The sequence below is a fragment of the Eleutherodactylus coqui genome, chromosome 13, assembly GCF_035609145.1.
Source record: "Eleutherodactylus coqui strain aEleCoq1 chromosome 13, aEleCoq1.hap1, whole genome shotgun sequence".
NCBI classification, from domain to species: Eukaryota; Metazoa; Chordata; class Amphibia; order Anura; family Eleutherodactylidae; genus Eleutherodactylus; species Eleutherodactylus coqui.
The window spans coordinates 115,403,014-115,464,746 of NC_089849.1; the positions used below are offsets into that span (position 1 = coordinate 115,403,014).

The 61,733-nt window shown below is 47.3% G+C and overlaps 3 protein-coding genes across 6 annotated transcripts; 2 read left to right on the top strand and 1 right to left on the bottom strand.

The window, feature by feature from the left end:
• Positions 1–10,105: 10,105 nt before the first annotated feature.
• Positions 10,106–30,344, top strand: COG1 (component of oligomeric golgi complex 1). Of its 2 annotated transcripts, XM_066587745.1 has the most exons (15): positions 10,106–10,433; positions 12,404–12,636; positions 14,333–14,514; positions 15,520–15,690; positions 15,959–16,115; positions 20,042–20,252; positions 21,574–22,356; positions 23,414–23,560; positions 23,905–24,066; positions 24,772–24,896; positions 24,990–25,098; positions 25,250–25,359; positions 27,562–27,637; positions 29,227–29,274; positions 30,153–30,344. In XM_066587745.1, exons 1-14 carry the CDS (start codon positions 10,131–10,133, stop codon positions 29,251–29,253), a joined length of 2,796 nt encoding a protein of 931 aa, XP_066443842.1. In that variant the 5' UTR covers positions 10,106–10,130; the 3' UTR covers positions 29,254–29,274; positions 30,153–30,344. The 2 variants fall into 2 exon arrangements, with proteins under 2 accessions (XP_066443842.1, XP_066443841.1); XM_066587744.1 differs by lacking the exon at positions 29,227–29,274.
• Positions 30,309–52,742, bottom strand: VCF1 (VCP nuclear cofactor family member 1). The gene is made up of 4 exons (XM_066587750.1): positions 52,677–52,742; positions 44,616–44,746; positions 35,248–35,341; positions 30,309–34,075 (listed from the first exon to the last, which is right to left on the bottom strand). The coding sequence occupies exons 2-4, from the start codon at positions 44,630–44,632 to the stop codon at positions 33,857–33,859; spliced, it is 330 nt and encodes a 109-aa protein (XP_066443847.1). The 5' UTR covers positions 44,633–44,746; positions 52,677–52,742; the 3' UTR covers positions 30,309–33,856.
• Positions 52,743–52,818: 76 nt separating this feature from the next.
• MTNAP1 (mitochondrial nucleoid associated protein 1) lies at positions 52,819–60,188 on the top strand. 3 transcript variants are annotated; one of them, XM_066587748.1, is made up of 5 exons: positions 52,819–52,872; positions 53,925–54,977; positions 55,105–55,251; positions 58,568–58,684; positions 59,906–60,188. In XM_066587748.1, the coding sequence occupies exons 1-5, from the start codon at positions 52,869–52,871 to the stop codon at positions 59,932–59,934; spliced, it is 1,350 nt and encodes a 449-aa protein (XP_066443845.1). In that variant the 5' UTR covers positions 52,819–52,868; the 3' UTR covers positions 59,935–60,188. The 3 variants fall into 3 exon arrangements, with proteins under 3 accessions (XP_066443845.1, XP_066443843.1, XP_066443846.1); XM_066587746.1 differs by having other exon boundaries at positions 58,568–60,188; XM_066587749.1 differs by lacking the exon at positions 58,568–58,684.
• Positions 60,189–61,733: the final 1,545 nt, after the last annotated feature.

A 61,733-nucleotide genomic window follows, 5' to 3' on the forward strand; every position in this document is an offset into this window, starting at 1 on the left:
ATCCATTTATCCAGTTAGAAAGCAGAAGCGATTGTGAATCAGTTTTACCTGCTTTAGTACTTCTCTGGTTTTGCTGGTTTCCTTGTCACTACTGGTACATGAGGTGGTACCTGCAGCCCAATAAGGTTACACGGGTGGTACTCTTCCTCCAGTGTTACACATCTATATGTGCTGCTAAAGGAGGTTTGCTATGTCTCCCAGCACTATCTCAAGAGCATGCAGCCGGTACCAGGACTCGAGCTGTTCTATAGAAAGGTCCGTAAAAGAGTTTCAGCCAATCATCGGGACCGGTAATGAGGATGAACAGGAGGAGCATGGCAACAGCCCTACAAAATGACCTCCAGCGTGCTACTGGTCTCCATGTTTCTGACCAAATTGTCAAAAACAGACTCCATGAGGGTGGCTTGAGGTCCTGTAGTGGGACCTGTGCTCCTAACCTAGCCCAGAGAACAGCAGAATTGGCCGGTCCGCCATTGGTACCCTGTTCTGTTCACAGATGAAAGTAGGTTCACACTGAGCACATAAGACAAACATAACAGAATCGGTGGTGAATGTTACGCCGGTTGCAACATCATAAGGCATGACTGTGCAGCATCCCAGCGGACACCTAGACACGAGGCCCACACTGAAAAGCTGGTGGGGTAGAGTTGGCACTTGTCACGGTGGCTCTTACCAGACTCCTCCCAGGAGGGACGCACACAAACTCAGCCCAAGTGCCGCTAGGCCTCTTCCAGGCAACGCTGGGACAGCGGTTACCTGTATATGTGTGGTAGACTACACTTGTCACGCGTGACGCCACCGTTCCTTACACACCAGTATGATCCTTGGTGGAGAAATGAAGGAAGCCCACATACACAATTAACTTTAGTACCTCAGGCCCTGGGAACGGACAAGGGCTGGAAAAGCTTTACTTGTAACTTGACAGCATACAGCTTAATACACACCCATGCAGGTAGGACAGTAGACTTGAGGTCAGGGAGGAGACACAGGATGACACCGGTCCTACAGACCAAGTTATCTGTAAGGCACCGCTCCTGGAAGGGGAACACACCGGAGGAGGATGGGGGTAGGAACACTCCACAGACACTCACTTGATTCAACTCGGATAACTGCACAGCGGACTTCTCTCTCTCAACTCAGCTCTCACTTTCAGATAAAGGTTCCTGGGCTAGGGACTTCAGGATACCTCTCCTCCTCCTCCATCACTTCACCACATGTGGGTTGAAGGTACGTTCATGTGGCCGGCAATGCACTCCACATTCAACCGTTGAAGATCAGGAACTCTTCAACCACACCCCACTCACATTTATAGGTTGCAGACATCATGTGACTAGACAGGTTTTGATACTTTTGCAGGCATATCCCAGCCACATTCAGACATTAACCTCTCATATGCTGCAGCTGTGCAATACACATAACAAGAGACTAGACATTTTGCATAATGCATCTACACACACAAAAGGCAGGACATGTATAACAATTATGGAGGGGCCAGAAATAGGTGTTTCGGGCCACTACAAGTGGTTTGGCCATGGGTCATTCATGAATAGCAACATCTTAGCTATTCATGAATGAATAGCTAAGGGCTATGTGTCATTGGCTAAGCGCTCAGCCAATAGCTAAGCACTAGCTGCTATTGGCTGAGCCCTCAGCCAATCAGCACAGCCCTTTCAGGAGGCGGGGATTTTTAAATCCCCGCCTGCTAAAAGAGCTTAATAGCAGTGCAGGGGAGCCAGCCAGAGGACGCGCCTGAGCGCCGAAGAGGTGAGTAATTATTTTTTTTTACACTTATTGCTGATTATCGAGGAAGGGCTTATATTTCAAACCCTACCCCGATAATCATACTGTGGGGCTTGGCAGAAACCATTGCTTTCAATGGGATCGGCAGCAGTGCCGATCCCATTGAAAGCAATGGGATAGAATGCCGCGGACTTCTGCCACAGCTGTGACAGCTGTGGCAGAGGATTCCTTCATCCTTGCGGTCCCCACGGGGATGAAGGAAACTCCTGTCGCAGCTGTCACAGCTGTGGAAGAAGTCCCCGGCATTCTCCATCTCTTTCCAATGGGGCTAGCACTGCTGCCGCTGGCCCCATTGAAAAGACTGGCGATTTCCCGGCGCGATGCTGATATCCCGGCGTGATGCCGCTTTTTTTCTCGCACTGCGCTGCAAGACTTTAACTTTACTCTTGCAGCGCAGTGGAGAAAAAAACGCCAGTGGGTGTCCACCCTAAGATATAAGTTTTGTGCTTGAGATCCTTCCACCATTTTTGTCGCCCTTTTAATAGTGGAAATTCAATTAATAAATTTACAAGAAAAATAAACATGGATGTGACAGACTAGTTAAAATTCTGACACGTAATTTTGTGCAACGCAGTGAATAAACATCAACAGTCAGAAATGCGGAGGAAGAGGTGCCAGATGCAAATGACAATATGCAGATAGGACTTCATCACTTTCTCCATTATAGAACCGTATCCCGCGCTTCTCCTCATTCTTCCAGGTAATTTGTCATTCATTATAGCTGCCTCAGCTCTATAATGGCGTTCCTGCGACTGGCGCTATTATACGCCCTGACACTGAGGATAGAACAAGCTCCAAGTTATTTAGTGTCATCATTTCCATTATATGGAATAATTGTATTAATTCAGTCTCTCTTTCGCTACGAAGAAACTCCTTTTGCCAAAGCAATATACGCCGCTAATACTCATGGGATATACTGTACAAGCAGCCATCTACATAATTAAATAGTCTCATCGTTCTCTGGGTCCCGTTATTATTATACTGCTGTCTGACGATTATTGCTTAATAATGGGAACCTGTAACCTATCTGAGGGCAGCAATAAACCAGTAGAATAGTTCCTTAGTGCATTGCTGTACTTGTCTCTGCCCTTATTTCAGTGTCCTGGCTGGGGGACAGGATGTAAACTCCCGCAGCGGGAGCCGGCTGTGACTGGAAGCCTGCCTCCTGCTGCAACAGCAGGGATCAATGAGAACACTGATCCCCACTCTTAACCCCTTACATGTACATTGCAGCATGTAAAGGGTTCACAGAGGGATTGTGCTCCCTCTGTGATGACATTGGCACTACGCTATGCAATGGCGGAGGGCCAATGGGTTTCATGCCAACTGGATTCCAGATACTGGTATCCTGCCATGGCCTATGATCGTTATTGTGAGAGACACGGCATTGCACTACAGCAATGTATTACCGTAACAATCATAGCTTTTATGGTTCAAGTCCTCTACAGGGATATAAAAAATAAGAAAATAAAAATAGTGTAAAAAAATCCCATTTTTTGCACACTTTTCAATTTCTATAAAAAATATATTTTTTAAAAAAAAATCCACATATTTGGTATCATCGTATCCATAACAACCTGTACAATATAAAAGAACATACCATTTATCCTGCATGGCGAAAACATGCTTATTTTGTTCATTTTGCCTTCCAAAAAACGCAATAAAAGTGATCAAAAAATACGGATGTACCCCAAAACTGTACGAATCCAAAACATTACAACTCATCATGCAAAAAACAAGCCTTCGCTGAGCTCCGTCCATGGAAAAGTAAAATAGTTCTGGGACTTTGAATGCAACGATATAAACCAATAATAATGTAAAAAGTTGTGTTTTATTGTGCAAAAGTGGAACAACCGAAGAAAAAAAAAATAATGTTGGTATTGTCGTAATTGTATCAGTCCATAGAAAAAAATGTTCAGCTCATTTATGCTGCATGATTAAAAATGTAAGAAAAAAAATTGCAGAATTGATGCTTTCTCTCCCTGCCTTCCAAAATTTTTTATAAAAGTTATATAATACATCATATGTACCCCAAAATGATACTGATTCAAACTACAGTTTGCCACGCAAAAAATAAGCCGTCATACAGCCGTGTTGACGGAAAAATGGAGAAGTTATGGAGTTTGAAAAATGGAGATAAAAATCCCCCAAAAGATCATTGCATCCTTATGGCCAAAATAATCCATGTCTTTACGGGGTTAATCCTGAGAATCAAAGGGCTGCAAGCTGATTTAGCGCTGCGTCCCCTTCATTGTTTTTCCCTGTCCGGTGGCACTCCCAAGTGAATGGGATTGTGCTGTACTCCCCTGCACAGAGCCGCTCTGCAAGGAAGTTTTAGAGTTAATGACAGAATCCTAAGTCTAAAGAGGTTATTAACTAATGTCCATGATAGTCATGGGGTTAAAAGTAACAACCCATGATGCTCTAAGGACGTTATGAGTTAACCCTTTCCAATCCAATTTGTATCCTAGTTGTCCTAGGGGGCTTACTCTTTTTCTGCGTTATACAACAACGCTATCTGCTGGCTAAAGCCAGTACTGCATGAGGTGACACGTTGGATAGGCTCCGACAGCAGAAAGGCTGGCAATTTACAGTAAGAGAACCCCGACGGACGTCTTTCAACATCGGAGCTGTGCAGGCTTAAATCATAATGTCTTCAGACATCGGACAGTGGATTGGAAAGGGTTAATACGTAATATGCATAGACGATTAGGGTGGACTAGAGGTTTACATCTGCTTTTTCTAGTAGTTTGGTATGGTGAAGGGGTTAATGGCATTATCTGTGGTGTCTGCCAATCAACTATTGCTGCTCAATCCTGAGCATAGGTCATCAATAGGAAAAGTCCCAGACTACTCATTTAAATGATTAGGTTCTTTTTGCCTGCAGCCGCCACTAGGAAGGCGCTAAGTGCAAATTCAACGGCCATTGCACTCCATACTAGCTATAGATGTTTGCATGTAAGGAGCTCCATCTAGAGGCAGCTGCGGGATGAACTTGTTTTACTTTACTTGAAAAGGGGTATTCCCAGACTGATAGCATTTTGTACAGTTAATAAGTGGACCACTGTGATGCCCACAGACTAAGGAAAAGAGGCTGCCATGTCCCCTGTTTGAATGCAACAGTGGTTGAACAAGCGTTTTACATCTCCTTTCAAAGTCTATGGGCCTGATGGTGTAGTGGCCCAGAGTTAACGGGGCCCCTCCATAATGTTATGTGTTTGTCTCGTGCTAATTGTGTTGTCAGTGTCTTCCATGTAGTGTGCATTTGAGATATGCATTGCACCTTTGCAGCACTAAATTGGTTAATGTCTGGGTTATGTCTGGGAAATGTATCTTGTTGTGTGCCATATATATGTATTTGCAAGGTGCAGTGTAAGGAGTTCTTGCAAAGAGTGGGAGTCAGTTAGCAAGTCAGAGTCTGCAAGTGAGTGAACCCCGCAGATCTTGATCGTTCTGTGCATGGAGAATGGAAGAAGCTGAGTGATATCCTTCAGCTTGGCCTGGGCCGACTCTAACCAGGATGTGCTGGTGCTACCAGTAAACACTGAGAGAGAGAAAGACCGCTGCATGGCTACAGGAAAAGACAAGTAATGTGAGTGTGGACAGGTGGAGAGTTAGTGAGAGAACCTGGAACGGTCAATAATGTCCGTTTACAGTAACTTGATAACAACATCCATGGTTCAACAGTAGATTGGCACAGATACAGCAAGAGAAGGTGGTGTGACATGGTGGCTTCACAGGGCAATCCAGACAATCCACAGTTGAGTTATCTGTGTGATCCCGCTCCCGGTGACTCTCCTTCTCTCTCTCTCCAATTCTCTACTGGTTCACGCTCACGCTTCCTGTGCTTTCATTCACCAAGCAATGATTCCTTCCTCACTCAGTGGTAGCACCAGTACGTCCCTCGTAGAATAATCCCAGGCCAAGCAGTAGGGAATCGCTCCGCTCCCTCCATTCTTCACACACACACAGACCGATTGGTGTCTGTGCGGCTCACTCACTGACTTGTCAGAAGAACTAGCAGCAGACTCTCTCTAACTCCTCTTGCTGACTCCATCCTACTCTTGCATCCACCTTGCAAACCCATATATATCACAAGGTCACATGACATACAACATGATACATTTCTCAGACATAACCCAGACATTAACCCATTCAGTGCTGCAGACAACATAGAAGACACTGACAATACCATTGCACGAGACAAACATATTACATTATGGAGGGGCCCTGTTAACTCTCAGTTACTTTTTCTCTGTGATCTCCCCCAGCAGTAACTTGGACGGGTCCCGAGCTACCCCTTGAGGGAGGAGATGGTAGAGACACCCGTGACAAAGTCTTTATCTACCCCGCCATCTCTTTGGCTGTGTGCCCGCTCCTCGGATGCTGCAATTTAGGTAGCAGAGTATAGCGCGCATTGTGGGAGTGTAGCAGGTATGTGGTACTATTGGCGCAGTGGTGACAGACGGAGGCAACACACACTTTTTTATTAAACTGAACATGACCTAACGTTAATTGAAGTGGGGTTTTCACTCCCTGGAAGGGTCTGAAGACTTTAACACTGCATCAATGTAACTTGACATAACTGACAATATTTGGATACTCAGCTTTACACTGCGTCCCGATCCGGGCCACAGCGACTCACCTAGTCCACTTCAGATGGCCGTAGGCCGTAATCACGCGTAACTTAAACCTTCCATCACCCCATAGGGCCGCATCTCTTACACTTTAGCAACATCTTTACACCACAGGTCTATCCCAGCTACATCACTTTTTCTCTCTCTGTAATGCAGTGTTTTGCTGCGCTCTTACATCTTAACCCCTTAGTGACCAAGCTGTTTTTAGTTTTTTCTTCCCCCTTAAAAAATCGTAACTCCTTTATTTACCCATCGAAGTCGCTGTATGAGGGCTTGTTTTTTGCGGGACGAGTTGTATTTTTCAATGGTGCTATTTAATGTACCACATAATGTACTGAAAAACTTTTAAAAAATTCGAAGTGGAGAGAAATGGAAAAAATATGAAATTCCGCCATCTTTTGGTGCGTCTTGTTTCTACGGCGCACAAACTGCAACAAAAATAACCTGATAACTTTATTCTATGGGTTAGTATGATTACTACGATACCAAACTTAAAGGCTGGGTCACACGGGACTGAAATCCCGCGGAAATCTCATGGAATGACCGTAGAAAATACAGCAAGATTTCCGCGGGAGAAATGCAGCTTCAAAACCCACAGCCTTTCACCGCGAACTTTGGAGCGGCTTCGCCGCCTGCATTCCACTATGGCCATCTCTCCACTCCACGGGCATGGCTTGATAGGCATTCTGCCGTGATAGCTCTGGGGCCTTTCAGAGGCGCCTAGCTACCATGACACCCTTTCGGCAACCCGCAATCTCATCGCAAGGGGCCGTACGGGACCCTGGAACATTGTTCGGGGGGATTTAAATGCCGCTGTCAGGATTAACAGCGGCATTTAAAGGTTTAACAGCTCTGATCAGCCACAAGGCTGATTGGAGCTGTTGCCACTGGGTATCAGCTGTAAGAAACATCTGGCATCGGCGATGTGTGGAGGGGGATCTCTCTTCATATTTAGCCCGCTGATACAGGCCATCAAAAGGCGTATCGGCGGTCATTAAGGGGTTAAACATCACTGCAGAAGATACACACAACTCTCCCACTACCATAAACCTATTCTTCCTACTACAGGCCTACGAATAAACTAGCATCTCATGGTGTGCACACCGAACTGAGGCTGAGCCTCACTTACGTTCCAATACTGCAACAATGATCATTGTACATTGGTGGCCCAGTCTGCCACTTTCATAACGCTGTTTCAAACTCTCTCACTTTTGCAGGCCATCAAAACCTGGCCTGTCCTTCAGTCCCCAGTCATCAGGACCCCCTTGTCATACTTTGGCCCCCAGGTTATCAGTGCTCTTTCATCGAGCTTCAGACCACTAGTCATGCTAGATGCCTGCACTGCTCCCCAGCTTGGGGACAACACGGTTCACCATACATTGGCTGCCGTCACATCATGGCTGTCTCTGCTTTGCTGGTCCTTAGACAGTCCTCTGTCCCTTTGTGAAACATTCTCGTCTATGCAGGATAGGTCATCAATAATTAATCACCGGAGATCTGCCGCATGGGATCCCTGGCGATCACCTGATTGCTGGCCAGCTGTCACTGCAGAAAGTCAGACATACATCATAGTAGATGGCAGTGGACGTGGCCATAGCTGACTTCACTCCCATTAAGATCAATGGGAGCAAAAGCAGCAGTTACCGCGCCTCCCAACCGTCGTGGATTCTGTGGGAAATCCCTAGATTGGAAACGCTGTTCCCATGGCAGAAGGCATGTCCCGCACCCCGACAAGCATGTAACTCTCTTGTAGTCCTAGTCTGGTGGCAGTGGCAGTTGCTGCTATAATCAGTGTCATCCCTGAAATTCCTGCATGTAGATGGCGGCAGAGAGGTCAAGTGTCACACTGATTAGAGCAGCAAAGGACTCTGCTGTCAGACTGGGACTACAAGAGAGTTAAATGCTTGTAGTTGGAAAGAAACTATAGAGGTCACTATGAAGACTTGGGCCACTATAGAGGTCACTATGAAGACTTGGGCCACTATAGAGGTCACTATGAAGACTTGGGCTACTATAGAGGTCACTATGAATACTTGGGCCACTATAGAGGTCACTATGAAGACTTGGGCCACTATAGAGGTCACTATGAAGACTTGGGCTACTATGGGGGTCACTATGAAGACTTGGGCTACTATGGGGGTCACTATGAAGACTTGGGCTACTATGGGGGTCACTATGAAGACTTGGGCTACTATGGGGGTCACTATGAAGACTTGGGCTACTATAGAGGTCACTATGAAGACTTGGGCTACTATAGAGGTCACTATGAAGACTTGAGCTACTATGGGGGTCACTATGAAGACTTGAGCTACTATGGGGGTCACTATGAAGACTTGGGCCACTATAGAGGTCACTATGAAGACTTGGGCTACTATAGAGGTCACTATGAATACTTGGGCCACTATAGAGGTCACTATGAAGACGTGGGCCACTATAGAGGTCACTATGAAGACTTGGGCCACTATAGAGGTCACTATGAAGACTTGGGCCACTATAGAGGTCACTATGAAGACTTGGGCCACTATAGAGGTCACTATGAAGACTTGGGCTACTATGGGGGTCACTATGAAGACTTGGGCTACTATGGGGGTCACTATGAAGACTTGGGCTACTATGGGGGTCACTATGAAGACTTGGGGTACTATAGAGGTCACTATGAAGACTTGGGGTACTATAGAGGTCACTATGAAGACTTGGGCTCCTAACAGGGGTCACTATCACTACTAGGCCCATTAACGGGGGACGCACCCAAAATGTACGCAGATGCACAAGCAAATACTGAGCGCCAATTCTACAGAAACGTGTTACAAATACACTTACGCTCGTATGGATACGACCTTCACAAGCATGCATTTGTGCAGCGTATTCCGTACAGAATTTGCGAGCGCAATACGCAGTGAATAGAATCCACTGATTTCAATGGGTTCGTTCACATAAGTGTGTTTTGTGCGTATTTTGCTTTATTTTCCTGCGCATGGAAAGAGCACATATTGAATTAATTACACTAATTGGCCATTTCAGTGAATGGGAGCGCGGTTGTATGTTGTTTTGCATGCACAAATGCGTTCGATAAGTACAGCAAAATATGTAAATGCGTTCGTGGGAGCAACCGCACCTCTTAATGTACTTTTTGCGCGTGCAACCGCAAATGTGCAGGAAAATAGTGAATGATGCTGGTTTTTTGTGCGCACAGAAAATACGCGTTTGTGAAATCAATGGGTTCTATTTTCTGTATCTTGCATGTCCAAAAATGTCATATGTAAATACACCCTTGTAAGTCTAAAAGCGGTTTAACCCTATAGGGGTCGGTGTAAGACTCTACACACTCCGCAATTTCCATCTAACCAGCGATGATTGACATCTCCAGGTCACATGACAAATCAGCAATCACATGACTATAGAATACGTCTACGTCTTCATCAGCGATTAAAACCACAAGTTCCGTCAGTCTCTTAGACGACTAACCATTCATTTGGTACGAAATGCATGATGGGAGATGTAGTTCAGCGTTTCGTCACCAATCACATGACACAAAAGTTTCACGGCCCTTTTAACAGGTTGTAAACTACAAATCCCATTACCTCCCCGACTTGTCTAGCCAGTCAAACCGTTCATTTATCTCGCAAGGCATTTCGGGAAGTGTAGTCCGTCTAAAAAGTGACAGCTGGTTTCCTGGCTGTGCTGGCAGTAAATATGGCGGCGGTGAAGCTGAGTGAGGTGCGGGACCCTAGCGCCCTGTTTGAGGCACACAGCGCCGAGGAGATCCGGGGGCTGGAGAGAAAGGTACGGGCGGAGATAGAGCAGAAGAAGGAAGAGCTACGGCAGATGGTGGGCGAGAGATACCGGGACCTGATCGAAGCGGCGGACACCATCGGAGAGATGCGGAGGAGTGCGGGGCTGGTGGTGGACGCGGTGCGGGACATGGAGCGCTACTGCGGGGCTCTCCGATCCAAGCCTGGCCCTGCGGTTGAGCCGCGGGGAGTCAGCGCCGCACAGGTGAGCATGCAACTGCAGCGCCACAGGCTCCGCTCTGCTTCATATAGGGGGCGGGGATATGTTTAACCCTCTAACAGCCACTTTAAAAATGGGAGGAACTTCCAGAAAATGTTACTATTTGATTGTAGATTTTGAATGTCTCATGGAAAAATATTTGACACAAAACTTTATCCCTTTAAGTGCTTTGTTAACCCATTATGGACATATAATTTTACCTTAACCCCTTAGTGACCGCCCCGTCGTGTTTTTGCGTCCTAGCTAAGTGGGCTTTGATCCCCAGGGCCGTAAAAACACGCTGCTCTGGGTATCAAAGCCGCAGGGACTGTGGATGTGACGGCTTCCTGCTGATAGAGGTAGCGGATAACCTGGAGCTGTCATGGGGGGGACGGGATGTCTGACCCCCGGTCACGTGATCGGCGCTATCCAATGGATAATGCGATTGCATAAAAGTAAATAGAAAGTTTTAAAAAAGTTAGTTTCAGCTTCCTTCACAGATAAGATCCATCAGGGGCGCTGAAACTACTCACGCGTCGTCCTCCGCGATGTCCTGCCACGATCTGGTTCAGAGAGGACCTGGCGCCGCCTTTTGTGCATGTACGCCTGACATATTACGTCACTCGCAGAAGGCCGGGAGACTCAGGAAATTTGAAATCCCCTGGCTGCCAACTACTGAAGGTAGCCGGGAGGGTGTGGATGTTCTCGTTGACCGCTCCCCGGGCCTGTGACCGCCGTTATCCAATGGATAGCAGCGACCACGGAAAAGTGGGAAAAAAGTTAGTTTCATCTCCCCGCATGGATCGTATCTGCCAGGGCAGCTGAAATTACATACCGAAGGCCCCCAGATTTGTTGCCCGATGGGATGTTTATCCGCAGACCTCTCCCAGCCTCTGTGCATGCGCCCATCAACAAAATGGCAGGTGCATGCACAGACTGTAGGGCCAAAATACTCCTGACCCCCTCAGTGAATACATTAAGGGGTGTAGTTTAAAATAGGGTCATTTGTGGGGTATTGATCACTCTGCCACCTATGAGCCTTTGCAATCTTGGCTTGTTCCTCAAAATGTTGATACGTAATGTTACATTTGTACAGCTAGAATACTGGTGGCATCCGATGGGGCAGAGGTGGCAGCTGACCGTCCGATGGGGCAGAGGTGGCAGCTGACCGTCCGATGGGGCAGAGGTGGCAGCTGACCGTCCGATGGGGCAGAGGTGGCAGCTGACCGTCCGATGGGGCAGAGGTGGCAGCTGACCGTCCGATGGGGCAGAGGTGGCAGCTGACCGTCCGATGGGGCAGAGGTGGCAGCTGACCGTCCGATGGGGCAGAGGTGGCAGCTGACCGTCCGATGGGGCAGAGGTGGCAGCTGACCGTCCTCTGCCCCCCCCCCCCCCAAGCTGGTAGTATCGTCTGTGTCTCAGAGACCCTCTGAGGACCAGGGCTCATGTGTGACCGCCACCTCTGCACCCTCTGTAGCTACACTTCTGTTTGCAGCCTGGTAGGGGCGCTGCATCAGTTACTGTGAGGGGGGTCTTGCACTTGCGACTCCTTTTGTTGCCTCTGTTTTCTTCTTCCTGTCTCATTGCTGCGCAGTCTTATGGTGCCGACTGTTGTCCTTACATGTCGGTTTATGGGTGGCGTTGGTTAACATCAGCAGGGTATTGTAAGAAGTCATCGCCTAGTCGCTGCTTCCAAATAGCCAATTCTGAATACCATTCAGAATACAACACAAATTGTATCTTGTCCTGACAGTTTGCTACAATGTATCAGTCGGGAGTTAGTCTATCTATGCTGCCTGCAGTTCTAGCGGACTCGCAGGTCTGTCATTCTTAACATCCTTCAACCTCTGGATGAAAATTGGGTTTCTCATTCGCTGACGGCAAGCAGGGATCTTGACGTTTTAAAGAAACACAAAGTATTATAACTTCATTCTGCACTGATGTAAGCCAGATGTAATCTCTTCTTTCTCCCTTAGACCCAGGACAAGTTCTATAGCACCGCTGCACAGATCAAGCTGCTGCTGGAGGTCCCAGAGAAGATCTGGAGTGCCATGGAGTCCTCCCAGTACCTGCGTGCCACCCAGCTCTACCTACTGTGCTGCCACTTGCACTCCCTTCTGCAGCTCGACTCCTCCACCTCCCGCTACAGTCCCGTACTCGCTAGGTTTCCCATTCTTATACGTCAGGTAGCGGCTGCTGGCACATTCCGGTAAGCTCTAAGGGTCCTCCTCAAGTGGAGGTGGGCGGCCTGCAGTACATTATATAAGACGCCAGGCGGCAATGAGCTGCCACGTGAAGACCTTGTTTACGGAATGATGGATGCGGATTTTACATAAAGTTCACCGCCTCGTTTGCTAATCCGCGCCGTAGTCTAAATTTTGTGATTTTTGAAATTCACGTGTGGATTCAGTGCAGATCTCACATTGGGAAATCCGCGTGTTGATTTGCCCATTGAAAAAGGCTAAATCCGTGGCCGACCCGTGACCATACAATCGCATCGCCGCAGTAGTGGTGTGCCGCTCAGCTGTAGGTTTTAGCAGCAGAATATGTGTGGAAAAATCTGCCTTGGATTCCGTCATGTGAAGACCCCCTGACATTAGAGTCTGGTGGGAGTGAAGGACGGGGGCATCGCTGGGCAGGGGGCTTTTAAATGACAAGTCAACAAATGGTTAATGTGGTCTCACATCTGCATTGGAATCACTTTTCTGCTTCGTTCGGGGAGAAAGAAAGGGGAATCCCCGCGGCTGAGCGCTCTGTCTCAGGAAGCCAACGAACAGCGCTGAGACCCCATAGACTATAATGAGGAACATTCGAACAGAAGAAAAGGCGCCGCGTGCAGTGCTTAATCTTCTGATATTTTAGCCAGATCTGTGACAGAAACTCCGACCAGATACTATTACAGATCTCTGAGAGATGTGATACGGGTGGGCATGGAGGCTTCAGTACCCTGTTGTACCGCCTCTAGCCCGGATACAAGATGTGATACAGATAGGCATGGAGGCTCTAGTACCCTGTTGTACCACCTCTAGCTTGGATACAAGATGTGATACGGGTGGGCATGGAGGCTCTGGTACCCTGTTGTACCACCTCTCGCTTGGATACAAGATGTGATACGGGTGGACATGAAGGCTCTAGTACCCTGTTGTACCACCTCTAGCTTGGATACAAGATGTGATACGGGTGGGCATGGAGGCTCCAGTACCATTTTGTACCGCCTCTCGCTTAGATGTAAGATGTGATACGGGCGGGCATGGAGGCATACAGGTACCGTTTTGTATTCTGCAGCATATTGCTCCATATATGCTGTAACGGAGCCTCTAGATTGTGTAAACTCGTAGGCTGTTGAAGTTGGTGCCCCAGATGGTCCCATACATGTTCTATTGGCGATATATCTGGTGACCGGGCAGCCATGCAAGTATGACAATGTTTTGGGGGTTCCTGTGACCCCCTTGTGTGTGCGGCCGAGCATTATCCTGCTGCCTCTTGGAAGCCGCCATAAGAGGAACATGTGTGGCTGCAGGATGTCCTGAACATATCGCTCAGCTGTCATTGTCCCTTTTTCCTGCAGTTTTGCAGCAAAAACGACGACTTCTTCTAGGGGTTGACAGTGAGTGTATAGATATCGCTACCGGGCATGTTTAGGATATCTGATCTCATCCAACAGTATAGGCTCCGTCCAGGATTAGAAAGACAAGGCTGCCTTCTTCCAGAAACGGCGCTACCCCTGTCCACAGGTTTTGTATGGTATTGCAAGTGCGCTCCTTTGAAGTGGATGTGACTCAGCAGGAACCTGTGGACACATCTTGCACCCGCTTTGGAAGAACACAGCAAATGTTTTTTTTTTCCTTATATGGTTTAATTTCCCGGTTCCAATCTGATGTAATGTGTGTATATCCTCTGTGCAGCTCCACCATCCTGCAGGAGAGCAAGTCCCTCCTGAGATGCTCCTCAGCCTCTGACCAGTCCGTGGCGGAGGCCCTCTGCTCCATCATGCTATTGGAGGACAGCTCTCCGCGGCAAGCCCTGGCCGATTTCCTGCTTGCTAGAAAGGCTGGGATCCAGCAGCTACTCAACCAGCCACATCACGGTGAGGCGCTCGGCACGACCCTTCTTGGGTATATCGTACTAGGTGCTTTTAAATAGAACCGATCAACACCCCGCTTATGGGGTAATTAGGGTGTCGTGACCTGGAATAGTATAGAAAGGTGACAGAGACAGGGAATGGCGGGTCGGATCCGGCGGCGATAATTCTCGCCGCGGGACCCGACCCCAGCACCTGCAGGGACGAGCGCGTACTCACCCGCGCTTGGCGGCCCCGGCTCTTTGATGTGCCGGCGACGCATGCGCAGACCGGAGCCAGCGGCCGGGGAGTGACGCTTCTGTGCGAGGCTCTGCAAGCCCTGCACAGAAATAGGACATGCTGCGGTTTGTTTGCCACGCGGCCAAACCGCGGCCGTCTGCATAGGAGTGCGTATTGTAATGCACTCCTATGCAGGCTTTCAGTGGCGGAAATCCTGTGGCTAATCCCGCCGCGGGATTTCCGCCCATGTGCAGGCGGCCTTCTTTACCGGCAAGAGAGGGGTCTGCTGATCTATGAACTCGTATAATGATGATGGGGAGGGCAGAACTACTTGTTAGGGTGGCAGAGTTATGTGCCAAGGAAGTTGGAGACAGCTGGCTATCAACGGAACAGGATGGCTCAGCAGCACAGAGCATTTCAGGAGATCAGTTTGCTGATTGTGTCCAATGCAATCCTCTCATGTGGTGATGTTTGGAACTGACTTGATGCCAGGATAAGAGAGAAGTGATGGCGCTACCACTGTAAGTCTGTGACTCCTCCCTACCTTTTTCTGTGTCCTTGTCTATTTGCCCAGTGCTCTATCATCTAATGTAAAGATAGGCCAGAAGAGCAGCAGTCTCCTGAAATGCTCTATGCTGCCCCCTGTCCTGGTCTTGTGGGTGGCAGGGACTACGTAGCTCACATGACAAGGTAGGTCATACAAGAACGCTGCAGTTTATAACTAGGATACAGTGACGGGATTTAGGACAGAATTGGGATTGAAGTTGCAAATTATTTTTTCTCCTCTTCCAGGTTCCAGCATAAAGTCTCAGGTGTGTTCGCTGGTAGAGCTGTTGGCAAACACCCTGTACCAGGCACATGCCCTCTTCTACACCCAGCCAGGCGATGTGCCGAGTAACTCTACTCTCAGCTGCGGACTCTTATTCTCTATGTTAGAGACGGTCACGGCGCAGCAGGCGGGAGGTGAGACGGGATGCCTTTTAGCGCTCATTCTTTTTTTTCTTTACATCGGACGTCTTGGCATTGTCATTGCTTACCTTACTTCACGCCTTATTGGGCATGCCAGTTCCCTTGGCACCTTGCTGTGTACTGGCAGCATTGGAGCAGAATGATGTGGTATGTGATATTGTCTGTACCCCGCCCGCTTCCTCTTGGCCCCATGAGTGCGCTGACGGTCACAAATGCCCATTACCCGGTAATTCTGTGTATGATTATTTTTTTTCTATTGTAGGGAAAGGCATTAAAGTATTAAGAGTGGAAATGCAGTCTGTCAGCTGGTTCAAGCACCTCCCGCCGTCCGTCGTGGACTTCCAGCCCACCCTGCGGACGCTAGCTCATCCTATAAATCTGGACTATCTGAGAGAAACTCTACAGCGGTGGATTAACCTGTAAGGAACCGGGTCCTATAAAGTCTGATTTTTTTTTTTTTTACCGGGTTTTGTTCAAAGCCTTCGGGTCCATTTAGACATCGATTTCCCGTTTGAATGAGCGAATGACGTCGGCGTTCACACGTACAGCAGATACATCGTTGCTCGTTCAAACAAGAAATCGTTCAGTTGTTCACAATCACTGTATAAGTGGCTGAGAGCGACTGAAGGATCGGTATCTAACTGAACGATTAGTGAATGAGCCAACGATGACTTTTATGTCTACAGAAAATGAATGATGAACGAAAAGCGAATGAGTTATCATTCCTTTGATTGTTGGCTGCGTTTACACTGAACACCGAGACATGGCGGCAGATGATTGAGTCCTGTAAGTTGCTCGGTGAGACCTCCACGGACTGGACTTGTTTCTCCAGCACATCCTACAAATGATCAATCAGGTTGGGATCTGGGGAATTTAGAGGCCAAGTTATCGCCTTTTGTCATATTCCTCCCTTATTTGCATATTACCCAGAGGAGCATGAATGGCCTTAGAAGTCTCCTCACTCACCGTCTAGATGCTCTCCCTAAGGAGAAAATATAGCGTTCCTGACTCAAACCATTCTTGGACAATGTTTGCAGTGCGGCAGGACGTATTGTCTTGGTCTTGGTCTATAACACTGTTTAGGTAGGGGGTACGTGTCATAGAAACCTTCATGTGAATTCCAGAACCCAAGGTTTCCCAGGAAAACCTTGCATAGAGCATCTCCCCATCTACACCCACTTGTCTTTTTCCCATAGTGCATCCTCGTGCCATCTCTTTCCCAGGTAAGTGACATACATGCAGCCAGAAGTCTATATGATGTAGAAGTAAACCATTCATCTTCTTACATTGCTCCAGGGTCCAGTTCTGAAGTTCATGCACCCCTTGTAGGCTCTCTTTGCAGTGGACAGGGGTCACCATGGGCAGTATGACCTGTCTGCGGCTACACGGATCCATATGCAGCAGGCTGCAATGCACGGCATGTTCTGACACCTGTCTGTTATAGCCAGATTGAAATTGCGGCGCTTTGCAGTACTACTGTGCAAGGGAGGCCTTACATACTAAATGGGGAAACCACTAGGGACACTGACATGGAGAAGGACTTGGGGGTTTTAGTTAGCTGTAAACATAACTGGAGCAACCAGTGTCAGGCAGCTGCTAGCAAGGCAAATGGGATCATGGGGTGCATTAAAAGAGATCTAGGGGCGCATGACAAGAACATTGTTCTTCTTCTTTACAAGTCACTGGTCAGACCACACATGGAATATTGTGGACAGTTTTGGGCACCCGTACTCAAGAAGGACATATCAGAGCTTGAGCGGGTAACAAAGGCGGGCAACTAAAGTAATAAATGGAATGGACCGACTACAGTACCCAGAGAGGTTATCAAAATTGGGGTTATTTCGTTTAGAAAAAATATGTTTGATGGGCGACCTAACAACTACATATAAATATATCAGAGTCAGTACAGAGATCTCCCATCATCTATTTATACCCAGGACTGTAACAAAGGGCGCTCTAATAACTATGTATAAATAAATCAGGGGTCAGTACAGAGATCTCTCCCATCATCTATTATACCCAGGACTGTAACAAGGGGGCGCTCTAATAACTATGTATAAATATATCAGTGGTCAGTACAGAGATCTCTCCCATCATCTAATATACCCAGGACTGTAACCAGGGGGCACTCTAATAACTATGTGTAAATATATTAGGGGAGAATACAGAGATCTCTCCCATCATCTATTATACCCAGGAATGTAACAAGGGGGTGCTCTAATAACTACGTATAGATATATCAGGGGACAATACAGAGATCTCTCCCATCATCTATTTATATTCAGGTCTGTAACAAGGGGGCGCTCTAATAACTATGTATAGATATATCAGGGACAATACAGAGATCTCTCCCATCATCTATTTATATTCAGGTCTGTAACAAGGAGGCGCTCTAATAACTATGTATAGATATATCAGGGACAATACAGAGATCTCTCCATCATCTATTTATATTCAGGTCTGTAACAAGGAGGCGCTCTAATAACTATGTATAAATATATCGGGACAATACAGAGATCTCTCCCATCATCTATTTATATTCAGGTCTGTAACAAGGAGGCGCTCTAATAACTATGTATAAATATATCGGGACAATACAGAGATCTCTCCCATCATCTATTTATATTCAGGTCTGTAACAAGGGGGCGCTCTAATAACTACCGTATGTCTAAATATATCAAGGGACAGTATAGAGATCTCTCTCATCATCTATTTATACCCAGGACTGTAACAAAGGGTCGCTCTAATAACTAAGTATAGATATATCAGGGGACAGTACAGAGATCTCTCCCATCATCTATTTATATTCAGGTCTGTAACAAGGGGGTGCTCTAATAACTATGTATAGATATATCAGGGACAATACAGAGATCTCTCCCATCATCTATTTATATTCAGGTCTGTAACAAGGAGGCGCTCTAATAACTATGTATAAATATATCGGGACAATACAGAGATCTCTCCCATCATCTATTTATATTCAGGTCTGTAACAAGGGGGCGCTCTAATAACTACCGTATGTCTAAATATATCAAGGGACAGTATAGAGATCTCTCTCATCATCTATTTATACCCAGGACTGTAACAAGGGGGCGCTCTAATAATTATGTATAGCTATATCAGGGGACAGTACAGAGATCTCTCTCATCATCTATTTATACCCAGGACTGTAACAAGGGGGCGCTCTAATAATTATGTATAGCTATATCAGGGGACAGTACAGAGATCTCTCTCATCATCTATTTATACCCAGGACTGTAACAAGGGGTGCTCTAATAACTATGTATAGATATATCAGGGGACAATACAGAGATCTCTCCCATCATCTATTTATACCCAGGACTGTAACAAGGGGTGCTCTAATAACTATGTATAGATATATCAGGGGACAGTACAGAGATCTCTCCCATCATCTATGTATACCCAGGACTGTGACTGTAACATGGGGGCGCCTTCTACATCGAAGGTTTCTACACAGACATAAAAGGTTGTTTTTTTTTACTGTAAGAGCAGTGAGGCTATAGGACTCTCTGCCTGAGGACGCGGCGATGGGGAGCTCACTAAGAGTATAAGAGGGGCCTGGATTGAGTGTTACAATATTACATGTTGTATCTCTGATTACTCAGAAGGGTCGGTGATCCGGGGATTATTCCGATTGCCAGATTAGAGTCCGAATTGAGTTTGTTGAGTTTTGTTTTGTATTTTTTCCCCCCTTTAAATGGAAAAAATTGGCTTCTACCTCCATTTTTCTCTTTTTGCCTTCCTCCGGATCAACATTGGGCTTAATAGGCTGAACTGGATGGCCATGTGTCTTTTTTCAGCCTAACACACTATGTTACTATTGGGCCCTTGTCAGTTACTCAGATTATTCCTCTTGGCCCTTTTTCCTGCTTCCTACATATTAAACTCAGGAACTGACTGTTGACTTGCTGCCTGATATATCCCGCTTCTTCCTTGGCGCCATTGTCACGAGGTAAGTAATGTTCTTCACCTGCCAGTGGTTTTGCTGTTCTGGCTGATCGGTGTCTAGCTGCCATTGTCTCCGGTAAGGCCCTGATCTGTTACAGTGTATCGGTGAAGTCCATCCTCTCTCCTGCTCTGCACTCCCAAGTTGATGGCTGTTGCATACACCGATACACCGTAACAACTCTCTGCTGTGTGATTAGGGCTAGGTGTAAACAATGTTTCCGTTCACCACCTGCAAGCAGATGTCTTGGAATTGAAACACTGGGTCTAGTAGAAAGTTGTAAAGCTCTTTATTTCCATTCATTCAGCTGTTAACCCCTTGCATGACTCAGTTTTATGTGATGAGATTCGGAGACCATGACGTAGTATTTCCCCCTAGATGCAATGAAGACATAAAGTCTGGGATTTCTGCTCTGCTCATCTATGTGAAGACCCTGAAAGGTCTGGCCGGCATCAGAGATGCTGTATGGGAGCTGCTGACCAGTGATTCCATGAGCCAAAACTGGGAGAAAGTTTGTCAGCGACTACTGGACCGCCCCATCCGGTTCTGGGAGGACATGATGCAGCAACTGTTTCTAGACAGACTGCAGGTAGGTGCCTCATTGGCGCTCATAGAAATGAAAGCGCCATGTAATATCCTAAGAGCCTTGCCTATTACTGGTCGCTCCTCGGCTTGCTTAAAGGGATGTCTCGTGAGACGTTGCATCTGCTATATGGGTAATACATGGACACGTCCGGTCACCAGGAGCTACTGGTGCATAGAGGGGGTCCCTCATAGGGAACCTAGCTGTATGATGTCATATGCCCTAATCAGGCTAATGAGACCTGGGTTGTCTTTTTATGGAAAAAAACCCTTTAAAAGGCTTTACAAACTGTTGGCTTATCCGCAAGATATGCCATCAATATCTCATGGGTGGGCATCTGCCGCTCGGGACCCCCGCTGATTGAAAGGGCTGCTTGTGCGAGCGCTCCAGCCTCTCCCATGTTTAATCTGAGTACGATCCTCTGACACTCCAAGCCATATTCTTCACAATGGCTGTTCCTGGTACTGCAGGCTTGTTGCATTGGAGTGCATGTACTAATCAAATTGGCTTGGAAGTACAGCAAGCTCCGATATAAACACCCAAAACAATAAAGGTTTTGCTGGCACGTCATGCTTGGGCCTTCTCGTAGTTCTTCATCCTTGAGCATGTATAGATTACCCCTATGCTCGTTGCCGTCTTCTCCTTTCGCAGTTAGCGCGGTTTCTCTGCACAGGCTGAGCATACGCACTTCTCCTCTGCTTGCTGTACTCATCACGGCTCTGTAGGTTGCCATCTGCACTTCTTAGCACAACACATACAGGGTAAACGTGGCTAATCCAGTTTTACCGCATCGCATGCATCACTTGTTCCTCGCTGCAGGACTACCCAGACACACTGTTTCGATGGCCAGATGTCCCTCCCGGTCACTGCTGCTCTGAACCCGGAAGCTCCTGCAGTGGTCAAGCTGCTGTTCATCATTCACATGACCGCGGCAGGAAATCGCTGGCCTCCATGGTCACCTGCTGTCATGCATATATGACTGCTAGGGCCAGAGTATTGCTAAGTGTGTGTCATTTTCCTGACCTGACCAACTTTTTTGTAAGTTTTGGAAAACTTTTTAAATTAGTCATTTAAAAAAAAGCGATACATTTCCTTTTAAAGGGATTTTTTTTTTCTGCTTCGGATCATTTGCTGTCATGTGACTCCGGGGCACAACTGGATAAATGCTTGACGTGACACAGTTGCCGTGCCTCTACTTGTGGCCATGGCACTGTAAATGTGTATGTACATCTGCCCGTGTCTCCATACAGTGCCCACATAAGTCTGCTTCTGCCCAGGACTGTATGACTGTTTACTTTAATCTGCTAATTTTGTTCTCTCTGCACAGACTTTAATAAAAGAAGGTCTTGAGTCCATATCCAGCGACTCCATGCAGCTCCTCCTCTCCACACTGCAGGACCTCGAAAGGAACCAAGACACCCTCAAGCACATCCAGTACGAGAGTAACATCTGTTCCTTCCTATGGGGAGAAAGCCAAAGTGATCTCCCTCCAGATGCCGCCTGGATCAGCGTGGCAAACCGTGGCCCCCAACATAGGAGCTGCTTATCTCTGAAGGCCCAAGCAGTCACTCCATGCATACAGAGCTTCTGCCAGGCATTGGACTCAAGACTAAAGGTCAAATTGGAAGACCTGTTCTCATACCTGCCGAGGGAGGGATCCCCCGCAGAACCACAGAACGAACCGCTTAGAGCGGGCGCAAAACACTCGGCTTTCGATCGGTATGGAGATGCCAAGACGGTGCAGGAGATGTTATGCCACCATTGTCTCGCTTGTATGCAGAACATCCAAGACTCGGTCAAGGCACAGCTTCAAACCGCTGCGGATACGAAGCTTGGGGACTACAACACTTATGATACACTCTGTAAAGTACTTTTCCTGGCAAGGTTGTGCCAGTCGTTAAGCGAACTCTGCCCTCATTTAAAGCAGTGCATTTTGGGAAAATCTGGTGTCATTGAACATGCTATACGAGAGACTAAGACTACCAAGAAGTCTGGTAAAGGGAGGGCTGCCGACAAGCCACAAGTCATCTGTAAGTGGCAAGAACTGAAAGACAAGCTTGTAACACAGTCCTTGGAAGCCTACGCCATCTGGAGCGCCACCGTGGTCAAAGTAGGTGTCGCCGCCTTCATGGTAGGAGGCAAAACAGGTGCTGTAGTAGAATGCCAATATGATTATGGATGCAGTCACTTACAGGCGTCCCTCTCAGGAGATGGAGCCATTCTAATCAAGAGCATCTCCATACGATGTACATATTCCAGAGCTGTATTCACAATTCTGCAGGCTTCAGGGCTGAGATCTCCCTGCAGCTCCTGCTTGTTTTCTGTGACTGACCTCAAGCATGTTAAATGTTTCCCCAGAATTCAGCAGAATTATGAATGCAGCACTGGAGTATAACACAGGCCATAGATTAGAATAGATGTGTTATACTTACCTCCCGGTCGTTCACCCGGTGTCAGCCGCTGCTCAGTGCATTGAGCGGTGCTACTAAGTAGTCCTATTATAAAATTAGGAAGAGCGGACTACTTGGCTTAATGCACTGAGTGGTGGCTTCCAGCGCTGACACCGGGGGAACAGCAAGGGAGGCAAGTATAGGACATATCTCTGGACTTAGCGGGTCACCTACTTGTAGCCCTGTGAGCTAAGCTTATGGGCTGACAGTAAGTGACTGTCTCTTTAAATCTCCTATGTCTAATTTTCACAGAAGTCCTGCAATGCATTATCTTAGCTTTTATGGTTCAAGTCCCCTACAGGAAGAGGAGGGAGGGGGAAACCTTTGTTGCAAACCTTCCCCTATTTGTATTAAAAAAAAAAACAAAAAAAACTAAACAACACATATTTGGTATCATCGTATTGACCTGTACAATGAATTGCGCAAACTATATTTATCCTGAACGGCAAAAACTGAAGAAAGGGGTAAAATACTTATTTTTCCTCCCAAGAAACCTAATAAAACCGATCACAAACGCCGTATGTTCTCTACATTGGTACCAATAAAAACTGCAAAAAAACAAGCCCTCACAGAGCTCCGTCCGTGGACATATCACAAGTTATGGGACTTTGAATGCAACAATGTGAATAAAACAATTAATTTTCAAAAAAATGGGATCTCTAAAAATATATAAATATAAAATGTTTAACATTTATTGTTTTCCCCCATTTTCTGCAGAATCTGGTCCATTCCTTCATGAATGCTATGCTGCAGACCACAGCTGGATCAGTGCTCTCTACTGCCACCCAATGGGAGGAAATAGAAATTCAGGAGGAAACTGAAGCGGGGAGCAGCGTAACGTCAAAGATCCGCCTCCCGGGACAGGTGGGTTGTTATGTATCGTGCCGCCATGGGGCCGTGTACTGACCCTACTCCAACTGAAATGGCTTGAGGACACAGAATCGTGACGAGAGTGCAATCCGATACTTTCCGTATGTCGGCAAAGTTGAAAAGCGTTCTCTGCAATGCTGATTGGGTGAAATTTGAGCTCTCCTCTCAATGTTCCTCCCTCATGTGCTTTTCTATTGGATACAGGCACAGTATACGGGAAGATGTAACCTGCAGGGATGGGTGGCAGGTGATCCGATTAGTGGCTTCACCAATAAAATATCCGCTCTGCCAAATGCCCCTCTGATCTGCTCATCTTGTATATTTGATGCCGTCCGCAGAGTTCCTGGTATGTTCAGTCGCTTCTGTTCAACTTGTGCCAAGCAGTCAACCGTGTTGGAGGGCACGCTCTACCCAAAGTGACCCTGCAGGCCTTACTGAGGAGTTGCCTAGATGAAGTGCTCACTGCATATGAGAAGATGTGCCAGGAAGGGTTAGGAAAGGTATGAGCCAGTTTTCTCTTTTGCCGCTGTTGTGCCCTCTTTTGGGCAGAACTACCATTCCAAAGGGATAATTCACCCAGAAAGGGTTGTGCTGCCAATATGAACTAATTGTACTCAGTACGCCAAACATTAGAAATGACCCCTCAGACTTGGCCATAAACCTTAGACTAAGACTGGCAGATGGCACCTGATGCCCAACGTATGAGTTGTCTGGGACTGCAGCTCCACTAAAGGTAAGTGAGTAGAGCTGAGCTGCAGCGCCGCACATTACCTGAGGACAGGTGTGATGTTCTGAAAGGAAGCTGCCATCGTCTAATCCTGTACAACCACCTCCCACCCAGTTCTCTGGGAGCTGGTCATCCCTAAAGTGATCCTGTTACCTCGCCCAACTGCGAGAAAAAGCAGTGCTGATTGTCAAAAATTGCGGGAAAAAAGTTGTGATTTTTAAATTTTTTTTTTCCCCACGCCGGTATTGCGATTGCCAGTTTGAAGGAGCCCGAAGTTAGTTCATGCTGCTTCTGACAGTTGGCAGGTTCCCATTAATGTAGGACAGCCATGTTTGAGGCGGTAGCTGACCTCCTGCACCCCACTGATCAGCACAATGCAGGGGCCCTGTGATCGCGGCGTTATCTTTACGGTTTCCATATACGAGGCAGCTGGACCCCCGATGCTGCAGCTCTAAACCCTTTATTTTTCTCTTTGCAGAAATCCCCAAATCCCATCACACAGACCCGGGCACTGCAGCTGCTCTTTGACCTCCGTTACCTGTGCCTAATCCTTGGCTCCCGTGCAGAAGATGGGAAAAGTGGTAAAGCGAAGCCAGACAGCAGGTTGGTTGCTGTGGACAGGCAGTGCTGTCATAGAGTTCCTGGGTGTACAGGTCAGTCGTTACACTGTGACATAACATTGTCTCCTTGTTCAAGAGTCCCACAGGTGGCGGATCAGCTGGAGAGCTGCATTGATCCCTTTGATTTGGACGTCTTCACCCCCCACCTGAATGTAAACCTAAACCGCCTGGCCCAGCGGACCTCGGTGAGTGTATAGACCCCTAGTGTCACATCAAGTGCCGCTGATACTGGGTTTTAAAATTGTCATTTATATAAACCGCGACGTTGTAACTCTACATGCAGAAGTGAGTCACATGACTGGTGGTCTTAGTGGTGACGCCTCTTGTTACACGCAGGTTCTATTTGGGTTACTCACTGGGGCCGAAAACCAGTTCACCAGCAGAAGCTCCACCTTGGGGGTCCAGGAGACGCACAACGTGCTGCCGCTGGCCTGCAGCCAGATACGGTGAGGATACATATATACACTGGATACATTCCAGGAACTTGTGTCCCTCTGTAGAAGTGAGAACATTCTGAATGGGCGCTTCCACTAGATATTGAGCTGATACACTGATTTGTGGGGGTCTCCCTAGTCCCACTGCATCACAGTCTGCAGGAGGTACAACAGAGTGGCCCAGAAGTTGGGACTTTCCAGCAGTTAGACATCCCCCTCCTAAACGTATCACACATTTTTGGCATGTCAATAGGCCATATGTGCACGATGGTAAAACCTCTTTAACCCCTTAAAGACCAGACACCTTGAGGGATTTTACCCATGTGGTGGTTTTCCCCGTGACACATATGGCGATATTTTTAATATCTTTTTCACTGACTTTTTTTTTTTCTGTTTTATTGGGGGTAAAAAGAAAGAAATGATTTTTTTTTTCTTTCCAAAATTACTATATTTACACTAAAATAAAGTATGGGAACGGGTTCCTCATTTTTTTGACGTTCTGATATGTAATATGAATGGTTTGCGCTCACAGGGCGCACACGGCGATGGTTTGGGGTTATTTTCTTTATGTATATGTTTTTATTTAGTAAACTTTTTATAACTTGGTAAAAAAATAATAATAATAATTACATAAATATCTATGTCCCCCATGACGTCATGTAGGACCTCTGGGGACATTCACATGTTTTGGTTTTTTCATTTGACACTTTTACACTGGAGCCGACCTGCTTCTGACTGCTTGCAGAAGAAGCGGATTTAATCCCTCCCCCCGTCTGGGTTTAAAGCCCAGGACCAAGTGCCGTAAATTTACTGTGCTTGGTCCTTAATGGATTAAGTCTACCTCTTTTATTTTTTACTTTTATTTTTTCTAGCTCTTTTTCTTAGGAGAGGGAAGACTCCCACAAAAAAATTACATACCTTTTTTGACTGACATCATTTTAACTGTCACTTTTAGTCATCATACACACCCCATTGGAAATCTTCTCTACCTCTAGGGATGCCTATTGACAACTTCTATACGCAGAGCGTGCTGTGGTTTGCAAAAAAAATACCACCCTGGATCAAAAAAAGCAACACAGCGAGGCCTCATTCACACAAATGTGTTTATGTGCATACATAGGTGTGCACAAAAATGCGTGACCACGTATGTGCAAAAACACGTGTGAACACAGGTCTGTGCCCATTGCCTTCAATGGGGCCACCGCTGCCGGCGGGCCCATTGAAAGCTATGGGCTGCCGGCAAACCCTGCAGTGATTTCCAGGGAAGGGCTTTAAATATAAGCCCTTCCCTGAAAATCATGTGTGAAGGAAAAAAAAAATATTTACCCGCCTCCATCTCCACGCGTGTCTAGCCGCTTGGGTCCCCAGCCGTTTAGTGAAATTCTTTCAGCAGGCGGAGATTTGAAATCCTCACCTGCTGAAAGGGCTGTGTCTCCTTGGCTGAATGCTCAGCCAATCATAGGCACTAAATGACAGCTGAGTTCTGCCTGTGATTGGTCACAGCGCTTAGCCAATCACAGGCAGTGCTTAGCCTTTCATTGACAGCTGAGTGCTGCCCGTGATTGGTCACAGCACTTAATGACAGGCAGCGCTTGGCCATTCAATGACTTGCTAAGAGCTGCCTGTGATTGGCTGAGCCCTCAGCCAATCAGATACAGCCCTTTTAGCAGGCGGGGGATTTCAAATCCCTGCCTGCTGAAAGAACGTCACTACACGGCCGGGGACCCAAGCGGCTGGACGCACCTGAGCCTCGACAGTGGTGGAGAGGGGAGTCTATGCATTTTTTATTTTTTTTACACAAACCAGGGATCATTTTCAGGATAGGGCTTATATTTAATGCCCTTCCCCGAAAATGACTGCAGTGGTTGTTGGCAGCCCATTGCTTTCAGTGGGTCCACCAGCAGCAGCTCTATTGATGGCAATGAGAGAACATTGCAATCCTCTGCCACAGCTGTGGCAGGGGATTCATTACTCCCCGCCGGGAGTCTACTTGTCACTGAACACTGCAGAGACTATTGACACACAGCATGGACCTATGCGCGCACGCATGTCTTATGTTTTACAGGTACATGTTTTTGCACACCTGTAAAAACACAGACCTGTGAACACACCATAGGGAACCAAGTTATTCTGCCTGCGATCCGGTCGTCACCATAATCCTCTTTTAACAGGTTTAATGGCTTTTGAAAAAGTGCCTTTTTTTTCTCTTTAAAGATTCGGGCTGCTTCCTCTTAGTATGACTAGTTCACGTAAGTCTATGAACAGGTCCGGGGAAGACGTGAAAATGCAGGTAGGTTCAGCGCCAATGTTTAATCTGTTGTATAAATATATATAGGTACAGTAAGATGGATGAAGTGTCTCTCCGCCTGCCTATCGTGCACACCTGGATGTCTTATGGGTTGGGAGGACGTGCTGTCAGAATGATTAAAGCCGTCCCGTCATCTAATCCCGGCACCGGGATACTGCGCTGGCTGTTGGCGGGATGTTAGGTGGCCAGAATGAACTAATTGGACCTTACGGCTGATCTGCAGCAAGCCTGCCTCCAAACCCGTTTTCCTGCGTGTTGTGGAGTTCACCCCCTCATTAAGAGGTGAATTCCGCAGCGTAAACAGCGATAAAATTGAATTCCACAGCGGTTTTGTGCAGGTTATTTTCGCAGCTTGTAGACAAGATTTTCTAAATATTAGCTGCTTTTGTAAATGCCACGAAAATTCCGTGTGGAGGATCCACAAAGAAACGTTATGGCATTTACAATAGCAGCAGAGAGGATGAGCTTTAGAAAATCTTACCACGGCTGGACATGATGACCCATCGGGAAGTGCGCATAGCCCCATAGGCTAGAATGGGTCCATGAGTTCACGCAGACCGCACCCAAACCCAAATATGCTAGCCGCCAAAGGCACAAACCCAATGCTAGTTGTGAGCTGCAAGTCAATAGGGAACCACTACATACCCCACAACTAGCGTCAGCCCCCTTTTTGGGTCTATAGCATTTTTTCCATAGAAGCTGTTTTGTTTTTCTCCTCCTCTCGTGCATTTTACCTTTTAGACTTCTCTATTTCAGTGGGAAAAAACATGCAAAAACTGTTTAGCTATATATGGCTGCCTTCACCCACGCCGGAATATTCTGCACCAAATTACACGGCGATTGGGGAGATTTTGACTTGGATTTACAGCTGCGAAATCTGCTATGATTCTGCATCAAAGTCCACGTTAAACATTGGATTTTGGTGCAAATATTTTCTGGCGGGTGAAGGCGCCCTATAAAGGCTCTTGAGATTTTAGGCTAAAACCTCTTCCCCGGCTCTGACGCGAGTCGTGTGCGCTGCTGTGTCTAACCGTATTCAAGGGGTGGAGCTGAGTACAACCAACGGACAGGAGTGGTTCTGGAAGGAGAGCAGATTTGTTTTTTTATTCCCCCCTAATTAATAAAAACCCTATTAAACACCAGTCTGCATTCAAACTAGCCGGATTGCAGGTTTAATGGTCCAAACTAACATCAGATCCAGCAGGCCTGAGCTTGGGCCAGGAGGTGCAGCCAGAACATGGACACATTGTAGACCCCAGCCTGTATATCTTACCTTCGTTCTAAAGGGAACGGTCTTCAATCTGTAGCTCTTAAAACGGTTGCAAGATTACTCCCAGCAAGCGCCAGCCGTCAGGGCATGCTGGGAGTTGTAGTTTTACAACAGCAGAAGAGCCGCAGTTGGAAGAACATTCCGGTAAATGGCGTCACGGGGTGAATCCTTCCTATATACCAGGTTTACACCGTTCTTTAGTGTTCCCAACAGCGGTATAAATACTCCCGCCCAGCTATTGTTTTCTGACCAGCCAGTTTTATGTCATAAGTGGTTTTAATCCCTATTGATTGACTTCTAGCTGTTAGCGAGCCACATCCTGCAGTAGAAGCACCCGCCGCTCGTTCAGGTACCTGTGATACGTAAGCTGCAGAACGGCTTGGTGTGCCTTGCAGTGACTCCTCTCTGAATGCATGCTTGCTTTAACCAATGTCTACATGCAGGATGGAGTTATTTGTTCCAACTGAGGCTCTCCGGCTACGTGGTGTGTGCTGGGATATCACTGGTACGCCGGGACTAAGGCACATTAGTTATGCAGCTGCAGTCTTGGAAAATGAAGACAGATTGCCTTTTTCCAATGCATGCTAGAAAGTAGCAATATGTGTGACCCCTCCACTTATTATCAGTCCCTCTGTGGGGCAAATAGTCACCCCTATCATTTCTAACAAAACTTTGTAAACTACTACTAATCTTGAGTTCTAGCCTGTATTGGGCTCCACAGCTGTAATCACAATGCTGCCGTTTAGAAGCTCCTATAATATAGTTCTACCGCACTGCATTAGTTTTCCCTATGAATGATTACAGATGTAAGATTCATACAGACTTTGAATAAACAGGATATGCTAGAAAGGTGTTTTTTTTTTTTTTTTGTTATACCCCATATTTTCAAAGCGGTTCTGGAGTATAATAGAGGCTGCAACTCAGAAGTAAACTATGGGGGAACTTATCATGCAAGTTGTGCCAGTTTTTATGGCTTAAAGTTGCAAAATTTGGCACATGCCATCCTTGTGCTGTAAATTGCATTTTTATATATTTTGGAGGGGGATTTTGCAGCTTTTGAAGAGCGGCAAGAAAAACTAGAACCACCATCAGAATGGCAAAGTTAAGTAATACGTTAAAGAAAGCAGTAGTTCTGCAGCCACTACCAGCAGGCATCGCCTTCAGTCTCTGCTACACCGATGTATTAACTGTGTATTAACTTGTCCTTAAACTGTTTGCTTTGTGCAGATCCCCCTGAGCATCTCCCAACCTGAAGACACTTTCAGAGCGGGGTCCTTGTTCAGACAACTCGCAGACCAAGAGGATGACACGCAGGCCCCGTCCCTCTTCAAGCTAGGCTGGCTTTCCAGCATGACCAAGTGAAATAAACCTTCCAACAAACTGTTTTTGAGCAAATTAAATAACTTTATTGTGCATCAATCCCACTTGTAGTGTCTGTTTCCACCTCATACATCAGATCTGAGAGACACGGTCGCTGTGTGAACTACAATAATTCTTGGACAGCTGGTGCTACAGAAAAGCAAACCATCCTGGGGGAGCGGAACTGCTATTCTCATTATGTAATAAGCCAACTGAAGAACTTCTGCTTGACTCCTGCAAACTTTACCATTCAGTGCTTTCTTACCTGATTTATTACTGTCCCTACTTCCAGTTGTTGCATGTAGATAAGCTACACAGTTATCAAAGACCAATATGAGGAGCAGGAACTAGAGGATACGTTACGGATTAGGAAACGGCACAAAGGCAGAAGAAACTACTGATCCATCTCCGAAAGGTTGCTCAAAGTTGTCTGCCAGTACCCATATCCATAAGTTGGTCAATTACAAAGAGTGCAAGTAGAGGTCCAGAGTCCCCAATGAAGTATTTTGCTATGACAATGCCTATTTAAAGGGGAAAGCCAAGTAAATATTAAAGGTAGAACATAAACCCCACAGATTTCTTAAAGGTTACATAGTGAAGGCATGCCTCCTTGCCCACAGCAAAAACCAAAGGCTGAAGAGTTGACTATGGGCGCCGGTCTAGACTTCTGGACTCCATCTATGTGACCGAATGCATTTAGTTACGCTGGGGTGGCTTTTCCCCCTAGTTGTCTCTGATCCACATACCTGCCTTACCATGCAGAACTCTATACCCCATACTGATTAAGACCATGAGAGGAGTAGATGCTGTTGGCTGTCAACTCAACTTGAACCCTATAGACTTTAAACTAGAATCGGAAGCGGTCTAATACAATTCAACAAAAATGCACCTCATACAGTCCTTTTCCCAAAAACTTTTCTGTTTTTGCTCCTGCTGAACCATCTCTGTATAAATGGAGGTGTTGTATGGCTTTGTAGCAACGTAGCACCGAACAGGAGAGAGCTGCTTAGAATAAATAAGCTGTGGGGTAAGCGAACACTATGGGGCTAATTTAATGAAAATGCATGAATATGCCGCCACATTCGGCCCCTGACCAGGACTCACAGGGCCATGTGACTGCACGATGGGACTCCTTCACAAGGGCATGGCATTTAATAAACTTAGTGTGTCTGAGCAGATGCAGGGAGGCTGCGGCCTCATACGTCAGAGCTGGGCCGAGGGGCCGACGCACCTAATGTTTCTGCTGCGCTTCATGTGTTTGGAAGCTCTAATTTGGAGTGGCTGCTAACGTCTAGGCTGATCAATAATTAACCCCCCAACAGTCACGTTGCAATTGGAAAAACTGTTCCGAAAAGTTTTTTGTTTTTTTTTAAGTGTAGAACGCCATTAACGCGCAATTTTTAACCTCTTAGGGTGCGTTCACACAGGCTTTTTTCCCCCTCCACAGCGATATAAACTGAACTTTTGCACAACACATTGATTTCGATGAGTTTATTCACACGAGCCATTTTTCTCCTGCAGCGAGATGCTGCTTGTTTGAAAAATTGCTACAAGTTTGTTTTTTTTCTCTTCGCAAGGCATCGCCTATTTCCTATAGGATCTTTAAAAAAAATAAATTGCATCACCCTCACAGGCCAGACCCGTGCAAGGTCTTTTTTCTTAATTCACGCTAGAAGTCCCAGATACAATGCGTTTTAAGCAAAAATGCATTGCGCTCGTACCCAGAGTCGCAAGTTTAAGGGTGTGATAGTCTGAGTTTTGTACAGATATCACCCTCGCCCATGTCAATGCACACTGGGTGACATTAATTTTAGCCTTCAGAGCCAGTAACGCCCATCGCCCTTTAATGTTCCAGTGGTCATGAAAAAATAAATAAAAGTTGTCAGTGTAGCTGTATGACAACGTTTATTTTGTAGGAACCAATTTGGGGTACAAAGATGTATTGACAAACTTTTTGCTGGGGGCAGAAGAAGACCGCTTAACATTTATACCATGGGAAGAGATTGGTGACCTTTATTCTACGAGTCATTACAATGATGGCTGCACCACCTCTATAGCGGGTTGGTTTTACTACTTTTGTGCAATATAAAAATATCTCGCGTGGCGACGCCGTTTAGTGCAGTCCACGTGGCGCACGAAAACTTTTTCGTGGAATGGTGTGCAGTTCTTATTCAGCCCATTCTGAAGGATGTAGGATTTTTAACTTTTTATTGCCGTTTAGGGGAAGCAAGAGGATCAGAAACTATTTTGGATTTCTTAAATTTTGATGGGAGTTTCCTTGCCTGATGATTTATAGTATGGGTTATGGATGTGGCGAGAGGAATCATCTTTAGCGGGTTTTTTTGTTCTTTTAAAAGCCTTGTCTGAGGTGTAAAGTTTGAAAAAAAAATCCTGTAAACTGGTTTACATCAGCAGCGACTGCAGCATCTGTGGGGTTAAACTGTGTAGAGGAGTAAATAGATGAGCAAGTCCTCATCATTGAACTCCTTTTCTTGGCAAAAAAACCCCCATATGTGACAATCAGAGAGCAAATACGCTCTGATTGATATGTATAAAAAGTCATGTCTCCCCTCCCTCTCGGCACGCACTAATAAAGCGACAGCTGTAAATCCAGTTTTCCCAACTCCATTTCAAACGACCCACTCCGCCTCTCTGTAGCAGCTACGAACATACTTTTCATGTCAATTTAAAGAATCTTACCTTTTTAAAGTGACATTAAACACATGTTGGTAGACATGATAGAACCAAGCTACAGCGGTTTAAACGTTCATGTCCTTTACCTGCAGAAGAGACTGTACTCTTCCTAGACTGTAGGGGGGGTTAAGTAGAACCACAAGCCATAAAAAGTAAAGGTTAGGCGGGTATGAGTTTTGGTGAGCAGCTACCTAGTAACTACACTACTGCTAAATCTAAGCCAACAGCATTAGGTTTCAGTAGTGGACCAGTCTGTTTCTAGTTGTCCCAGCCAGATGCCCCACGAAGCTCTAGTGCAATACTGAGTGAGGTTCATCATTACATCCAGACAGTGACTAATGGAGGGTCTACGTGTCATGGATTCCATGGAATTAAAACAGTTTCCCTGGCTTGCTGAGAGGTTATATGGTGATGCTGATGCCAAGCAAGGAGGTAAGCGTAGCATTGGTTATGGAAGCTCTGGTCCGGGACAAAAGAAGCCCTTTGTTCCATTGCTTTTGCTCTCTGAAAAAGGAGGTGAAACATACACAATCCCCAAAAGTGCTAATTAAGGTCACCTTTCAAAAGGGAGGAAAAAAAAAAAAATTAAAATTTACAACAAATCGATAGCACACGGCAAGATGGCATCTCGGACCGCTGAGTATTTCTCTGTCCAAAAGGCTTGACCCTTTTTACAGAAACACCACGGGGTCGTCTCTGCGCAGCTGAAGGGGGCTGAACAGAGCACAAAGGAGTCTATTACCTTGGGTAATGCATTGGAAACGATAGAATAAAGCCGCCAGGCGATTGGTTGGGTGGTCGCTTTAGAAACAACCCAAGGGCTGTAATATTGGCATAAGACACAGTCCTTTTGCTGAGTGGGATCCATGGCCGGCAGGTCAGGAGGACGAGCTCCCTCGCTGTTGTAGACTTGAGAAGTGCGCTTCTTTTAAGATCTGGTTGATGTGAACATAAGGTCCCTGATTTAGCGCCGACTGCTCTGGGACAGAGAATGGCTGTGGTGTGGCGGGGCCTGATCCGGCCACTGTCTGTAGGTTCTCTGACCCGCTACTTCGATCCAGGCTAAAGTTACTGTTGCTGCTGTCACTCCCTGAAGACTAAAGGAGAGGAGAAAAAGTTACAAGAAAGTTTGGTTACTTATTTCAGTAATTATTACCTACACGGTTACCAAACCTGTAATGCCCAAATGATACAATATCATCTACACTGTGAAACAACGCAACGGTTCCTGCAGATGTTCCCCACAACGGACACAAATTACATCTTACTTACAGAGATCCCACGAGTACGGAGCAATGCTCCCTGGGAAAAATCTGCAAATAGCTGCCGTCCAGCCAAAGGCAACGTATCTAGTGCCATCTATAGGTCGGTATCCATACCTTTCCCCACACACCCATCTAGTAGTCAGTCACGTTTCGAGGCTCTTTGGACATGGACATAGGACGGCTACCTATAAGGTGCAAGAGGGATTTTACAAATCATAGTCACATGACAAGGCGATCCTATCCCAATTACAGAAGTCTCATTGGTTGGCTAGAAGGGTTCTAAAGTTTGGCAAGATTAGATATCCAACACTTCTCTTGCCCGACAATTATCCGGTTTGTAATATACTTACGGACTGCCTCCTGCGATAAAGAACAAACTTCGGGCGGTTTCACCCCCCTGCTTGGGGTTCTGCTGCCCTGCAGGAGCAGGAAAGGGGAATCCCTGTGGCCGAATGGCTCAGTCTCTAGCTGGAACCGAACAGCGCCGACTGGACCCCAATGCGTGTAACGGGGTCTGTTCAGTTTTCGCTCAGCTGCCCAGCTTTAAGACAAAGGACAAGTGTCGCACGCAGCTGTTTTTCTTCTCGTATTTTGAGCCGGATCTGCGGCGGAGGTTCCAGCACAGATGTGAAATCGGCCTTACAAAGTTCTGGCAGATACTTTTTGACGGGCCAACTATTTAGGTTATGCACAGTGTATCATTTAAGGCGGCGCGGCACTATGTAGAAGCCTTCAGTGCACACTGTGGGTCATTGAGAGGGTAATACTAGCAGGATATGTGACTAGTGGGAGGTCCGGGCTGTCAGGCTCTCATCCATTATTGCCCACCATACCATAGAAAATGAATTCCCAAGGGGGAAGCCATTTGCATTGTGGGGAATATATAATCATACATGTCCCTTATCAACCATACTTCATGCTCTACACAGTAGGTGAATCCATCTACTTCATGGGCACTGCTGGATAGCAGACGGTAGCTTCATCGCTGCAGACGGGCCACTTACCTCCGCCTCCACCTCCCATTCCTGGAACGTGGAGCTCCTATTGCTGCGCTTCGACTGCGGGAGCTGAGAGACATCATTATTTCGCCGTCTCTTCCTAGAAATACAGAATTACACATTTACAAGAGGGAAAATGAATAGGTCAGCAATATAAAGCAGTTATACAATAAGGAAGGATGGAGATATTGACGTAGATGGCAACTTGTCCAGTTGTAAACTACTGGTAGCCTATCCTTAGGACAGGTCATCAATAGGGGTCCTCAAAGGCCAGTACGCTCGTAGGTTGAGTAGATTTCTGCAGGAAGCAGCCAGCTCCGTTCTTATAGCAGTGGCCAGGCTGGGCATTGCAGACTAAGTTCCCATTGAAATGAATGGAAACTTGGCCTGCAATACCAAGCCTGGCCACTGCTATAGGAATGGAGCTGGCTGCTTCCTGCAGAAACTGGCTCAGTGCACAAGTGTACTGGCTTGGCGAGGATTCCAGATATTCGATCCCAGCCCATCTACTACTGATGACCTGTCCTGAGGATCATTTACAACTGGACAAACTCTTTAAAGGTGTATTCCAACTGTAGACATTTACAGCTGATCCATAGGATATAGAAACACAGAAGATTTGACAGCAGAAAAACCATACATGGTCCATCTCGCCTGCCCTTAGGATAGATACCTTCACTTACTGCTCATTTCCATACCACATCGGCCTGAAGTTTGCTCCAAGCATCTACTACTATTTCGGTAAGGCCCACTTCATACAGGCGTATTTACACACACAATACGCAGAGGATAGAAACCATTCATTTCAATGGGTTCGTTCACATTTCCGTATTTTGCGCTTGCACTCTGGTCGTGCAAAAAAAAAAGTAGCAAGCTCTTTTTTGATGTTCAAATACGCAGAAAGTGTCCCCATAGAAGTCAATGGCAGTGCGCAAACGCAAGAAAATGTGTGAAACGCTGCGTAATTCTGCTGGAAAATAAAACATCCGAAACTCATTAAGACGGAATAACCGTTGCAATCGTTGCGTGTTTGTTTGCTGCGTGCCAATTAACACGTCTTGTGGGCGCAAAAAGTACAGCAAGATATGTCGTTGCATGCGCAAAAAAAGCCTTGTTCTGTGTGCAAACTGCTATGCTCATGTGTGTACAAATACGCATGCGGTCGATTATGTTTTCTGACATTGCTGCTTCTGCCTCCCTCCCAACTAATCCCGGATTGTGCCCCCTTGTTCTAGTGTTTAGTTCCATCCCTCCTGGGGATGTCGTTGGACCACTGAACACACGAGACACGTTTTACCTCCTGCAGAAGCCTACAATCACTTCCATTCCCTGCGCTTTGGATTTCTAAACCCCCCACAGTCATCCAACCCTCAGGGGCTTTTTGCACGGATTTGTGCCATTAAATTCTCACCAAACCTTGGGGCACGGTCTAACTGGGAGCCACGAGGCATCCAAGAGAAGTATAATAACCCCTTCACATCCCTCACAATGTTAAACATGTCAACAACATACAGCATGTGTGATACTTCTATCTTAGTAAAACATTACAAAGGTCAATTATGACAAAGCAGCATGCTCAGTGACTGTTAGTAAAATGTATCTACAATGCATCTTTTACTCACATATGTCTTGCCATCACCATCTACAGTCACCTAAATAAGCTACAGACCATAAGTGTACAGTCACGATAATGAGCTGTGATCTCCTCTATTATAACTATTACAGGAGCTATATGATCATCATCAGTATCTGTTTTCCCTTGCAAGCAGTTTCTATGGTAGCTTCATGTAACAACAGCATACAGACTGAGAATGTGACTAGAAATGAATATACCGTATATACTCGAGTATTAGCCGACCCGAGTATAAGCCGCGTCAATACGTTTTACCACAAAAAAAACTGGTAAAACTTATTGACTCGAATATAAGCCGAGCTATACTCAAGTACATACTAGGTAAAGAAAAAATGCTATACTCACCTCCCGCCCGGGGTCTGTGTCCCCAGGGCGATGGTCTCCCCGGAGGTGCGGCAAGCTGCTTGAGAATTCTCCCCGCTGTCATCTCCCTGCTCGGCTTTGAATTCCCCCGCCATCAACGCTGTGTAAGTAAGCGCTGTGATTGGATCGAGTGCCAGCCAATCACAGCAATGACGGCGGGGGAATTAAAAGCTAAGCAGGAAGATGATAGCGGGGAGAATTCTCAAGCAGCTTGCCGCACCGCCGGGGAGACCATCACACCCTGGACACAGATGCCGGCTGGGAGGTGAGTATTGCTGGTTTTTTTATTACCGCACTCGAGTATAAGCCGAGGGGGGCTTTTTCAGCATAAAAAAAAATGTGCTGAAAAATTAGGCTTATACTCAAGTATATATGGTATATCCCCAAGCAGACCTGAGCTGCTTACAACTGAGATCACATGATCATCTTATTGCTCCAGGATGTACAGGTAAGTCATCGAGGGTCGGGGTTTGTATGAAGAAGGATTGGGGTTCCCTCCCGCTCCACACAATGCAGGTGCCGGCCATCTTTGACAGCTGGCACCCACAATTAGTGCTCATGATGAACACAGCTGTTAACCTTAAATTTAAAAGCTACAGCTGTCAGAGGATGGCGGCAGAAAATAATTGCGTTTTTCCAAAGACTTTTTTTCCTAACGTAGGACAGCCAAAAAAGAAAAAAAAATTATATACATTTTTTTTTTTATTATCCTAATCGTATTGTCACAAAGAATAAAGATATTCTTTTGCTGCAGTTTATTTCATGGTACTAACAGAAACTACAGGACGTCCCGCACAAAACGAGCCCTCGCACAACTATGTCGAGTCAACGGAAAAATAATAAAGTCACGGCTGTCAGAAGACGGCGGCAGAAAATAATTTTAAACAATTTGATATCTTTGAAAAAAAAATAAAAAAAGTTGCACAGCAAAAAGAAACGTCAACTATACCAGTTTGGCATCGTATTAATCGTAGTACTGACCCATAGAACAAAGTTATCAGGTCACTTTTGTTGCAGTTTGTGCGCCGTAGAAACAAGACCCACCGAAAGATGGCGGAATTTCATTTTTTCCCCCATTTCATTCTATTTAGAATACGGCCGTGTGAATGAGGCCGAACACTGGACAGATCACTCCTGCTATTTAAAAGGTAAGCATTGGCAGACCCCCCTGACCTGTTTCGCTTTACACAGCTCTTCTGAGGAGTGATCTCTATGATGCTCCGAGTTCAGTAGACCTGCGCCTGAAATACACTCATGTGAAACTGCTCTAAGGAAGACGACTTACAAATCATCCAATTAGTTTAGTTGCAATTAAGCCTTATAGAGGTGGTTCTAAGGCAAGTATAGTCTATATCTGACTGTGGCATCAAAAGGCATCACACCCTGCAGTACAAGTACAAGCCTGCCCTGGTATGGTAATGCAGAGGATTACCGCATCACCCTGAACATCCCCTCCACTACCCAGAGACCTGCTGCCAGGTTAACAGCGGCGCCAGCGCCTTCCTCTGCTGGGTAGTTTCACCGGGAAGCTTGTCTATAGCGTCCTGGATTTCTGTCATGACATCAGAACAAAACTTGCATAAATATAGTTAGTCCCCTACTTGCGAACAGGTTCCGTTCCAGGAGCCTGTTCGCAAGTCCGAACAAATGGTTGTATGGAGCGGGATCGCGGGTGGATCCCGCTCCATGCAATGTCGGGTGCCGGCTGTTCTTACAGCGGGCACCCGCCGGCAGCAGTTCCGACGAGCTGCGCCGCTTATCGTAACTAACTGTTAACACTTTAAATACCGCTCTGACAGCGGTATTTAAAGTGTTAACAGTTCTGACGAGCGGCGCGGCTCATCGGAACTGCTGCCGCCGGGTGTCCGCTGTAAGAAACAGCCGGCACCCGATGAGATCGTGGGGGACACTGCGGTTGCTAGGCAGCCGGGGACCTCCTGAAAGGCCCCAGGGCTGCCTATGCAGAGCGCCTATCAAGCGCACGGCTTGATAGGCGCTCTGCATAGACAGCCCTAGGGCCTTTCAGAAGGCCCCGGCTGCCTAGCAACCGCACAGTGTCCCTCAATCTGACCAGACAGGCTTCTATCAGGATTGATAGAAGCCTGCCCGGTCCCTGCACAGTATGATGTAGAGCCGTAGCATGACATCCCGTAGAGCCGTAGCATGACATCCCGTAGAGCCGTAGCATGACATCCCGTAGAGCCGTAGCATGACATCCCACCGAGCCGTAGCATGACATCCCACCGAGCCGTAGCATGACATCCCACCGAGCCGTAGCATGACATCCCACCGAGCCGTAGCATGACATCCCACCGAGCCGTAGCATGACATCCCACCGAGCCGTAGCATGACATCCCACCGAGCCGTAGCATGACATCCCACCGAGCCGTAGCATGACATCCCACCGAGCCGTAGCATGACATCCCACCGAGCCGTAGCATGACATCCCACCGAGCCGTAGCATGACATCCCACCGAGCCGTAGCATGACATCCCACCGAGCCGTAGCATGACATCCCACCGAGCCGTAGCATGACATCCCACCGAGCCGTAGCATGACATCCCACCGAGCCGTAGCATGACATCCCACCGAGCCGTAGCATGACATCCCACCGAGCCGTAGCATGACATCCCACCGAGCCGTAGCATGACATCCCACCGAGCCGTAGCATGACATCCCACCGAGCCGTAGCATGACATCCCACCGAGCCGTAGCATGACATCCCACCGAGCCGTAGCATGACATCCCACCGAGCCGTAGCATGACATCCCACCGAGCCGTAGCATGACATCCCACCGAGCCGTAGCATGACATCCCACCGAGCCGTAGCATGACATCCCACCGAGCCGTAGCATGACATCCCACCGAGCCGTAGCATGACATCCCACCGAGCCGTAGCATGACATCCCACCGAGCCGTAGCATGACATCCCACCGAGCCGTAGCATGACATCCCACCGAGCCGTAGCATGACATCCCACCGAGCCGTAGCATGACATCCCACCGAGCCGTAGCATGACATCCCACCGAGCCGTAGCATGACATCCCACCGAGCCGTAGCATGACATCCCACCGAGCCGTAGCATGACATCCCACCGAGCCGTAGCATGACATCCCACCGAGCCGTAGCATGACATCCCACCGAGCCGTAGCATTACATCCCACCGAGCCGTAGCATTACATCATACCGAGCCGTAGCATTACATCATACTGAGCCGTAGCATTACATCACACTGAGCCGTAGCATTACATCATACTGAGCCGTAGCATTACATCATACTGAGCCGTAGCATTACATCATACTGAGCCGTAGCATTACATCATACTGAGCCATAGCATTACATCATACTGAGCCATAGCATTACATCACACTGAGCCATAGCATTACATCACACTGAGCCATAGCATTACATCACACTGAGCCATAGCATTACATCATACTGAGCCATAGCATTACATCACACTGAGCCATAGCGTTACATCATACCGAGCCATAGCATTACATCATACCGAGCCATAGCATTACATCACACCGAGCCATAGCATTACATCATACTGAGCCATAGCATTACATCATACTGAGCCATAGCATTACATCATACTGAGCCATAGCATTACATCATACTGTGCCATAGCATTACATCATACTGTGCCATAGCATTACATCATACTGAGCCATAGCATTACATCACACTGAGCCATAGCATTACATCATACTGTGCCATAGCATTACATCATACTGAGCCATAGCATTACATCACACTGAGCCATAGCATTACATCACACTGAGCCATAGCATTACATCACACCGAGCCATAGCATTACATCACACCGAGCCATAGCATTACATCATACTGTGCCATAGCATTACATCATACTGTGCCATAGCATTACATCATACTGTGCCATAGCATTACATCATACCGAGCCATAGCATTACATCACACTGAGCCATAGCATTACATCATACTGTGCAGGACAGATTGTCGCATCTTGCGAAATTCGTGAGTCGAATGTTGACAAGTCGGGGGCTATCTGTATACCGCAACGTCATGCTTTCCACTCTGGAAGGACCTCACTGATACGGGGCTATACTGGTTACCAGTACAGACAACCCATTAAAATCAACGGGAGCCGCACCTGCAATTACAAGTGTCAGATAGGGGGCTGGAGCAGCAGCTTCAGCTCCGTATCCCCGTGTGCAGCAGCGATGACGGCGGGCGCCCGCTAAGCAGGATCTTGGAAGGTGGACTCCAGCCGATCAACTATTGATGATGTATCCTGAGGGTACGTCTCCTGGAAAACCCCTTCAAATAAACTGTATGATGTACTGAAAAACTAAGGGGAGTGAAATGCAAAAAAAAAAGTGCAATTCCACCATCTTGGGGAAGGAGGGTGGGGGTGGGGTTGTCCCCATTTCACAGTGTACACACAAACAAAATCTACATAATATTATTCTGTGGTTCAGTACGATTGTGACAATACCAAATTATATAGGTTTTTATTCAAAACTATTAAAAAATAAGAGGTCATTAAAAAAAAAATTATTTTCTGCCACCTGCATGTTTTTACCTTTCCGTCGATATAGTTGTGCGAGGGCTCGGGGTTTTTTTGCAGAATGTCCTTTATTTTCTATTTGTGCCATCTTGGAGTGCATACAACTTTTTGATAGTTTTTTTAATTATGATATTAAAACATTTTTCATGCATTCTTTCCTTGGTTTTAGTTCTACATGGCCTCCTGCACACGGGCGTATTTGCATTGCTGAATCCTCGGTGGGCGTCCTCCTCCGGACTCCGCAGCAAACACTCCATAGCATGCTCTGGCAAATCGCAATTTCATCTCCACGAGCGGAAATAGATTTTTTTTTCTCCGCGAGTGGAAAATGGCAAACAAAAAAAACGCAGCATGTTGCGATTTTGTGCGGACTTCGCACAGACAGCTTCCATTGAAGTCAATGGAAACCGTCCGTCCCGCGGCACCTCCGCAGCGAGCACTGGGAAAGTATCGTGAAATCCGGGTCATCGCCTAGCACCGGCAGCTAGTGCACATGCGCGACGGAGTACCGTCTGGCAGAAAGAAGCCGCTGGACAGATAAGCTGGGGTCACCAGCCGGGCACCGGGTCGAACTCCGCTGTGGGAATCCTGCATGCGGGGTCCGAACCGCCCGTGTGCAGGCGGCCCCAAGGGGACTTGAACTTGCGATTGTTTAGTTTCATTGTTGTTTTTATTAAAGGAATAAGCAACATACAAGTTTTTTTGCCATCTTAGTTACCAGTACAGGAGAGCCAAGATTTCTCCTAAGACATCGTTAGTCTACACTTATAAAGACATTTCAATCTGCAAATTCTGCTCGTCTTACACATAAACCTTCATTACTGAACATTAACTAGAAAACTTTATTTGATTGCAACTGCCTTTGGGTATGGTCGGGGTCTGGGGGTCAGGACAAAGGTGATGGGGGTGGGACCACCTCAGTTATTATAAACGTATTATACTATCCACATTCAACTTAAATCAGTTATACTATATACTGCAATACTTCAGTATTGCAGTATATGGCATTTCTGCAGGCAATTTAAGGGATATTCCTTTTTTTGAAAAAAGTTGAAGATCCATCGTAAGCCACAGTAAATTCTGCATCAAAATCCACAGGTAGACTTGTGGAACTTCACAGCTGCGTTATAACTCCGCCTGGTGTGAAAGGTCCTAGTAGTACTGGAGGCGCTCTGGCCTAGACAAACAGGCACAGATGAGAAGAGCTAGCTGTACAAGTCCACAGCGCTCCTCATTTAAGTCAATGGGCCTTACAGAAAAAGCGAGAAAGTTGTGATCTGAGGGTCATAAAGTAGCGAATTGTGAGGCTGCGTCCCCCAGACTTAATGGGGTTCCCCTAAAAAAGTGTTTTACAACACATCCAAGTGATCAGTGGGGCGACTTTCACACCCTCCCTGCAATATATCCAGAACATGCAGGACTCCAGAAGCAGCACTAAAGTGACTCATTGTGGGGGTCTTTGCCAGGCCCCCCAATCAGTGTCACATAAACATGATAAAATCAATTAAGTTGCTAAAAGTACAACTACTGAAGGGCGGTTTTAGCAGTGTGAGCAAACTACAGCTGTACAACCTACAGTCCGTCAGCTTTTGGGAAACCACAAGTACCAGCATGCTCTGAAAGCCGTTGACTATTGTTGCATACTGAGTTTTGTAGTTCTACAGCAGCATCAGATTGCAAACATCTGTTATAAGCCGTCTGCAGTGCGGGATTAGCAGATCGTGACTCAACAGTTTCCGAAGATGTAGAAACCACACCCGACGAGTCAACATCCCGTCATCGCGATTACACCACGACTAGCGGAGGGGGACCAGTCACACGTTAGAACTCAAATATCCAGGATCGGTCACTGGGGGTCCAACCACGAGTCCCCCAACAAATGGTGTGGTGGGTGCGCATGTCTGACCACTGCTGCAGTCACCGTCCATGGAGATAGCTGAGCGGTGAGGCTATGCAAATTGGCTTTTTTCCACTCAAACTGATGATCCGTGTGAAAAAACCCACTCCTGGCATCCCCTATTCCTGTCTGTTTTATAGACGAGAAGCAGGACAAGCCAACGTAGGTCAATGTGCCGCGCCTGTGTAAATCGTACAGTTCGATGTGAGTTGCAACCGAGACTCTTGGGCGCAACTTGCAATTAGTGTGAACGGCACCCGATCGACCATGATGAGGTCCAGTTAGTTTCTTGCCATGCTGCCCAAAAACGTAACTAAACAAAATAGCGCAGCGCGAACTATTCCATCTGCTGCAGTCGCCTCACTTTTTGACCATTGGCCTCTCTGCAATGTATATGTGAAAACATGTATTAATTTAGGCCTCCTGCACACTGCATGTGAACACTACCCCTGGGAGCAGCGGCATCCGCACGTACCTGCTTACCTTTGCTTTTATATGTACTGCAGATGGGCCGCACGGCTCGCCGTTGCACATGCGCAGTACGGATTTTTTTTTCTTTTAAACTCCTGCTTTTCCCGCGTCATCGCCTAGGGAGGACACAGAATCCGCAACCGTTCCACAATGTCATTCCTGAAGGGCCGCGGATCGGACGGCTTCCATTGACTTAAATGGAAGCCGTCCAACAAATGCTGCAATTCTTCCTCCGTGAGCGTAACCGCAATTGGTTTCCACGAGTGTGCATGAAGAATCGATTATCCGCAGCACACTAGGGGTGGTATTTGCTGCGGATCTGCAGTGCAGACGCCCGCCATGGATTCCGCAGCAGATATCCGTCCCGTGGGCAGGAGGCCTGAGCTGGTGAACAGATTTGAATTCATGCTTAAATTTACTAGAAATATGCCTGGCATTCATTTTAACATCTGACCTGCTATCAGGCAACATTTGGCCTTCGGCCTCCGGCTGCACCGGGATCCTCGATCTGACAATATGCGGTTCGGTCCCACAAGAAGGGAGCGGTGGGGCGTCCGGTAAGAGCGATCTGCTGCTTAGTCCAGGCTGAAAAAAAAGAAAAAAAAAGTCAGAAAAAGCTAAAAATCCAACGACTAGTAAAAAAAAAAAAAAGGAGTAAAATCAAAGCCTGCACCCCGGGTTATATAATGGAAGGAAAGACACCCAAAACAATCTTCTGGCATAACGGATTGACGATTTATGTCTGAGGAGCCAGTGGCGGGTAACACCCCCTTGCAAACAACATTGCTGTCCACTCGCTGCAAACCTCTGTTAGCGCACCGCCTGAAGGTCGTCCTGTGGAGGAGCGGGCGACGTCTGAAAGCCACAAGTATCCATCCGTGTAGGACTTCTGTGCAACGTCCATACGGTGCACTCACATTGCATCCCAGAATTCAGAAGGAACCAACGGCTTCCAGGAAGACCAGGAAGAGGTTTAGCGGAGGTGGGCTCGCTGCCGGACATGGTACCGCTGCCGCCTGCACTATTCTGTCCGGACACCAAAGCCCGCAGTTTTAGGCTCTGTTTAAAGGGATTGCGTCTCCATCTTTCTGCAGCGCTCTGTAAGGGCCGCTGGCCAATCAGTCAGGCATGCTGCATCTGTGCAGTCGTTTGGGAGATACTTCCATCTTATTAGACATAGAGGTGCCATATATACATGGTCACAAGGCTCGGCAGCAGGGTAACACAGCTGTATGCTCCCCTAGGTGTTAGTGATTTAGACCCTCTGATATTATAGACAATCGTTATAATTGTCCCCTGATGAACGTGAAGCAAGAGAAACCCGTTGGGACAAGAGATATGACGAAATCTGCATATGAACTAGGAGGCCCAATGTGCATCACCATCTCCTAGTAAGCAGATGCAGCACCCAGGTCTATGCGCTCTTGTATATGTATGCCCCGCTTTGTTTAGCCCCTTAGGCCGGGTTCACATGGGGTGGAATTGCCGCAGAATTTCCGTGCAGACATGCTGCAGCCCAGCCTCTCAGAAATCAAAGCCGCGGCATGTGAATTTTATGGCCGCTTCTGCTGTGGCCATCTCTCCTCTCTATGGGGAAGAGCTGGCCGCAGCGGAATCAGCCGCTTAGAAAACCCGCGTGACTTGAAGCTGCAGAAATCTTGCCAAATTTCCATACAGTCCCACTGCGGACATTCCACGAGATTTCCATCCCTTGTGACCGCAGCCTTAACCCTTTGCAATCCAATTTTAGATTCAGGGTTTCCTATGGGGGGGGGGGGGGGGGTTTCTCTTTCTGCCATCATACAATGGTGCCATCTGCTGGCTAGAGCCAGTACTGCGGTATGTGACATGTTGGAGAGGCCCCCGACAACAGAGCGGCCAGTAATATACAGTAAGAATACCCTGCAGGACGTCTTCTGACATCGGAGCTGTACAGCCTTCAATCAGAATGTTGGAAGACGTCAGACAGTGGATTGGAAAGGGTTAAGGACCAAGCACAGTAAATTTACAGCACTTGGTCCTGGGCTTTAATCCTGGCAGATAGTAAAAATATGGCGCGGGATTAAAGTTCTTGCAATCTAGTAGGAGTAGGCCGGATCCTTGGCTGTTGGTAGCAGCCGAGGACCTGGAGAAGGGAGAAGCCGTTTTTACCACTACTTCTTTACAGGCTACATCGCACTTAATGAGTGCTAACAAAAAAGAAAAAGGGGGGGGGGGGGGGTTAGAAAAGAAAATAGCCCCATATGTCACAGGAAAAAAAATACAGCAAAGATAATTGTGGTAGCTGAAGAAAAAAAACACATAGGGCGGTAAAACATGAGTAACACCCCTAAAAAGGGTTTGGTCCTTTAATCAAATATGTATAGGGGGGGCTCTCTGTGGATAGTCCTTCCTACAGGTTTAACAGGCAAAGAGGCTGAGGAATAGTCTGCAGGTGCTTCTACACCTACCCTGCATTTGGAATCCGGCCCTGGCAGCGGCGTCCGTGCGTACCCACGTTTTCTTTTCTTCTGCTGTCCTGCGGGTGGTCCGCACGGCTCGCCGTCAGACATGCACAGTGCAGATTTTCCTGCGTCATTGCGGACCGGCCGCAAATTTACTTCAATGGAAGCCGATCGTGTGGAATCCACACAGAAAAAGAGCACGCTGTGATTCTTCCTCTGTGAGCGGAAATCGCAATGGATTTCCGCTCGTGCAGGAAAATAGTGTTTTTTCCATTGCATGTTATGGGCGGTATTTGCTGCGGAACCCGGAGGCGGACGCCTGCTCTGGATTCCCCAATGCAAATCCGCCCGTGTGCGTTGGGCCTTCGGAGGATTGTTGTAGCCCCTGCAGGCGCTATCCTAGCGGAGGTCTTACAGCACACCTGAGATATCAGTATCCACCTGCAACAACTAAGACGTGAGAAGGTTTTCTACAGATACTTTGGATTAACTTCTGACGATTACTGAGAAGCATGAATACCCTCTTCAATCCGTGCGGCTCATGCCCGAGCTCTGATGGGGGTACCTGAAATACCAGGGTTCACCTGCCGGACTACTTCTACACAATCCCCTGAGTCGGGAGGACTCACCTATACCTGGGTTTGGGTATATAGGATCTATGAACAGGCGGTGGGCTCGCTCCAGTTTATCTATCTTTATCAAAGCCCACGGGATTTATGACTTGGCAGTTATATGGGGTTAGAAGGAATAACTATTATTATATATGCACACCTTAAAGTTGGTCTCAACATGTATTAAATTATGATTTATAATTCCATGTAATGTAAGTGGAGGTAATATGGTAATATGGATGGGGGTGTGAGACACTCAGCTGCTGTTACCACCCCGAGCAGGGCAAGAGATGAGGTAAACACAAATTTGGCAGGAAAGCTCTCAGCCAAGCAGGGGTCAAAAAGTGCTTATGGTAAAAATCCCATACATTTCTTAGGGAGTTTCCATATTTTTGTCCACCCGCTGTACATCCATATTGGTGATCTATACATGGTCTCTGATGGAGTGAATGCCTCTTCAGTGGGCACACTGATTGGGGGCGGGGGTGTAATGGTAATAGTATGGCAGTCGGATAGATAGTTATCCATTGATATTACAATAAACTGCTTAGATAAAGCCAATATTAGGACACAATAGGGCGTCTGACAGGGAGAGGTTCCTGCACGGGGCACCCTTGTCGGGGCGAGAACTCTGTATTCAACCAAGGTGTAAGAGAAGGGTGATCTGCGGTCAGAATCTACTGCTATCACGCTGCCATGGATACCCTTCAGTGTCAGTAAGGATTAACCTAAATTTAAAAAAAATAAAAACTGGAAAGCTGTTTTAGTTGTGGGAACATTAGGATTGTGAAGTTTTAGAAAAATAAATAAATAAATATGAGCATTTTCCTTTCAGTGAGAAGGCTACAGGAAGTACTCAATATTCATGAGCTGCAAGCTAGCTCCACCCATTGATTCCTATTTTGTATCTGTTTTCTCTCAGAAAGTAGATGTTACATCAACTGATCTTCCCTGTGCTATTGGGGGAATAAAAGACTGCAGGCTATCTATAAGCAGAGAGATGGTGAGGGAACACTTAACTAACATAATTGAATTCAAGTCTCAAGGTCCAGATGAATTACATCCTAGGATACTGAAGGAAGCAGCAGAGGTAATTGCTGAACCACTTGCTATAATCTTTGAAAATTCATGGAGAACAGGAGACGTTTCAGAAGATTGGAAAAGGGCAAAAGGGAAGAAGGTGAATGCAGGAAACTACAGGCCTGTGAGCCTGACTTCTATACCGGGAAAGATCTTTGAACAAATTATTAAACAGCATGTATACAAGTACTTGGATAAAAACGGAGTAAATAACCAGAGCCAGCATGGGTTTGTAACAAACAAGTCATGCCAGACAAGTGTAATTTCCATCTATGACAGAATCACTGACTGGGTTGATCAAGGAAATGTGGTGGATATAGTATATCTTGACTTTACTAATAGATCATAGACTGAACATGAGTCAACAATGTGATGCAGCAGCCAAAAAGGCAAACACAATTCTGGGATGTATTAAGAGAAGCATAGAGTCTAGATCACGTGAGGTAACTATCCCCTCTACTCTTCCTTAGTCAGACCTCATTTGGAATACTGTGTCCACTTCTGGGCACCGCACTTTAACCCCTTTTCAATCCACTGTCTGACGTCTTCCAACATTCTGATTGAATTCTGTACAGCTCTGATGTCGTAAGACGTCCGGCAGGGTATTCTTACCGTCTATTACTGGCAGCTGTGTTGTTAGGGGCCTCTCCGGCATGTCACATACTGTAGTACTGGCTCTAGCCAGCAGATGGCGCCATTGTATAATGGCAGAAAGAGAAAGCCCCTAGCGAACCCTGAATCCAAATTTGGATTGCAAAGGGTTAAAAAAAAAAAAAAAAGAGAAACGGGAGCAAGTTCAGAGAAGAGTTACCAAGATGGTGAGCGGTCTGCAAATCATGCCCTATGAGGAACGGTTAAAGGATCTGGGAATGTTTAGCTTGCGGAAGAGAAGGCTGAGAGGAGACTTAATAGCGGTCTACAAATATCTGAAGGGCTGTAACAGTGCAGAGGGAGCAGCCCTATTCTCATCTGTACAAGGAAAGACTAGAAGCAATGGGATGAAACTGAAAGGGAGGAGATGCAGATTAGACATTAGACAGTAGACAGTGAGGATGATCAATGAGTGGAACAGGTTACCACAGGAGGTGGGGAGTTCTCCTTCATTGGAAGTGTTCAAACAAAGGCTGGACAGACATCTGTCTGGTATGATTTAGTGATCCTGCACTGAGCAGGGGGTTGGACCCGATGACCCTGGAGGTCCCTTACCACTCTACCATTCTATGATTGGCGTCTCTCTCGGTCTCCGCTCAGTAATAGGCAGCCAGCAGCCAGGGGTAGGTTAGACAAGGCTAGCTGTAACTTATGAATATTAAGGACTACTTCCTGTAGTCCCATAGATGGGTGCTACATCTGATAAAAATGGAAGTTTCTGCCAAACTCCTGCACAGATCCACACAGCAGACACATCAGTGTAATCCGTGTGACAGGCTCCACCTTATGCTGCCATCAGAGGGGGCTTTTAAAAGATGAAGACCAATTCCCTATAAGAGTCCTTTTACACGTATGATCAATCGTTCGGACCCCCGCGTCCAGCATGAATCCAAATGATCATACAGTGTAAAGGCACGCCCCGACTAACCGAGACTTTGCCTGCTTACTGTTTGTTGGTCAGTTTCTACATGCGTTTCCACTGAAGAGCACTCAAGCGGTACCACCTCTGGATGCTTACTGGGGATCTCCAGCGCTCCACCACCATTTACAGTTGTATCACTTATGTACAACCACCTGCTTACTGGGAATGGAGGCGGGTGGCACAATCCCCAGCACTGCGCCACCATTCACACGCCATATCACTTCTAGACGAGCGCCTGCTTACTGGGAATGGAGGCGGGTGGCACAATCCCCAGCACTGCGCCACCATTCACAGGCCGTATCACTTCTAGACGAGCGCCTGCTTACTGGAAATAAAGGCAGGTGGCACGATCCCCGAAGCTGCGCCACCATTCACAGGCGGTATCACCTCTGGATGACCGCCTGCTTACTGGGAATGGACGGGGGTGGCGCAATCCCTGACGCTCTGCCACTATTCACAGGTGGTATCACCTGTAGACAAGCGCCTGCTTACTGGAAATGGAGGCAGCGGGTGGGATGATCCTGGAGCTCCACCACCATTCACAGGCGGTATCACTTGTGGACGAGCGCCTGCTTAATGTGAATGGCGGGTGGCACTATCCCCGGCACTGCGCCAACATACACAGGCGGTATCACTTGTGGACGAGCGCCTGCTTAATGTGAATGGCGGGTGGCACTATCCCCGGCACTGCGCCAACATACACAGGCGGTATCACTTGTGGACGAGCGCCTGCTTAATGTGAATGGCGGGTGGCACTATCCCCGGCACTGCGCCAACATACACAGGCGGTATCACCTCTGGACGAGCGCCTGCTTACTGGAAATGGAGGCAGCAGGTGGCACAATACCCAGCGCTCTGCCACCATTCACAGGCGGTACCACTTACTGTGAATGGAGGTGGGTGGCACGATCCCCAGCGCTGCGCCACCCATTCACAGGTGGTATAACTTACGTACTAGCGCCTGCTTACTGGGAATGGAGGAGGGTAGCACGATCTCTGAGGCTGCGCCACCATTCACAGGCGGTGTCACTTCTGGACGAGCGCCTGCTTACTGGGAATGGAGGCGGGTGGCACGATCCCTGGCGCTCTGCCACTCTTCACAGGCAGCATCACCTGTGGATGAGAGCCTGCTAACTGGCAATGGACAAGGGTGGCACGATCGCTGGCGCTCTGCCACCATTCACAGGCGGTAATTGTTGCAGGCCAGGAAGGATTACGGTTGGGCATCTGCGCCCAACAAGTCGTCCCGTGTAAAAGGGCTCTTAGCGATGAGCGCCGGCGCTTCTGCCAGGCTGCCCCTGGATACGATGAACCGCGGCGTGCGCCCGTCCAAATATTCCGTCTCCGCTGCTCCTGGTGTTACCACCACCGCTTGCCCTCAGTGAATAGACACAGGGGCGGACGCCTATTCGCACAAGTGAAGCATTTTTGCAGAATTAACCGTTTTGCCCGCATCGGCATATTTTACAGCCCTTTTTGCGCCCACAGGACACATTCATTTGCGCGCAGCAAACAAAGACTGAAATGGCTAATTAGTCTTAACGAGGCCCAGGTGCGCTTTTGTCCGTAGGAATGGCGCCACGCTCCGCCGCACGTCTCCTACTGACTTATATGGGACCTTTGCAACGCAAATACACAGATAAAATAAGGTGTGCGGTGGTTCTTTTGTGCGACTGAAATGCGTTCACGCGATGCGGAGAGCGAAGCCGTTAATATCCGTAAGTTCGTCTCCACAGATCGCATGCGCAAAAAAATCTGCCGGTGTGACGGCAGGCTGACAACTGCAAGAAGTAGCTCCGTGCAGGGGGTGGTGTGTGCCGCTCTGATGCCAGGGGGGCAATCACTATTTATGGGCCTACAGATCCCGCTATTCTAGATTATTCCCCCTTACATGACACAAGCCCTTTATACCCCCACATGCCCCTCCTCACTGGCGTCCTGCGACTTGTAGTGCTCCACCAGCTGCTGCATGAAGGCAGCCCCGTCCGCCCTGCCGTTCTCACCTCCGGCCTCTCCTAGGCTGAGTCTCCCCGAGGCTGTTGCCCCGGCTCCTCCCCGTTCTGCTCATAACTCCTCGTCCGCTGCTGAGGCTCTCACACCCCGCCGGGTTCCATGCTCCAACCCGAAGCTGCGGCCGGATACAGGCCTTGTGACGTCACCGCAGCCCACAGCCAACCTTCCAAGAATAGGCCAATAACAAAACGACTTGAGAAATGACGCCAGAGAGGGAGACGCCATTTTCTTGGTTGGAAAAAAAAGACCTATCTTACACTAAACTTGTTTTCACCGGTGTGACATACCGGTGTGTGGATAGACAGGGCCGAATGCCTATACACCAGTACAGGCGGGTTAGAGCTCCCATCCTAACCACCACTCAGAGTACAACTCTCATTTTTCGACGAAGTTTGAAAATGAAATAAAGACCGGTAGACAATGACGACCATGTCAGCATCAGAACACTAAAAAAACACCTTTATTTTGCCTCTACCAACATGGCCATATGTCGCAGTTACCCATCCAGGACAATCCAGCCAATCCCTTGGAGAGATTTGTCCACGTGACCTTGCACGTCTGACGACGTTGCATAAATATATGTCGCCAGCGGGCGTCCATTTTGTTGGTAGGTTTTGTAATACCGTGCGCATATACCGTGCGATGTATTTTTTTTGGCCCCCGGATATGTAGTTCTTGTTGCAGTGTGACCTTTTGGATGTCCATTTCCGTTTCCTTCCACCCCACTCTTTACTAAGAAGGCTTAGCGTGCTGTTCTGCTAGCCTTCATGCCACTATAGGATATGAATACTTACAGGGTTCTGCTCAGTCTCTATACATGAAGTACTAAGAAATACTTTTCCAGCTACCAATATGGCGACGTTCCGGAGTCAAGTAGTCCACGCAGCCAATCAGAATGGGGAATGCGTGGTCATGTGATCGTCACGTGTTGCGTGATGTCACCCGGCATGGCCAGAGCCGCATGCGGATGAGTAGAGCGGCTGTATATGGGTGAGATGACTAGTGTGGCGGACAGTGGAGCGGCCGGGTCTTCCAGCAGAGCCCCTTTATGTCTGACAGTCTGAGGCTGGATTCACACGAGTGGATGTGTATTTGCGCACGCCTGAGCGCAGCTTCAAAATCCGCAGACTTTCGCTGTTTTGCCGCCGGCGCTGCCCACTTTTCCTGTTCCTGCAATCCTCTCCCTTCTTGGGCGCAGACCTCGGTTCTGCTGTTGTGTTTCGCTCGTAGCGGATGTCAATCGGCGATCTTAAGGCCAGTCACAGCGCCCCCCCCCTCAGAGACCCCATACTTACCTCCGGATCCGCCGCCCGACATAACGCTGTAGGCGGGGGAAGCGTTTTCACGCTATCTTTCGCTATGCTACAGCGGAAGATAGCGTGACAGACGGCTTCCATTGACTGCAATGGAAGCCGTCCGCGCGGACACCCGCGACAAATAGAGCATGGGATGGATGATTTCACGGTGCGGAAGTCTGCGGTGGAATTCCGCACCGCGAGCATTGTGCTATTAGGTTTAATAGAACCTAATAGCTGCGGGCAACGTCGTGGATTTACGCCGCATAATACGCAGCGGAAATCCGCCCGTGGGAATTAGGCCTAAATCTAGCGATGAATTGAAATACAAAGTACAATATATTAGAAAATAGCAGAATTTTCAATAATACAATAATTAAAGGGTCTCTCTTCATCACAGACCGTTAAAAAGTTTTCAAATCCCTTTTTTAGGTGGATTGTCCTCCAGCCTCTCATGAGGGCCAGCATCCTCTGACCCATCACATTTGGGTGCTGACCGATGGAGATGTGGCAGCGCCTCTACGGCTCTTCATTCGAGTCTACAGGAGTTACAGAGACAGACCTCGCTTGTAGACCTGAACAGCGAGACCCTTGGACAGGAGCAGTCACATCTCCATCTGGCCACAACATAGAAGAGGTTCGGTAGGCCCTCATGACAGGTGGAGGACCCTGAAGCCATACTAACCCCACCGACCCTTTCCGCAGTGCGGCTATAAATGATGAGACATGTATTTCTCTTCCTTTTAGTGATAAAAGATCCATCCTCTCCAATGGAGGTTTGCCCGTTTTGTGGGAAGGCTTTTAAGCGGCTGAAATCCCATTTACCACACTGCAAGATGGCTGACACCAAGACTACGACACCTGAAAAAGACTGTAGAGACAAAAGTATGACTGCCAACCCGGTGCCCATGCAAGAAACAGACACAACGTTACCAGTTGTGGAAAAACAGAACCTGAAAGCAAAAGGCAAAAGTAAGATTGAAGGACCTAAAAGTCACATTTGGCAAGACAAGAAAATAACCTTATCCCAGACAACACAACTCAAGGTGGGGAAGGTTGTATCAGAGAACACACTGACCCAGAAGAAGGCTGGAGGGGCCACTGGACTTTCCAAAAAAGCTCCTCCGACAACCAGAAGGACCAGTCGGGTGGTGACATTAACAGAAAAACAGTGTGAAGACCAGGTGACATTGACCGAATCCAATGCGCCTATCCGACAAGCTCTTCTAGTAGCTCCCAATCTTGAGAGGATGGTACCAACTAATGTGGATAGTCCAAGAGTAGGTAACAATTGCCAGACTGCGAAAGTCGAAGAGAATTTAGAAGGGCATCAGGCCAGATTGTCCTCAGAACAAGATACCGTAGAGAGCTCCGTTAAATACATTGGGGTAGGGGATGACCCTCAAGGACGGTTCAATGTACAGGTGGAGGTCAACCAGAACTCTGAACCAAGGTCTCTTTCTGGATCTAACAAGGCTTCCATGGTCTTCGGTAGGCCTACCAGCTTCTCTCAGGAAGGGGCTAAAATACAAGTACCTGGCATCTCCCCCACTGTGTGCAATATGGAAGCTGAAATGTGTAACATTAAAGCATTGAGGACTATTGAGAAGTCTGTGGGAATCAAGATGGACATGTTGTCCCCACCCAAGGCTGTGCAGATAGATGGGCCCTTAGGGTTGCAGTGGACTCCTCAGTTGTATTCCAGTTATGTCCAACTGCAAGTGGTTCCCGGAAGGCAAGATCAATGGGATCTAGAAGGAAGAGGAACTAAGACTTTAGAGCCAATCGGAAGCCTACCTGGTAGGGTCCATCCATGGTTGGGTTGTTCAGATTTACACCCGGATCCCTCATTCTGTCCACTCTTCCTCTCAAAACTCATTCTGCTTTATCAAACCTCTTTCAGTAATTTCCTTCTTTCTTTCTCTAGAACTTTGCAAGGCTGGTTTTAAAGAGTCCATTGTAGAAAAACCGCCTACATCCAAGCGCTTGATGGACGTTCGGCTCGGGGAGCTCCCTGCATGGTTGGCCAAACGTAGTTTTTCACCAAAGAAATTTCCAGAGTTTATGGCAAATGGTGAGAGAGCGAATGACCTCGTTTTACCTGTGGAGACACTATGGGAGAATGGAACGTGTTCATCTGCTTATTGTTGTGCTACCTTTTAACAACCCCTTTAAATGCTGTGGACACCTTTTAAGGGAATGTTTTTTGTTTAATTGAATGAACGTATGTTGGACTGAAAATAATCTTTTCCATTGGGGTTTCATTTTACATTTTTACAACTTTTGGCTTCTGCAGCTTCTGCATATCGCTGTATATGGCAAACTGCAGAAAGCATCTGGCCTCAGATCATTTCTTGTGCCTGGACTGACTGCCTGGTTTCCTTCTGCTCTTTCTCTTCTAAACATTATCAGCTACTTTATGATCACAACCAAGTTTGTTTTGTTGCGGTCATAGTTCAGCTGATACAAACATTCAGGAGAGTAGAGATGATGTCTCTGAAGGGAGGGGCTTTCTGCAGCTTGCTATATACAACGATATGTAGAAGCTGCAGAAGCTAAACAGTGCAAAATTTTGATAGCAAAAAAATAGCCGCAAAGGTTTCTATGCCCTTTAAGACAGCGGTGGCACCAGCCTTCTTGGGCATCTTGGTGCCATGTTTGTTACAGGTTCACATTTTAACACTAGATTGGTTTCTCCACAAGCTGGATAGGCATTTTGGGTTCTCCTATAACAGGGGTCCCCAACTCCAGTCCTCAGGGACCACCAACAGGTCATGTTTTCAGGATATCCTATGGTAAGAACACCTGTAGTAATGTCTGAGGCACTGACGATAATTACATCACCTGTGCAACACTGAGGACATCCTGAAAACATGACCTGTTGGTGGTCCCTGAGGACTGGGGTTGGGGAACACTGTCCTATAAGATCCTACTTCTGAATGGATAGGTGGGACTCATCTGATGGATGGGTGTGGTGCTGTTTTTGGAATTGGATCCAGAGAGGTATCATCACTCCTAAAGGAGAGCACTTGGGTGAGTGAGGAGACTTTTAAGGCCATCCATGCTCCTCCAAATAAGGAAGATGGAACAATACCTCCGCAGCGCCACCTATTGGATGACGGCATTCCTTCAAATCAATATCCAACCCTTTATAAAAGTTTTTCTACAGTGTTTCCCCGATAATAAGCCTTTCCCTGATTTTAGGGGGGCTTGAAATATAAGCCCTAGATACACTACATCTCCAAAAAAAGCAATACTCACCTAGCAGCCGGCATTCAGGTCCCTTGTAGTGGGCTGCAGCGCTGCTGCAGGCTTTTGCATCGTCCTGCGCGCCAACAGAGCAGTTCTTCCTGGTAGTGTAGGTCATTCATGAATGGCTGTGATTGGTTAATCAAGCGCCGGCTCTCATTGGCTGCTGTGGCACCTGATTAACCAATCAGAGCATTAGCTTGCTGGAGGCGGGGTATTCAAGCCCCACTTCCAGGAAGAACTGCTCTGTTGGCGTGCAGGAGGACACGAAAGCCTGCAGCAGCGCCGGAGACCAGTGCAAGGGACACAGATGCCAGCTGCTAAGTAAGTTTAAGACACTGTCTCCTTTAAGGCAAAAATACAGTTTTTTTTTTTTCGGGGTAACAACGATTGGGAAATGAAAACCCAATCCTTGTTAGAAATACTTGCATAAAGCTGCCTGTCCACGGGCGTTTTTGAATTGCGTTCCCCGCGGCAATAATCTGGCCACGGGGACCGCAATGCACGCTTTCCATAGCATTGCTAGAGAGAGCGCTTACCCCCTGCCCACGAGTGGAGAATCATTGGATTTCCCCGCTCGCGGGTGGCATTTTGCAGCATGCTGCGAATTGCCGTGATTCTCCGCGGTCAGCCTATCTGTCAGATAGGCTGACTGCGGAGATCTGTCTGCCGGCTCCTGCTACCGGGCAGCGGATTTCCGCCGCGAGACCCCACAACGCCTGTGGACAGGCAGCCTAAAGGGTCGGACATTGATTTGAAGGAATGCTGCCATCCACTAGGTGGCGCTGCAGAGGTATTGTTCCATCTCCCTTATTTGGAATTGGAATCCTATACAACCTTTTAGTGCATTCTGCGGATTATTAGGGGTTCTGATAGACCCTCCATATCCCAGCAATAGGCCATCACTTACTATAGTGGGAAAACGCCTTCAGTGCCTTTTTAAAGGAATTTAACCGTATTTCTGATGAGAGTCCCAGTATTAACCCCTCAAGGACGCAGCCTTTTTTTTTTTTTCAGTTTTTCCTCCCGACTTAAAAAAATCCTAACTCTTTTATTCTCCATCGACTTGGCTGTCTGAGGGCTTGTTTTTTGCAAGACGATTTTACTGAAAAGCGAAAAAAAATTCTAAGAGTAGAGGAATGGAACAAAAACGCAAATCCGCCATCTTTGGAGGGTGGGGTTTCTAGGGTGTACAGACTGCAGCAAATATGACACAATACCTTTATTTTACGGGTCGGTACGATTACTACAATACCAAATTTATATAGGTTTCTTTATTTTTTTTGGACAAAGATGGCCGCAGCGCTTCTCTGGCTACCCGAAGCACACGGTGTATTAGTAGGACTGTCCACTGCTGCTCACATGACCAATACTGCCCAATAGTATCGTCTACTAGTGCATCAGGTGGTCGGAGGAGTAGTGTGGCCATCTCTGTCCGGGCCTGGAGGCTCGCACTCTAGTGGTCTTCACTGGTCCTGCAGTCATTATGTCATTCTGCGGACCACTGTAGGCTGTGGCCTCCATGCTGACACTAGAATGTGCGGCACGAGTCCTCCGGCCCGTGAAGCAGCAGTTGGAGGAGCATATAGGGTAAGGCTAGCTTCATGTGGGCGATCGCAATTTTGCCGAGAGAAGATCGCGACAAAATTGTGTCTTTGTTGCTGAAACTTTTGTGCGGCAGCGATGCTTTTTTTTTTTTTTAAGAATCATCTCGCATCGCTGCCGCCCGCGGAAGTCAATGGGACTTTCTAATGTTAAAATCGCAACGTATGTTTGTTGCGTTGCAATACGATAAAAAGCAGGCTCCATAGGGTAATATGGGAGATAGAAAAAAAATGGCGCATCGCAGAAAGATGGAGTATGGCACGATTTTTTTTTTTCTCTCAACATCGCTTTAGTGAAAACATCGCAGATGGGAAGGAAACTAGAGATATACATTGGATTGATAAATCTGCTTTTTTACTGACTCTGGCGTCATGTGGTTTTGCGCTGCTGCTCGCCCTCTCCGAGGAGTTAGACGTGTATCAGTGAATGTCACGCTGCTCCGTGCAGAATAACCCTGAAGCCTTCTTTCAGGTTTCTTGTTCAAACACCAATATCCTTTTAACCCTTTCCTGCTCTTTCCGACTCACATTTTGCAGCCTGGGCCAGATACTACGACAAGTACATCAATGTGAAGAAGGGTGGCGCTGGCGGGCTGACCATGCTTCTCGCCGGTTACTGCATTCTCAGCTATTCATGGAACTACCAGCATATAAGTAAGAAATCTCCGTATAACCTTAAGGGAACCTGTCATCATCTAAGAGTGGCGGAACTAGTTGGGAAGACGGTAGATCCTCCGGACCTGGCCTGTGGGCACCATAACTCAGTTTATGAGGCTCATAGGTTCCCTTTTAGGCTACATTCACACGGGCGAGAAAGATACAGGGGTGAGACGCTCAGACCAATATTGCCCTTGCCAACATGCATCCTTCATTCAAAAACGCCTTGCGTTGCTTCTGTGCAGCCGTGTCAGAGGATCGCAAGTGCTCGCCATGCTATGTTTAAGGTCTCAATGGAAAACAATGGCGAGGTGTACCGACAAAACGCCAAAAGATAGAACATGCTGTGATTTTTGTCCTCGTGGTATCGCTGCATCGTTCATGTGACTAAATCCATTCAAAAGAATAAAGTTCATATTCATGAGAGTTTGTGCGTCTTGCACTGTGCAAGAGTCTTGCCTGTGTGAATTACAGCCTCAGACCTAGTTTTCGGTCGCGTGTGTTAAAAAAAAGAAAAAAATTAGGCAGGAATATGTAGGGAATCATCCGGTCTGGAGAAACAAAGATGGCCGCACAAGCTTCTCGGACTACCTGGTGCCCACCGTGTATTAGTAGTCCTCATCATCAGTCTAAGGCACTCCACCTGCTTGAGCAGTCAGACCCACATGTAGTGCCTTAGACTACCATACATACTATACACAGCGTGCAGCAGGTAGTCACAGAGGCGCTGCAGCCATATTTGTTTCTCCAAGGGTCGCTTTAACACATACGGTCAGTTAGCTCCAGGCTAGCGCTCGCCATCGATCGCTCATTGCCCGGGCTCCCCATCAGTCTCCTGTCTGTGGTGACTACACCCCTTATAGCCATCATCTGGTGAAAGGTTATATTATTAACCCATTGTTTTCTATCAGGATCACTGGAGGTATATGGCAGTCATTTACCCCACATTAAAGGGGTTTGTGCAGGACTTTCCAGAAACAGCCCCCTGTCTGTCCCGGGGCTGGGTTGGGTATCCCAGGTTAGCTACATGCACTTGGATGGGGATAGGCTGCAGTACCGAATGCACCTCATGTGGAGCCGGCCCACCAGGCCTAGACAAAGCCCTTAAACCACATATCTCCCTCATGCTTTGGTCTTCAGTGCTGTTCTCTGTTCTGGCCAGTAGGGGGAGGTCCATGCACCCCCTTAATCTTGATGTTACTCATCTTTGTCTTTCAGAGCTGGATCGCTTGAGGAAGTATCACTGACGCCCGGACTTCATTGGCTCTGTATGGCGCTCCAGCGTCCTCCATGTCTCGATACCCAACCAGTATTCACCAAGTGCCTTGTGGGGATTCGCATGGATCTGATTTCACATTCACTTTGTTGTGTGGCATTAATTTATTTAGGTAGAAGATATTTATTTCTAACTTTAGTTGTGACCTCCGTCTTCTGACCTCCTCATTAATAAAACGTTACTGAACCGTGTGGATTCCCCACATACCTATAACAGATGCATAGACTTAACCCTAAGGGGGGGGCAGGCATTATAATTCCTCATTGCCTTCTGGGATGTCTTCTCTCTACATCTGAAAGCTCTAAAGCTGCTGGTGACAGGGCGTTATCAAATGATCAATTGTTTTAACCCCTTAAAGCCACAGGACATAAACTTACAAGTGAGCCCGACAGCTGGCCTATAACTTACATTGATTGTGGCATGGAACTGAGTTGACAGCGGGGATTGGTGTTCTCTTCGCACCCCTGCAATTTTGTGGCGCTACAAAGTCGCACAACTCCATAGCCCCACCTGCGAGAATTTTCAGGGAGGAATGGGGGGGGGGGGGGGGGGTCCGGCGCGGGTCTCCTCTGCAGCTACGGGACTTGTCTTCAGTCTTCTGCCGGCCCTTCCTGGATTGGAGGATCAAAATCAGTGCCTCCAGCAAGGGCTGGCTGTGATTGAGCCACGGCACTTGTGAACCAGCCAGTCAGACCGCTTCCTGGAGGCGGGGCTCTTGATCCTCCAATGCAGGAAGGGCTGGCAGAACACTTCAAGCAAGTGTTGGGAAGCTTCTGGGAAGACCCGCGCCGGAGACAACTAGGCTGTGTATTTTTTCCCCGCAGCTCAGGCAGATTATGGCTTTGACAGTAGGATTTCCTACTGTCAAAGTTGCACCGCACAAAAGCCGCGTTTTCGTATGATGCAAAGGAGAGGAAGGCTTCATAAGTCACATGCAATATTGCAAACCCTGCAAGGTTTTCGTCTCACACTGTCGCATGTTACAAAACATCGCTAATGTGCAGAAACCCCTAGGGAAGCATGGGCTTCTCATACATGCGATATGTAGCATTGTCGCAATGCAAGATAAGTCGCACGACTTTGTCGCCCGTGTGAAAGAAGCCATAATGTAGTGCAGTACAGACATCCTGCAGTGCATTATCCGAACACTCAGAGCTTCTCTGGTTCAAATCCCCTGCAGGGAGAAACTAACCAAAAGCCAAAAAAAAAAAAAAAAAACAACCTTTTTTGAGAATTTCCGCTCTTTTAAAATTTCTTTTTCTACAACCTCACATATTTGGTATAAAAGTATTCATAACGACTTGTACAAAAAAAATTGAACACACTATTTATCCTGCATGGCAAAAACATTAAATCTGGTTAAAATAAGGTAAAATGCTTGTTTTGTTAATTTTTACCTCCCAAAATAACAGAATAGAAAAAGTGATAAAAAGAAAAAAGACTTATTTATTTTTTGAGAGCTGGAAGAGAAAACAAAGTTTATATACAGGGCCGTAACTATAGGGGATGCGGTTGCACCCGGGCCCAGGAGCCTTAGGGGGCCCATAAGGCCTCTTCTCTCCATATAGGGAGGCCAGTACTATGAATCAAGCAAAATAGTTGTTGGCCCTGTTACAGGTTTTGCATTGGGGCCCGGGAGCTTCAAGTTACACCTGATTCTTTGTAACCAAAAATGCTACCAATAAAAACTACAGTTCGCCACACAAAAACCATCCTTCAACCGCCATGTCAACAGAAAAATAAAGTTCTGGCTTTCAAAAGGGGAGCTGA

Bases quoted from the DNA above. Each gene is read 5' to 3' on its own strand.
- COG1 (XM_066587744.1), top strand. From the start codon at position 10,131: ATGGCGGCGGTGAAGCTGAGTGAGGTGCGGGACCCTAGCGCCCTGTTT. The intron at 25,099-25,249 runs GTGAGTGTATAG...TGTTACACGCAG, and splicing joins GCCTGGCCCAGCGGACCTCG to GTTCTATTTGGGTTACTCAC. The intron at 27,638-30,152 runs GTAGGTTCAGCG...TGCTTTGTGCAG, and splicing joins GGGAAGACGTGAAAATGCAG to ATCCCCCTGAGCATCTCCCA.
- VCF1 (XM_066587750.1), bottom strand. The intron at 34,076-35,247 runs GTAAGTGGCCCG...CCTCTCCTTTAG, and splicing joins AATGGGAGGTGGAGGCGGAG to TCTTCAGGGAGTGACAGCAG.
- MTNAP1 (XM_066587746.1), top strand. The intron at 54,978-55,104 runs GTAGGGTCCATC...TTCTTTCTCTAG, and splicing joins GCCAATCGGAAGCCTACCTG to AACTTTGCAAGGCTGGTTTT. The intron at 55,252-58,567 runs GTGAGAGAGCGA...CACATTTTGCAG, and splicing joins TCCAGAGTTTATGGCAAATG to CCTGGGCCAGATACTACGAC.